We start from the raw sequence: 61899 nt of genomic DNA on the forward strand, positions 1-61899 counted from the left end.
CGGCCCCCATCGCCTCTCCCCCTCCACGTGGCCGGCCTCTCCGGGCCTTTTCTGGGCTCTCCCGCCGGCTCTTCGTCGGCTCTGCGCGCCTTGGCTCCGGGTTTGTCCCTCCGCCGCCTGAAGACCCGGCGGGGCGGCGGTGGCGGTGCCCGTCTGGGGCCGGGGATGGAGAGGGACTAGCCGGGCTTGGCCGGGGCTGGGGCGGCGCGGAGTGGGGTGGGGGGCTGGGTTCCCAGCCGTGGGGCCCTGGTCAAGCCCCTCCTCAGCGAGCAGGAGATAGGATTAGAGGCTGGATACTTTTTGCAAGTTGTGTACTTATTTTTGTAGGGCTCTTTGATGCCCACGGTGCAAAATACGCAGTACCCAGGACGGACACACAGCCCGAGTCACCTCTTGCCCCCCCCATCAAGGCCCCACCAAGGTTCCTAGTTTCTCTACTCTCCCCCAACCCTTCCCCGCTCACACAAGCACATGCTCTTCAAGGCGGGGCTGTGTCCAGGTCTCGGGTGCTCAGCACAGGGTTCAGCACGATTCCTGTCCCAGGTCACAGAGGCTCTGCGGGTGTGAGCGGTGTGCAAGTGCACACCCCTACCCAGGGCTGGCTGAGGGGCTCCTCGGGGGGCCCAACCAGGGACTATGTGAACGGCGACAAGTGTGGACAAGTGGCTGTGGGATGATGGATAAGATGGCAGAGGGATGGATGGATGGATGGATGGATGGATGGGCTGGTGGACAGACAGACAGACAGCCGCTGCTGAGAGGTGACTACCTGGCTAGGCAGGACTGTCTGGGAAGTGATGGATGGGGCTGGGCCCATGGGGGAAGGAAGGAAGGAAGGATGGATAGATGGACAGACTGACAGATGAGGGAGACAGATGAGGGGGTGGAGGAAGGCTGGGGGAGGGGGGCGGTGAGTGATGAGAGACCCTGCTGAGTGAGGGGACAGGGTCTTGCTGGGAAGGTTGTGGCAGAGATGATGTATGGGACTGGGTGAGGATGGATTGCTTACTGCTGGGCTGGCTGCAGACAGCAGGACAGACAGATGGACCCATGGATGGGTGGGGGGGTAGATGGGAGAGGAGTCAGCAAGGAGTGACCAGGGCCCCACTGAGACTGGTTGATGGAGACGGATAGACAGATGGAGAGGGAGGAGGGGCAGGGGTGAGGTGGGCTAGGAGCTTCTGTCTGTCTTACAGTGCCTACAGACACCTGTGTGCCTGGACAGGGGTGTGCGTGTGTGCGTGTGTGTGTGCACAGATATGTGTGCCGCTGGGGCTGTGACTGGGTTCACAGCACTTCCTAATATGTGTGTAGACTCATGAGGGCACAGGCCTGATGCTGGGCAAGGGAATAAGGGTCTGGAGGGTGTGGGGTCCCTCCCTTTCCCTTAAGGGGCCTGATGGGGTCCTGAGAAGTTTACCCAGAGAGCATGGTCAGAAGGGGACCTGGGGCAGGGCTCCCAGGGAATGGGGCCTTGTGTGTTCACCTGTGCCTTCAGGAAGGGGAACGGGCTGGGGTCAGACTTGGAGGGTCTCAGGCCCAGCAGAACGGCCGCCCTGCCTTTCCTCCCTTCCTCATCAGAGCCTCCACCCCCAGCAGCCAAACCATTGGGATGCAGGAAGCAGGCTGGCACCTGGCAGGTGCTGTGTCAGCCCAGCCCCCAACTATGGTGTCAGTGATAAAAATAATCGCAGCTGATGTTTATGGGGGACTTGCCATGTGCAGGCATTGTGCCAAGAGTTTTTCACACTTTCATGGCTCCCCCCCAACAAGGTGCAATAGTATTATAATATTTTTATCCCCACTTGACCAAGGAGAAAACAGAATCTCTTCATCCAGGGCTAACTGTAAGTGGTGCCTGTGGGAAGGCTGAAGTGTGCCCTCGGCCCCTCACCACCCGTGGCACAGGGGACCCTAGCTGTCGGGCGGGACCATCACAGCTCACAACAGGGAGGGGACCAGGGTGGAAAGAAGACAAAAAGTCATCTCCAAAACTCAGCTTAGCTGAGTAGCTCTGGGACCATTGAGCCCATGGACTTGGATTCAGATCCTGACATTGCACTTATTGTGTGGCTTTGGGCAGGTCACTGTACCGGCTAAGCCTCAGTTTCCTTATCTGTGAAATGGGAGATGTGCTGCTCATGGGCTGCCGTGAGGATGAAATAAGATAACGCAGGAAAAGCACTTGGCAGGTCAGAGCACCCCAGTGCCACAGGGGGGTGGGGCGGGAACCCTGGAACTCAGGGAAGATCCCTCACTTTCCGCAGCAGCAGGAATCCCCCCAAGAATCCCATCAGCCCTTGACTCCCTAATTCGTCCTGGGCCTCTGGGTGTGGCTGAGCACTGTGCTTGGGCCATCCTTTCATCTCTCTAAGAGGAAGACCCCCGCCCCCCACCAGCCTGTGTAACAGTTGGGAAAAGAGAGAAGGAACTAGCCCAGATCACACTGAATGAGTTCTCTTAACAGTGCAGCGGGAAGTGTGAAAATTAATAAAAGGGGACCCCATCTAAAATGGAGTTGGGAGGGGGCGCCTGGGTGGCTCAGTCATTAAGCGGCTGCCTTTGGCTCAGGTCATGATCCCAGGGTCCTGGGATCCAGCTCCGCATCCTGCATTGGGCTCCCTGCTCAGCCAGAAGCCTGGTTCTCCCTCTCCTACTCCCCCTGCTTGTTGTGTTCCCACTCTTGCCAAGTCTCTCTCTGTCAAATAAATAAATAAAATCCTAAAAAAAAAAAGTCTCCAACTCTTAATTTTGGCTCGGGGCCTGGTTGCAGGTTCATGAGATCAGCCCCCACTCTGGGCATGCAGCTTAGGATTCTTTCCCTCTGCCCTTCCCCCGCTAAACTTGATTGATTGATTGATTGATTGATTGATTAAAATAGAGTTGGGAGGCCCAAAGGGGGAGACCTCCTGCACTACCACTCTGCCACCTGTCAGTCCCAGACACAGACAGAAAGAGATGCGCCTTGCTGGTAGTCCTTTAACACTCCAGTCGGAAGGAACATTTCCTTCCCTGATCAGCAGCAACTTGGCCAATGAGAAACCTTCACCACCTGAACTCTCCAGGGGACTTTTGTTCAGAACAACCCCTACAACTTCCTCTTTTTTCTCCACAAAGTAACATTCCTCTCCTTTGCTTGTTGGACTCTCCTATGGGTTGCTTTTTCTAAATTGTAATTCTTTGCTATTCTTGAATAAACCCATTTTAAGGGTAAAGTAACTGGCTAGTTTTTTTTGTTTGTTTGATGTTCAACAAGTGCCTATTCATTTAACAAAGCCCAATGCCATGAACAAAAAGGGCAGCGCCAGCCCTCCTGGTGCTTATGTGCTAATGGGGCAGAGGGAGAAGCAGGCTTCCCACTCCATCCCAGGACCCTGGGATCATGACCTGAGCTGAAGGCAGATGCTTAACTAATTGAGCCACCTAGGCAGCGCCCCCCTTTTAAAAAAAGACTTCATTTTTTTGACACACAGAGAGGGGGGAGATCAGACGATTAACAATACTATGTAGAGTGTGGGGCTGGTGGTAAGCGCCATGGAGAAAAACACAGCAAGGAAGGGAGATAGGGGAGTCCCGTGTAGGGTAGCCCGCTGCCCTTTTATATAGGATGGTCAGGTAAAGTACCACAGTGAGCTAGATAACTGCCCGCAGGGACCTGAAGGAGATGAGGAAGGAAGTGTGGGAGGGAGTGATCCTGGCAGAGGGAAGGTAAGTGCAAAGGCCCTGAGGCAGGGCTACCAATTTGTCTTTGAAATTCTCAATCCAAAGGTTAATGAGGTACCTTCCAGGCCAGGCCCCGCCTCCAGTAAGGTCTTTCCCCTCTATGGGCCTTAATTTTGTAAAATACAGAGGTGGGGGTTTATCTCCTGAGGTTCCCTTCCGCAGGATGTGCTGTGACTAGTTTTCCATGCATGGTCAAGGGGGTCTGTGGGTATGTCTGTAGGGGCTGGGAGAGCAAGGACTTCGAAGATCCTTCTGCCCTTAGGGATCTTGATCTTGAGCAAGTGACTCAGACCTTCCTGAACTTCAAACTTCTCATCTGTGAAGTGGGAATGGAGTCCCCACTTCTCCAAGTGCTTGTGTGTTTGGGATGAGGTTTTGCAGAGCTCTTAGTCAGGGTCTGGTTCATCACTGGTACTCGACGAGTGGGCACTGCTTTTCCTCTGGTGCTTAAGACACCTGGTTAAAGACTGGCCTTCAGAGAAGGGGGAAAGGCTGGTGGCCCAGGATGGCCAGGGAACTCTTCCCGGAGTGGAAGGTCTAAGCTCAGTTTGGAAGGAGAGGAGGAGGATGTGGCCAGAGTAGGAAGGGAAGGCCCAGATAAATGAGGGTTGACAACCGGGAGCCAGAGTGGGGAGGAAGGGGGCCCCCAGCGACACTGGCGCCGGAGCCCCCAGCGGCAGCGGGCCCAGGCTGAGGCCCCGCCCCGCCCCCGAGACTCCGCCCCGCATCCAGGCCCCAGGGCAGGATTTGCTGGGAACCCACTTCAAAGGGTCCCAGGAAGCTTGAGCAAGCCCCAGAGGAAGCGGCACAGCCTCTATCTAACCCAGCTCTGGGATTGGGGGAAGCCCCGCAATTATGGGGGGGGGCTTCCTCCCACGCTGTCCGCCTCCACTCCAAATGCGGAGCACACATTTTAGTACCCCCTCCCCCAATCTCAAACCGTTCCATCGGGGGAGGGGAGCTCAGCGAAACTTCTGCTCAGGCACGTTCACCCGGAAAACCTCACCTGAGTCCAACTGCGGCTGCAATTGAGGCATGTGTTATTTGGGGAAAAAAAAAAAAAGATTCCGGGTGCTCGCATGTGTGTGCAGCCCGCAAGCATTTACTGAGCGCCTACTGCATCCCGCGCTCCAGTCCCTCCCGGAGCTCCCTTCCTAAAGGGGAGGGCAGGAGGGAGTAGTTATAACCTGAGAGCTGAGGTTAGTTACAGGGTGAACCGATCTGGCCGGGGGTGGGTGGTAGTGGGGGGGTGGGGGGGGGGTGGGCAGCCCAGCCGCTCTTCAGCAGAGACTTCTGATGGGGAGTGTAACCAATGGCGGAGATTTAGTGCACACTCCCCGCGTGCCGGGCTCCGTGCCAAGAGCTCTCCTGATGTCTCTCATTTAATCCAGCAGCAGTGCTGGAGGGCCGAAACCATTATTATGGTGCCCATTTTGCAGATAAGGCAGCTGAGGTTGTAAGGCTCTGCCAAAGCCACAGCCAGTTAAGCAGCAGAATCCAGGTTCCTTGCTCACTGAGTCCTCCTCAGTGTGTGTACACTATGGAGCAGGTGCTCCCCTACACGTGGGGCACCCGTGTTGCTTCTCCTGGGCTCATCCGAGGTAAGTCTGAAAGAATGAGTGGGGGTGGCCGAGGTGGACGAAAACACGTGGTGTGTTTAGGAAAGAGCAGGGAGACTGGGGTGAGACATACTTAACTTCCTAGTTCTACCTCTGCCAAGGCCTTGCTGTAACTTTATTCATTTTTTAAAAAGATTTTATTTAGAAGACATCCAGATGGCCAACAGACACATGAAAAAGTGCTCCATATCACTCGGCATCAGGGAAATACAAATCAAAACCACAATGAGATATCATCTCACACCAGTCAGAATGGCTAAAATTAACAAGTCAGGAAATGACAGATGCTGGTGAGGATGCGGAGAAAGGGGAACCCTCCTACACTATTGATGGGAATGCAAGCTGGTGCAGCCACTCTGGAAAACAGCATGGAGGTTCCTCAAAATGTTGAAAATAGAACTACCCTATGACCCAATGACAACTGCACTACTGGGTATTTACCCTAAAGATACAAATGTAGTCATCGGAAGGATCACGTGCACCCGAATGTTTATAGCAGCAATGTCCACAATAGCCAAACTATGGAAAGAACCTAGATGTCCATCAACAGATGAATGGATCAAGAAGATGTGGTATATATACACAATGGAATACTATGCAGCCATCAAAAGAAATGAAATCTTGCCATTTGCAACGACGTGGAGGGAACTAGAGGGTATCATGCTTAGCGAAATAAGTCAATCAGAGAAAGACAACTATAATATGATCTCCCTGATATGAGGAAGTAGAGATGCAACGTGGGGGTTAAGGGGGTAGGAGAAGAATAAATGAAACAAGATGGGATTGGGAGGGAGACAAACCATAAGTGACTCTTAATCTCTCACAAAACAAACTGAGGGTTGCTTGGCGGAGGGGGGTGGGGTTATGGACATTGGGGAGGGTATGTGCTTTGGTGAGTGCTGTGAAGTGTGTAAACCTGGTGATTCACAGACCTGTACCCCTGGGGATTAAAATATATTATATGTTTATAAAAAATATTAAAAAAGAGATTTTATTTATTTGAGGGTGGGGGCAGAGGAAGAGGGGGAAGCAGGCTCCCTGGGAGCCAGATGAAGGACTTGATCCTGGGACTCTGGGATTAGGACCTAAGTCAGAGACAGATGCTTAACTGACTGAGCCACCCAGGCATCCCTAGCTGTAACTTCAGACAACTCTGTTCTCTCTGGGCCTCAATCTTCATCTTTAAAAATGGCTACAAATTAGCTTTTCCTTCCACAGCCGCTGGGAGGGTGAATGAGTTCTATGTGAAGGCGGCTTGGCCCATAGAAGGTCTTCAAGAGATGGAAATTGAAACAAATGGAGGGAACTGATTTAGAATGCCACCACTGGGGTGCCTGGCTGGCTCAGACTGTATAGCAGAAGATTCTAGATCTCAGGGTTGTGGGTTCGAGCCCCAAGTGGGGTGAAGAGTTTAGCTAAAAATAAAACTGTAAAAAAAAAAAAAAAGAATATCACCATGACATGTGAGCATCTACCGAGTGACTCCTGGGTGCAGGGCACTGTTCTAGCTGGTGCCTCACTCCCGGGAGCGAGGGGGGGAAGGGACGGGGTCTGTGGATTTCAGCTTCCAGAAGCAGGGGATGAGACAGGTACCCATGAGGGTGTGCGCTACAGATCATGGTTGCCTGGGCTGGAATGTCAGCTGTAACTTTTAGCTTTGCTCCTTTGCGAAATGGGGACTGTCACAGTGCCCACCTTGTGGGGCTATCATGAGAACTAAGGGGGTCCGTATAGGTCAAGTGCCTAGAGCCAACTGGGCAGGGCCTGGCATGTAAGTCCTTTATAAGTGTTGGATACAATGTTGTTGTTGTTGTTTTTTCCTCCTGCTGCTCTTGGCCAGAGGAAGGCACAGATGAAAATGGGGTGGGTGAAGCTATTGTTTCAGTGCTGATCTTGGTCATCTGCTTGTCCCCAGCAGGCTGGTGGGCTGGAGGTGGGGACAGTGGGCGAGGAGGCTGGTACAGCACACAGGAACACGCTCAACCTCACCCTGCCCGTACCCGAAGCCTCAGTGGCACTCAGGCCCCGCAGGCTTTTTGGGGCCTTTATGGGGTAATTCTATCTCCATTAGGGTTTTATTATGTCACAATAAATACCACTTTTCGGTGCCGCCGCTTCCTAAGACTCACCAAAGAACTTTCCTTGTCAGCATCCAGTCACCCTGAGCAGGAAGGACTCTGCTGGGTCGGGTTGGACGGGAAGGGTGTGTCACCAGGTGAGTGACTAAAGATGGAGGAGCTGTCCCTGCCCCCCACCTCCCACCAGTGCACACACCACCCCTTCCCACAGGCCTCCGCTCCCATGTCAAAGACGAGCGACATCTGTCTCTGGGCTCCGGGTCCCCAGCTAGGCACACACCTCTGAGCACATGGCGGGCAACAGCAGGGCCTGCCCGCACCCCTGCCACGTGGGGCCCACCTGATGAGGTTCCCAAGGGAAACCCACGCAACTACACCTCCCACGCAGAGGACCGACCAACACAGTGCACGGTGACTCTCAGGCAACACAGAGCTTACCAACCCCTTCCTGTGCTCTTGGAGCGTAATCCCCACGTGACACCCAACATACAGAGCCTGCATGGCAGGTCACACACATGTACGGGCAGGGTCCTACCTACGACATGTGAAATCTTCCATTCACCTTAGCCCGGAGTGTCCAGCACAACACGCAAAACACTCATCCACACAGTTACACACACTTACACACCATGCATGCGCCATGGGGGAAGCCTAGGGCCCATAAGCCCTGCCCAGCTCAGAGGCCGCTTCTTCCCCCTGAGTCGCTTGTGACTATAGTCACAGCCGGGGTTTAACCAGGACGTCCCACAGCCCTGGCCTGTGCGGTGGACATGCACGACCTTCCTCTGCCATCACTATAAACCTCTGAAGGAGGTTAATCCATCTTCCCGATGAGCAGACGGAGCCTCAGAGAGGGGACATGTCCAAAAACCCGTGGGCTGACTCTAGCCCTTGCCACGAGGGCACACTCACACACACACACACACACACACATCCTCTACACCCACATAGGCTTACACGCACGCTCACACACGTACAGCCACACACCTGCACACACGCACATACACTCACATGTGCGCAGGCATGCGCACACACACCCCGACATGCCCACATGCGCTCCCGCACACCAACACGCACGCTCATGGACACTTGCACGCTCACAGACTCTCAGAACACCAAGACTCTCCTATCATCTTGGTCAAAGGCTTTAATTACGCTACCCCAACACCTGTAATTAGCCCTCCTCCTTCTCCAGAGGAGGTGTCTGGACCCGCTTCCCAAGGGCAGGCGCCAAGGCCGAGAGAGGCCAAGATGTCCACAGCTGGCAGGGAGGACGCCGGGACTGGAGCAGCACAGCTGGGCCTTGGGCAAACGGATCCAGGGGAGTCGGGATAGCCCAGGATGGGGTCAAAGAGAAGGGAGGTGGACAGAGGGACCTGGAGCCTCTCAGGGAATCAGGCCTGCTACAGCTGCTCCTCCCGGACTGGCCAAATGGTGATTGGGCAATTGGCAGCCGTGGGTGGCCGGCAGGCGGGTGAGAGGACATTTCCCGTTTGTTTCACTAAGTCCAGCCGCTTCCGACTGCAGGGGAGATGAGCTCACGTCTGAGGAACCTTCGGGAAGAGGCCCCTTGAAGGGGCAGGTGGGAGGCAGGTGCCCTCCAAAATGTGGAGACAGACTGACTGATTCAGCCATGCCAGGGGTGGGGTGTGGGGTGCTCCAACAGCAGCCTCCTGCCTGCCTTTCCCGGGCATCGGGCAGCGATGGAAGCAGAGACTACCTAGATTCAAATCCTGGCTCTACTTCCTTTGAGCTGTGCAACCTTTGGGCATGTGTGTAAGGGCTTGGAGCCTCAGTGTCCTCTTCTGTAAAATGGGAATAATGACACCTGGTTCCCAGAGGAGAGTTACAGGAAATAATCCATGTCTGACTCATTCCTAGAGGTGGTTACATTTAGATGACGGTATTCATGTATTCATTTCTTTTTCTTTTTTAAAAAGATTTTATTTATTTATTTATTTGACAGAGAGGGAGTGAGAGAGGGAACACAAGCAGGGGGAGTGGGAGAGGGAGAAGCAGGCTTCCCACTGAGCGGGGAGCCTGATGCGGGGCTCTGGATCCCAGGACCCTGAGACCATGTCCTGAGTGGAAGGCAGATGCTTAACAACTGAGCCACCCAGGTGCCCCACATTACCATATTCTTAAAGGCTCCCAAGCCTTGATACTCTCCTCCACCTCCACAGGTCTGGGCGCCCTTCAGAGGTCCTAGAAGGAGGGGCATCCCAGTCTGTTTCACAGCTCCCCTTATAGGCCTGCTGCCAAGCAAGGATGCCCCCCACCCCATGTCAGCACAGGCCTGCAGGCCAACGTGGAGCCCCATCCCGAGGGCAAAGGGTGAGAGTGCAGATGGCTCAGGGTCAACCATCCCCACATCTGGGCCGAGGATCCTGGATCAGAGCTGAAACTTGGGAGGGCCTGGGTGGGGAGGGGGGCGCCAGGATGTCCAGAGGGCTCCAGGGTCCTCCCGAAACCCCTAGGGACTCCCCTCTTTTCCAGCCCGGTGCCAGCCCTGCCCCTTTAAAGACATTCCTGAGGGCGTGGCTTCGGTGACGTCAGCGCGGGGCATGAATGAACACGAGCCGGTTCTCACCCAACTTCCATTAAGGACTGGGGCAGGAGGCGAGAAGTTGCGCGCGGGCCGCGGGCGGGAGCGGGCAGCGAGGCGGGCGTGCGGGCGTGCGGGCGTGCGGGACCAGGGCGCCAAGGACCCGGCCGGGAGCGAGGAGGCGGCATGGAGCGTGTGGAGCCCCGCGCCTGCCTGGCCCTGCTGTGGGGCTGCTTGCTGGCCGCGGCCGCCGCGGCGCAGGGCAAGGAAGGTGAGTGTGCGCGCGGGGCCGCCCCGGCCCGCTGCAACCCCGGCGGCCCGACCCCGGCACCCCGAGACTCTCGGAGCCCCGCGGGGCGACGCGCGCAACTTTGGAAACCAACCTGGCGCCGGCAGCCCTGTCGTGCTGGGGTCGGGAGGGCGCGCGCGCGCCGCCTTCGCGACGAATCTGGGACCCCCTGCCCCAGACTTAGGGGGCCTCCGGGGACCAAGGGGTGGCGGCTGGGCGCGCGGGGCTCTGAGGCCGTCGGGAACGGGCGGCTGCGCCGGCCACGCGGTCGCAGTCCCGCTGTCGCCTTCAGGAACGCGTCCCGATGGGGGCGCGGGGGTCCCTTGGAGAACGGTGTGTCTGAGGAGCTTTCCGCGAACTCAGCGTCTCGGTGACTTGTCTTCCCTAACCCGCTTGCCCCGATTTTGCAGAGAAGCATCCTTGTGGAGGCCCCTTGTTTTGGGGGCGGGGTATCTTCGGCCGGCAGGGAGCCCCCAGCGAAAGCCCCTGCTCCCTGAGATTTTCTCCACGCCTCCCTTTGCCTCCAGTCGGGCAGGAGAGTATGGGGGGAGTTTCGGGTCAGCCTGCCCACGCAGAGCCTCCCTGTCTTCCCAACCCGCATTCCCAGGCTCGGGGGTCAGGTTCGGGGCCGCGAGTGCGGACAGGAAGTCCCAAAGTCAAGCGTTCTGAGCTAGGGGTGACTCAGAACGAGGAAATGCGGCAGGTGGGGGCGCGGTCTCTCAAGGTGTGGAGCCGTCACCCCAGGGCCACCAGGGAGTCCTGGCATCCGGGGGTGGGGGACTGAATCACCCACCCCCGCCCCGCGCTCTCGGAGCGGCGCGGGCTGAGGGGCCGGCAGACTTTGCCCTGGGTGGGGCAGGTGTGTGACTGGGGGCGTTGCCCCTCGCCTAGGGTCGCAGAGCGGGTGGGGGCTCCTGCCCTTGGCCGAGGACCTTCCTGACCTACACCGGCTGAAGCCGGCTTCGGTTTCCAACAGTGAGAGCAAGTTTTCCCCGTCGGACTGGGCACAGGGTGGCTTCCGCAGGCTCCAGCAGGGGGAAGTACAGAGGAAACCCTGCGAGTGAGAAGTTTCCTTGAGCCTTGCTTTCTTTATCTGCCTCCCAAAAAGGGGTGGGAGGTTTTGCTTTTCCAGGTTGGGAGCAAAAGAGGACAGAGTTGGAGCTCTTGGAGGTGGAGGTGGGGGGCGCATCCTGTCCCAGTTCCTGGATGGGTCAGGGCTCTTGGTCCCAACTTGCAGGAGTGGGCGGCAGGGATTGCTGCCATCTCCAATACTCAACCCCTTACCTACCCCGCGGCTTTTGGTCCTCCCCCTTCCTGGGGGACTGTGCCTGGAGAGAAGGGGAGAGACAGCTGGAATCACTACAGGCTTTTCTGGGAGGCTGTCCTCGGGGTGAGGGGATTAGGCAGGACCTACACTACTGAGCTGCTGAGCGGCAGTGCGCAGCCCTGGTCGCCAGCCTGGAAGCCTGTAGCTGCCCCGTCCTTGTGCTCCCATTGTGCCCTCCCCATCCTAGCCCACTAGCCACCACCACCACCCCCCCCCCCGCCCCCGCCATGGGATTAGGGAGGAAAAGGATGGTGTATTGGAGAGTCCTGGGGTGGGGGAACATTTTTGCTTCGGCTCCAAGAGTCCCCGTGAACAACTCCCTACATATGCTTGCAGTGGTGGTGGTGGAGGTAGGGTGGGGGGTGTTGGCCCAGTTGGCAGCTGCTGGTGGGTTCTGTTCTTTGCTTTTCGGGCCCAGTGTGGTGGATCTGCCTGGGGGTAGATGGGAGGTGTGTATGTGTGGGCAGAGAGTAGGACGCTCAGGCCCCTTCCACCCGTAATCTAACCTGCTCACTTTCCTTCTCCTTTCTTGCTTCCTCCCTGTGGGTAGAGGAGCGAGAGTGTATTTGGAGACCCAGATGGACCCAGATGGATTCTCAGCAGCCACTGAATCTGTCCTCTTTTTGCAGATGGGGAAACTGAGGGAGACCCAAGCTAAGCCCTTGCCAGCCAGGGCCCTCTGCACAGAGGGTCAGATCTGAGAGGCTGGTGTCTAGAGCTGCTGGAGCCCAGGTCCCCTGGCATTGGGGTTTCGGGGCGATTTTCCTGGGAAACAGAGTAGCTGGGCAGGGCTGCTGTGGCTGGATGAGGTGGCTGACGGCAAGGGGGCTGGAGAGTGCCCCGGGGCCCTGGAAAGTCCTTGGCTGGGTTGTTCTGTAAGAGCCCCGTTTGCCCTCTGTTCCCTTTTCCCCCACAGAGCTCCTATAGTCCCCCCCCCTTTTCTTTAGGAATTAGTTGGTTTTGGTTAAGTGGGATGTGGGGAGAAGGAAGGTGACCCCAGGTAGTGCTGTGTTTGAGTGAAGAAAGCCATTTGACATTCGTGATGGAACTGAAGACAGAGAGTCAGGGAGGGAGGTTTCCTGGGGGTGGTGAGGGGGATTGAGGGCTCCTGGATGAGTGTGCCTAGCCAGGGCGTGTATCAGTGAGCCAAGGGGCTCCCAGGCCCCCCACCCTTTCCAGGGAACCGGAGCCCTCTGTCCCTGAAGAGCTCGGGGAGAGGGCCCCGGACCAGGCTGGGCTCCGTTCCTGGTGATCAGTTCTAGGGAATTTACAGGGAGGGGGTTGTGGCTGGAAGCCCCCTGGGGAGCCTCCTTCCTGTGTGAAGGCTTCTTTTCTTCTCAGATTGAGCCCCGTGATACTTCTAGAGCCAGGCCAAGGGTTGGAAGGGGAATGTGCTCTGGCAGGGGTGGTGGGGTCCCTCTGGGCCAGGTTAACCCTTCAGAGGCTGGGAGCCCTGGGCCACCTCCCTCAGGGGCACAGTCTGCAGCTTTCACTAGTCTGGGAGGAGGAGAAATACAGAACTTTTGGGGGGCACTCACCATTTTCCTTCCACCCACCTAGCCGGAGCCAGGAACCCCCAGATTCCTTCCTTTGTAGCCAGAACATTCCATTTGCTAGTGGGGTGAGTGAGTTTTCCAAGCCTGGGCCCCGGGCATGCCCGAACAAATCTGTGCCCCTACCCCACCCGCTCCAGCCACCCTCCCCTATCCCCATAGCCTTGGGACAGGTGCCACATCGGATTTCCTCCTTCCGGTCTGAGCTGCAGGGCCCTTCCTAGAGAGATTTGGCCCAGGTCAGCAGCGGCTGGCAATGCCTCACATCAGGCCTGGGGGCCTTCAGCCCAGGGGAGGAGGCCATCCTGACCCCAGGAGGGATCTCTGAGACTCCTCTCTCTAGCCCCTCACTCCAGCCTCACCCCTAAATCAGGCCCATCTCTGCCCCCTGCCTGTCCAGATTCCGCCCTTAGAGTTACTCTTCCAAATCCTAGGCCGGAGGAATGCCACTTCTTGAGGCCGTATTCCTCATGCTCCAGGGTCCAAGAAAGTGACTGCTTGGTCCCCCTCCACCAGGGTTTTACCCTCTTGATGGTGGAGGTGGGGAACGGGACACTGTCTGGGTTCCCTGCCTGAGCTCCCCCAGTGTCCTCTCTCTCTAGGGATGGTGGCGCCTATTGGCCGCGACCTGGGCTTGACTTACCTAGGGTCTTGGGTCTTGGCTGTAGCCACTGAGCCTGGCAAAGAGCCAGGGATGGACGGATGGGAGCTGCCCAAGGGCAGGGCTGGATTTCGGGAGGCCGCTGGTAATGTGTCCCTCCGTCAGGCTCCAGATGGATCTCTCCTCCCTCTGGACCTGGAAGTCCCCTCTGAAGGTTTCCATCTCTGGTCCCCCAGGCACTGCCGGCGGGGCCGTAGCCAGGGTGTGAGGGACAGGGCAGTGGGAGCGACTTTCCCAGGGACCTCGCCAGCTGTGTGTATCTTTGAGCCCCTCCTGGAGGCCCTGTGGGTTCAGAGCTTCATCCTGCCTGCTCTGTGGCTTTTGTGGTGGGAAGATCAGTTTCCAGAAACCCCCCACTCATCGTCCCCCTCCTCCCCTGGAGCTGTTCCCACCTGTTAACAGCCCTCTCGGAATGCCACGAGACATGGATGTACATAACGTGTGCTTCTTGGCTTGGGTGGGGTGGGGGTGTCTCATGCTGGGGGCGGGGGTGTGGCAGGGGCAGACACGAGAGCTCCTGAGCCCCACATGTGTGTGAAGTGCTGTTGAGGGGCTTTGTGCTTGTTTCCGGAAGCAGACGGGGCAGGCGTGGTGTCACTTACCAGGCCTGCCTGCCCCAGCTCCCTGCCCAGCTGCTGTCCCCTGCTGGGCTGAGCTCTGTCTTGCACTACCCAGCTGGGGGCTGACCCCGAGAGGGGCTGGCATGGCTGGAGCTGTGGCCTGGGAGATGGGGGCCCTAGTCCTCCCCTAGCCTGTCACATGGCTTTGATTGGGTCCCTTCCCTTGCCTGGGTCCCTGGTCTCTGGGATATAGTGGGCTCTCTCTATGACAGCTGAGGAAGCCATCAAGGCCTCTTAGGGCTCCTGAGGGACTCTCACCTTTCCCGCTGGACCTGGGTCCTGGACACACACACCCCCCCAGCTCACAGGTCCTCCGTCCCATCTCTTCCAGTTGTACTGTTGGACTTTGCCGCAGCTAAAGGGGAACTCGGCTGGCTCACGCACCCATACGGCAAAGGGGTAAGCCTTCAAGGTCAAGCGGGGGCATGGGGATAGGGAAACTGAAACCCAGGGAAGGTGGGGCCAGCCTAAATCCAACAGCTCAGTCTTAGATCAAGCTCCTGCTTCCTACACCAGGCTCAGAGTCAGGGGCAGGGAGCTGGGGGTTGGAAGGTGGGGAACGGAGAGGCAGAAAGGGCTGGGGAGACAGCTGGAAGCCCCGGCTGAGCAGGGCCCCTTGGATGTCCGGCGGGCCAGTGGTCAGAGGAACCCTCCTGTAGTTTTCCTCCATCTACCTCTTGGGAGGAAGGGGTTAAAGGCTTTCTGTCTTCAAAGTCCCAGCCTAGAAGGTGAGGGGTAAGGGAGAGACAGGGAACAGAGGCTCTCGCGCCAGGAAACCGGATCCAGTTCCTTCCTGCTGGGCCCCTCTCTCTTCTCCTCCGGCTGGTACTTCCCCTTCCTTCTAGGGGCTGAATTTGTTTTGCCTCATCCCCACCAGGACTGGTGGGCAAGACCCCCTTCCTGGCTTTGTGTGACCTTGGGGAAGATACCGATGCTCTCTGGGTCTCAGTTTTTCTCTCTGTATAATGGGCCCTTGCTGAGTTTGTCCTGGGGCCCTGAGCCAGAGAGAAGTACGTTTCCAGGGGACTACTTGGGGCAGTGTCCATTGCTGGCCAGATCTGTGTGAGTCATGTGCTTGTCCCTGGTCAACTTAGCCCCCTGCAGGCCTGAGATACAGCTCTGTAGATTTCCAGGATCCTAGAATGTCCAGCTGGGAGGGAATACAGATCACCTAATCCAACGCTCATTTTACAGGGTGGGAGACTAAAACTGAGGCCCAAGGACGTTGGAGTGAGGCCTTGGCCAATGTCCTGTGGTGTAGCCTAGGCTTCTTTCCTTTGAAAGAAAGAATCAAAGCTCCTTTGCTTTGATTGATTCATTCAGTCATTCACTGTTCATTCAACAGGTGCTTTCTTGAGCACCTACTTTGTTCTGCGCGGGCCCTGGGGATACAATAAATGAGTCTGATGCAGTCCTTGCCCCAGTGAGCTCGAATCTAGTGTGGGGACAGATGTAGGTATCAGCACAGCGGTGCCAAGTGCTGTGATAAAGGGGATGTGGAGATCTGGGAGCCAGAGTGGGGCACTTGGCTCAGGTCTTACCAGAGGAGATGGAGCTCATTCATGTTCTGAGGATGACCTGTTCCAAAGCTAAGATTTAAAAACTGTTAAGTGTCATCCTGATGCCCACTTGCTACCTGGGCATTGCCTCTGGGCCTCAGTTTCTCCCTGGGCACATGCCCACACTGACCTGTGTCCTCCTCCAACCCCCCCCCCCCCCCCGCCGTGTGCACAGTGGGACCTGATGCAGAACATCATGGACGACATGCCCATCTACATGTACTCCGTGTGCAACGTGGTGGCCGGTGACCAGGACAACTGGCTCCGCACCAACTGGGTGTACCGCGGCGAGGCCGAGCGGATCTTCATCGAGCTCAAGTTCACGGTGCGGGACTGCAACAGCTTCCCCGGGGGCGCCAGCTCCTGCAAGGAGACCTTCAACCTCTACTACGCCGAGTCGGACGTGGACTACGGCACCAACTTCCAGAAGCGCCAGTTCACCAAGATCGACACTATTGCGCCCGACGAGATCACGGTCAGCAGCGACTTCGAGGCGCGCCACGTAAAGCTGAACGTGGAGGAGCGCTCCGTGGGGCCACTCACCCGCAAGGGCTTCTACCTGGCCTTCCAGGACATCGGCGCCTGCGTGGCCCTGCTCTCCGTCCGCGTCTACTACAAGAAGTGCCCTGAGCTGCTGCAGGGCCTGGCCCGCTTCCCCGAGACCATCGCGGGCTCCGACGCGCCCTCCCTGGCCACGGTGGCCGGCACGTGCGTGGAGCACGCGGTGGTGCCACCGGGGGGCGACGAGCCCCGCATGCACTGCGCGGTGGATGGCGAGTGGCTGGTGCCCATCGGTCAGTGCCTGTGCGAGGCTGGCTATGAGAAAGTAGAGGACGCCTGCCAGGGTGAGTGGCTGTGCGGGGCTGGCGGGGGATGGGAGTGCTGGGGGAGGGGCAGAGGCTGGGCTTCTGGGTTCTAGTGTAGGCTCTGGCTGCGTGGGGACCCTGGGAAGGTCCTCCCGGCTCTGACCCACGGTGGTTCTGTGAGTGGGACTCCCAGAGCCATCCCGGATTTCGGTTTCCTTATTGAACGGGTGGGTTCAGTCATTCACTGAGAAGGAATAAATAGGAAAACCATGCGCCGTGGAGGTTATGAGCAAGGATTGTAGGGCAAACATGCCTTGGTTCAGATCTCAGCTCTGTATTCAGCTGTGTGACTTTCAGCCAGTTTCTTAACCTCTCTATGCGGGTTGCCGCCTCTGTAAAATGGAGAGGAACACAGGGCCCATCTCTAGGGTTGTTATGATAATCAAATGACCTAATGCCCATGGAGTGCTTAGCTCAGTGCTTGACACGTAAGTGCTTTTAAGTGTGCTTGTTATTTTTGATTCATTCCACAAATATAACTTCAGTATCGGCTCTATACCAACCCCGTGAACGCATGGTCCCTTCCCCAGAGCTCGTTCCATCTCTGTTAGCTCACCGCGGGACCTAAGGCAAGTCACGTCACTTCTCTGGGTCTCAGGCTGCTCTTTGGTGCGTGGTGGTGAGGGAACTGGACCCAGGACTCACACGCCCCCCAGCTGCACACGACTCCCCTGGCAGTCTTTGGAAAAGTGCCTGCATTGAGGTCAAAGTGGAAGGCAGGTGCAGAGTCTGCCCTCTGTGCCTGACCTTCCCCAGGGCCGTGACCCAGGTTCTCCTGATGAATCTTCTGTGGATGACAGATAGAAGCCAGAGAGGGGCCCGATTCTCTGGGACTGTGTCTGGGAATGGGGCCCGGGCATTAGGGAGCTCACATAGGGAGGCTGTGGCTTGGCACGGCTAGGGCCAGTGACAGCGGAAATCTCTACAGCAATGTGGATTTTTTCAATGGGTGGCTTTTTCTAGAAATGGCTGTGGGGCAGGGCATTTGTGGAATGCAGGCCAGCCGTTGGAAGGGCAGCTCATCCGCGCTCTCTGGGAATTTCTTTGCTGAGATCAGCGGGGTGTTGAGAAACTGGGGTTCGGTCCTTGCAGTTGCCTGTACCCACTGGGTGATCTTGGGTGAATCTCTCTTCATCTTTGGCTTTCTGCTTGTTTTTTAGCTATAGATCGTGTGACAGACGAAGTAGGTTCAAATGTTGGAGGAGCCCAAACCCTTTTCTGTTAGGCTCCATTTGCCTCCTCAAACAAGTCCTCAGAACCTTGCTTAACAAAATCTGTGAACCCCCGGATGAGAAGTTCCCTCGTAGGCCTGCGGTGTAGTCCCTGCCGCGGCCCTTCCTACTACCCTATTGTCCTTCCAGCTCCCCTATGCCGAGTCTCTCTTCCCTAGGCGGCCCCCGCTTTAGGTGACCTCCGGTGCACACTCCCAGTTTCAGACAATGACTGTGGGGTGGGGGGGAGCCAGGGCAGCCTAGTGGGTCGAGCAGGCTCCTCCCACATGACATCCTCACACAAGAATGCAGGGGTGGGGGGGTGAGGGGCAGCTGAAAACTTTCCACAGGCTGGTGATTCAGGCCCTGCAGAGATAAGTGGACGTTGGGGTTGGGAGGGCTGGAGGGGGAGACTCTCTCCAGTAAGAGGGGGCAGGCTTCCTTCCCCTGGAGGTGGAGGGGGGTCAGGGTTCTGGCACGCTTTGCTGGTGAAGAACTGCATAGGCCCCGGATGGGGAGGACTGGTTTCCAAGAGCAAAATCTTTGACTTTGCTGGTGGGCCCAGCCACCTGTTGCCCTACTTTTTCCTCTCTGAGATCCCTCAGCGTGGTTCTTAGGGGCCGTTGGTATGGCTGGGAAGCCCCAGCCGGGTTGCTCCAATCCCTACAGGCGTTTGCAGTAGTGCCTCCGACCACGGGGCCAGTGGAGATGATAACAGAAACTCCTGCACACAGGTGCCCTCCACGGGCAGGCGGGAGCCAGGTGAGCCCTTTCTTGGCAGGCTTGCTGAATCGGACCCACCTGTCCTCGTGGCACTTCATAGACAGGAGACAGAGGCTCAGAGAGGTGGAGAGACTCGCCTGGAGTCACACAGCGATGTGTGGTCGCAGCAGGATTTGAATCCGGGCGATGCAGCGGCGCCCAGGCCGGAGGATGGGTCAGGAAATGGGGCGGGAAATGACCAGTTCCTCTGGAATCCCTGACTCAGCTCCTGGCCAGCGGACAGAGCACGAGCTCACTGTGCAGCCCCCGGATGGCAGGTCCTGGTGTGGGAGGGTGGACGGTCGGGGGCATACGGTGGGAGAAGTGGAGGCAGGTGCAGGGCCGGCCCTCCCCGCCTGACCCTCCACAGGGGCATGGAGCCAGATTCTCCCACTGGGGCTTTTACTGATGACAAATCGTGCCCAGAGAGGGGTGTGGATTCCCTGAGGTCACCGAGCACCTGGTCCGGGTCATCTTCAGAGCTCACTGCTTTTCAGGGTTCTTTCCCCAGGAACCTTGGCATTCAGGAAAGAGTTAAATGGACAACAGAAGGGAGGCACCTCCCAGGTGCTGCGATCTCGGACAGGTGGGCACCCTGCCCGGAGAGCTCTTGGAGCTATGTCAGGAATGAGCTACCTTCACTCTGGGCCCCTGCCCTGCCCCCAGCCCTGCCTGGGGGACAGTGGAGTCGCTCAGGCTGACTCCTCTCCCCTGGGGTGGCTTTGTCTCTGCTTCCTGTGTTGGCATCAGCCACTGAGCTGCTGGGGCCCTGCCTGGTGCCTCAGCCATGGGTACTGCCAGCCAGGTGAGCAGGTGGCCAGCGGCTCTGGCCAAAGGCTCAGCCCAGCAGCTGGGAGGCCGGAGCTGGAGGTGGGCACCGTGGGGACTTCCATCTTGGGAGGCTCCTGCTCCTTCAAGGGGCCCAGCCCCCTGGGGATGTCTCCTCTCTAATTTCTGTCCCCCGGTTCATAGGGACACCCCACCCAGTCCAGGCACCAGGCTGAGCATTTCATTCTGTTTCCTTCAGTCTTCATAAACCCAGAAAGGCTGAGGACGTTAGCTCTATTTTATGGATGAGGAATCTGAGGCCCAGAGAGAGGAAACGGTGACCAGAGACCCAGAAGAGGGGGGCGTACTGTCCCCAGCTCACTGCCCCCGGCGTGTGTCCTCCTCATAAGTTGTGTGCCCTTGGCAAGTCCCTTCTGGGTCTCATTTAGCCCGCCTGTCAAAGTGGGGGGGGGGGGGTTGGACCCTGGCCGACTTCGTGATCAGAATCTGCCTCCTGTGACTTTCACCCAAAGCCTGAGAACCTGGATTGCCCTGGTAAGCCGCTGACTGGGTGACCTCGCCACACGGGGTGAGGAGCAGAGTCCTCGTACTGGCATCCTGAGTGGCCCAGGCCCAGCCCAGGGTCCATAGCTGAAGGGGAGGCTCTCCCTGGGCAGGGGACAGCTCCGGTCAAGGTGGTTTCGGGGCAGGTTGGCCCCAGGCTGTGTGGGGAGCTATCCCCAGAAGCCTCACTCCGTCAGGATGTGAGCCCCAGGCTGGGGGCTCTGTGAGCTGTTGACTCTTGGGCACGTCCCTTTCCGGGCCTCATTTCTGTGGTTTCCTCCGGCCCGCTGGGGTGGGAGTCCTGGATGGGCACGCCACCCCACCCCTCCCGCCCTGTGCCCTACCTGCCCCACCCTCAGCTCGCACCGGCTGGCAGCTCCATGGGGTGGCCTCTCCCGCCCTCTCCCTCTCCCTCTCCGGAGGTAAATGGGTCCCCAGAACGGAAGGAAGGAGGCAGGGAAAGCAAACAGAAGATAAAAGGCTGGTGGTGGGGAGACAGCAGGAGGTGGAGGCTGGTGGGGGGGTGGGGGTGCTGCGCTTATCTCGGGCTCAGGGGAGGAATGTGCCTCAAGATAGTTCTCTGGGGTGTGTGTGAAATGGGCGGTTGGGCCATGGGGACATCCCCACATGGGGCTGCCAGGGCCCCTGCGGTGGGGAAAGGGGAGAAGCCGCGGGGTCAGGAGCGAGCAGTTCACTTCGTGGGCAGGGTCGGTGACTTCTGGGTCACCATTGGCTGCCTGTCAGGGTACAACAAAGTCCACACTCTGCCTCCATGGCCTGGGGAGGTGACTGGCCCCAGGTGAATGGCCACTGTGACCTCTTGACCCTGTGACCTCGCCACTACCAGTTGGGGAGGTGGCTGGACCTGGGGGGAGGGGCTCCGCCAGGGGCGAGATTTGCGTCACTCCGGAGGGCGTATGTCCCTAAGTCACTCCACGCTGCCGCCTGAGAGGCGGGCATCGGGAACTGGAAAAACCGGGGTGCAGCTCTGGGTGCAGCCGCTGTGGCCCAGTTCCCCTGCTCAGTTGTAGGCCAGGCCCACCAGGCGGCCTGGAGCCAGAGAAGCCATCCACAGGTGCGCAGAGGCCAGGCTCTGGTGCGGGGCGGGGGACGTCCTGGGGTGCTGTCCCCTCAGGGTCCCTCAGGACGCTGTGACACTCCTCGCTCCTGGGTCGAACGTGTAATCTGCAGGTCCTAGATTTAGCCGTTGACTCACACCTTCATTCATTAATTCATTCATTCACTCATTCACTTGCGTGCCCAACCCTGTGCTGAGCCATGGGCCGCAGAGAGACAGGGCCCATGCCTGCTGCAGGTTGCAGAAGGCTCTCCTAGCAGCAGGAGTCCTTTCAAAGGGAGCCCAAAAGCCGGGCTGTGAACTTCCCCGAAGCAGAAATGGGTGTTATCTGCCTCACCATCATATCCCACATGGTGCCAGACACGTAGGAAGTGCTCCGTTTCTGTTTGGTAAACATAAGGTTGAGTAACAGATGCCCCCCTGGGGGCAGAAGAGGGCCAGAAATTGGGCAGTCCCAGAGCGCCCGTGGAGAAGAGCTCGAGCAGGGCATTGAAGGCTGCATAGGAGTCCCCCGGTCGGCTAGGGGACCATGGGTATTTTGTGCACGTGGGTGGGTTTGGGTGTGTGTGAGCACCCAATGTGTGCCCAGAATGCCAGCAGATCCAGCCAGGCAAGGTCAGAAAGATGCAGGGGCTTGCTGGTGTCCTCACCGTGAACTCCAGGGCCCCCGAGCGCTGGCCCACTGTGGCAGGGCCCCGGGGACAGCCCCTCGTGGTTGTGCTGCTGGAGGAGGGGGCAGCGCCTTCTCGTCAGGCAAGCACATGCCTGTTGACGGGGCCTGTCCGCTGTATTATCTGGCATATCCGCAGCGGAAATCTCTCCAAATTCCCTCTTTCCTGCCGGCAGCAGTCAGGCCACCCCCGGGCTCTGGGTCCAAAGCATGGAACCTGACTCTTCCCCCACCCCACCTTCCTCCTCTTGGCGTAGGATTGGGGGGCTGGCCACGTGGGGGGCACAGCTTTGTGGGGGGTTGCAGGTGGCTAACGCCTTTTTTTTTTTTTTAAGATTTTTATTTATTTATTTGAGAGAGAACACAGAGGGAGAGTGCGAAGAAGCAGGCTCTCTGCTAAGCAGGGAGCCCCATGTGGGGCTTGATCCCAGGACCCCGTGATCCTAACCTGAGCTGAAGGCAGACTCTCAATGACTGAGCCACCCAGGCACCCCCAGCTAATGCCTTCCTTTAGAACCAAGCCCAAGCTGTGGGGGCTTAAGGTCCCCTCCCCAGCCTGGGCTGGAAGGTGATTCTGGGGGTTCCCCCCAAGCACCCTGACTCCACTGGGCCTGGACAGCTGGAGTCCGTCCTTACCTGGGGTATACACGGGCCTCTCTAGGGCCAAGTCAGGGCACTCGGGGGAGTTGAAATCCCAAGGTAAAATGGCCTGGCTCTCTGGAGTCTCATTTTTACTTGAAGATGTGGGGGGAAAGAGCTATTTTTGTAACGTGACAGATACATAACGAGGAATGCAGACTACACGGGAGGGGCGCCTGGCTGGATCAGTTGGTGGAGCACACGACTCTAGATCTCGGGGTTGTGAATTCGAGCCCCACATTGGGACAGAGGTACTTAAAATTAAAATCTTAAAAAAAAATACACGTGGGTTGCTGCAGGACAGCAGGAGACTTGGTTCCTCAGCCAATGCTGTGGAGTTGATCCTAACGTTTCTTCGCATAGCCTGTGAACGTGCCGTGTTAGAAAGACCTACGTCGGGAGGCGCAGCCCCCCCACCCCCGGCTGCTCTGAAATTAGTCTTGGGATCTTCAGGCTGTTCAAGTGGGGCAGGACTCCTCTCCGGTCTCTTCAGGCTTGTATCAGAACGTTGGTTTCTCTCTGCTCCAAAGCGAGGTGCGTGTGGGAGGAGAGGGGCTCAGAGTCAGGCGTCCTGAGTTTAGGTTTTGGTTTCGTGTCCTTGGAGCTTGTTGACCTTGGGTAAGTGGCCTTGCCTCTCTGGGCCTCGGGTTCCTCTGCTCCGAAGTGGAATGAATGATACTGTGTTCTCGTCTGATGAGCTTGTTGTGCGGACTGAACGAACGTCAGGTGTGTGGTCCGGGAGCTGCACATCATAGGTCCCTCATCAGCAGCGGTCACTGTTTGTGTCGCTGCACAGAGCAGGAGTGGGTCCCAGGCCCCTCTGTCCTGGGCGAGCGCCCTCAGGGCCTCTGCTGCGGTTCTGAGCTGGCGGCGGCACATGGTGGGACAGGCTTCTCACTCACGGTGGGCGAGAGCGGCTGCCGAGCTGTCCTTGGAGTCCTGTCCCCTGACTCCCAGTCCTGCTCCCCACCTCCGCTCACACAGAGACCTGGACAAGGAGGGAGATTCTGTCCAAGAATTTTCTCGACAGCGTGGATCTAACTGTGCCTTTTGGCTCTGCCTCAAACCTTCAGTCCTCCAGTGGCTCCCATCGCCCCTGGGTAAAGTCCTGGCTCCCTGGCCTGGCGTTAAAGGCCTCATACAGTCTGGTCCCTGGAAACCTCTCGGCCTTCTTGCCTCCTGCTCTCCCCGTTTATGGCCAGAAGGCCACTTATACTTTCTGTGTGAGTCTTGCTGTTTCTTACCTCCAACATTACTTCCAACATTTCTGCCCTGCCGAACTCCTACTCGGCCTCTAAGCCTCAGCTGAATTATCCCACTGTTTCCTCAGCCCTCCTTAGCTCTCACCTACCCCTTTATGGCAGACATAGTCATGCGCTCCCACTCCCTGAGCTCAGGGGCTTTGGCTCATCTGTCCAAGAACAAGATGGAGGCGGGTATAGTAGTGATGGGGTTACAGAAGAGGTCCCCTGGGGTGATCCCACCCCCCACTGTGGCCATTCGGCCGCTGCCCAAGCCCTGAGCAGCCCTGCACCGTGGGCCCTGTGTCTGGGCAGCTTCCTGCCTGCGAAGCCAGGAAGGGGCTTGGGGCAGGGGCAGGATAGGGTGGTGGGAGGAAGAAGCCTCTGGAGTCAGGTGCCTGAGCCCCTAGCCGGCCCGGCCCGGCCAGGACAGGACCTTCCACCGGGGGAGGAAAAGCTGCTTCCTGGCTGCCCTTGTGAGTGGCGGAAATGACTCGGTCCTGGGAGCAGCTCCACAGAAGATGCTGGGGGCCTGGCCTGGCCTGCTTCCTGGTGGCCCAGCCCCGGAACAGGAAGGCAGCTGGGTCCTGGGGTGAAGGGGACACCCGCAGGGGTGAAATCCTGAGTGGGCGTGCCTGGCCGCTGGGCTGAGGCTGTGGTGACCATCGGTCAACAAAGGCCCGCGGTGAAGGTACAGTTCCTGCCCTGGGCGACTGGAAGCCGAGATGGGGACCCCTCAGGCTGCCCTGCAGGGATTAAAGGGGACGAGGCAGGCGTGAGGTGGGGTCCTGGGGTGAGATGGAGCCTGGAGCGCCAGGCTCGGGCATGGCACTGGTGGGGGCCAGTGGCACGTGTGCAGAGTTTGGAGCACGGGGTGAGGCACTTCCTGGGTGCCCAGCTCTGGGTGCTGGCCGTGCACTTCGTCATCACAACCTGGTTGACCAATGAGAAAATAGGCCCCCAGAGGTTTGGCAGCCTGCGTGGGGTCCCACGATGAGATCCCACCAGAACAGTCGCTTTGGGTGAGACATGGTTGAACTGATGTCCATCCCTCTGTCCTCCAGCCTGCTCGCCGGGATTCTTCAAGTCCGAGGCGTCCGAGAGCCCCTGTTTGGAGTGCCCTGTGCACACGGTGCTGGCCCCCGAGGGCGCCACCTTCTGTGAGTGTGAGGAAGGCTACTTCCGGGCCCCGCAGGACCTGCTGTCCATGCCCTGCACGCGTGAGTCTTGCCATGGGTCAGGGAGGGCGTCTGGGGGGAATGTGGCATGCTGCTCGATATATGCAGGCAACCCGGCTCTAACTCTGGCCTCTGCCCTCCACACAGGCCCGCCCTCTGCCCCGCACTACCTCACGGCCGTGGGCATGGGTGCCAAAGTGGAGCTGCGCTGGACACCCCCCCAGGACAGCGGGGGCCGGGACGACCTCACCTACAGCGTCACCTGTGAGCAGTGCTGGCCTGAGTCGGGCGAGTGCGGGCCCTGCGAGGCCAGCGTGCGGTACTCGGAGCCGCCGCACGCGCTGACCCGCACCAGTGTGACCGTCAGTGACCTCGAACCGCACATGAACTACACCTTCGCGGTGGAGGCCCGCAATGGGGTCTCGGGCCTGGTGGCCAGCCGCAGCTTCCGCACCGCCAGCGTCAGCATCAACCAGACAGGTGAGGGCCGGGCGTCAGTGGGACGGCCACCCAGGGCTTGGCTGTGTCTAGAGGGAGGCGGCAGCCCATGGTTAAAAGCAGCAGGCCGTGGGTTTACCTCTGACTGAGCTCTGCGGCCTCTCTTACTTTCCTCACCTGTCAAATGGGAGTCGTGATAGGGCTCTCAAGAGGATGTAGTAAATTACCGTGTAGAAGCCTCCTAGGACAGTACCGGTCCCAGACAGGATATACCAAGAGTCAGCTGTTGCTTGGGTTTTATTACGTCCGCGCTCATGAATACTCAGAGGGCGCCCCCGATGGGCCAGCCCGCGGGTTCCCAGGCCTGCGGCTCTGTGCGACAGAGCCGGAAGAATCCCGGCTTGGGATCTGGAGAGCCCGGGCTGTTGGTGGGGCCGGGTCTAGGGGCGCTCGCCCACACGCCCCACAGCTGCCCCTGCCGTGCCTCCTCACGGTCCTCCCCCATCCGCTGTCCTGCCCAGAGCCCCCCAAGGTGAAGCTGGAGGACCGCAGCACCACCTCGCTGAGCGTGTCCTGGAGCATCCCCCCGCCACAGCAGAGCCGCGTGTGGAAGTATGAGGTCACCTACCGCAAGAAGGTAACTCCGGGGTCAGGGCAGACCCTGGCCAGGCCGGAAGCAGGGGACCATACTGGTCATGTAGATGGCTTACCGCATTCTGCTGATGAGGACACCGAGGTCTGGGGTCTTCCGAGAGTCCCCTTTCCTAGGCCAGCACAGCAGAGAGTGGTGGCAGAGAAGACGGAGTGTTCTGGAGTCCCCAGAAGAGATAGTCAGGGTTGGGGGGACGAGTCAGGCGATCAGACACACCCGGGTTCATGCCTTGGGTCATGCCCTTGCTGGCTGGAATCTTAGCGACTCACTTCATTTCTCTGAACCTCTGTTTCCTCCACGGTAAGAAGAGCATCAGGGGGTGCCCTGGTGGCTCAGTCAGTGGAGCATCTGACTCTCGGTTTCAGCTCAGGTCACGGTCTCAGGATTATGGGATCGAGCCCACGTTGCCCTGGGCTCACGCTCAGCAGGGAGTCTTTTTCTCCCTTTGTCCCTCCCTGTGCTTGTGTTCATGCCCTCTCTCAAATAAATAAATAAAATACATTTTTAAAAGATTTTATTTATTTATTTGACAGAGAGAAACAGCGAGAGAGGGAACACAGGCAGGGGAAGCCGGAGAGAGAGAAGCAGGCCTCCCGTGGCGCAAGGAGCCCAACGTGGGGCTTGATCCCAGGACCCTGGGATCTTGATCTGAGCTGAAGGCAGAGGCTTAATGATGGAGCCAACCAGGCACCACTATAAATAAAATCTTTGAAGTATAGATATATAAGTAAAATCTTAAAAAAAAAAAAAAAGCATCGAGCCTGCTAACATTAGTGACCTGCTTTGCTAGGCTCAGCTGGGGGTGGTCTCTGGTGGGCCAAGCTGATGCCCCCCCCCCCACTGCCCTCACCCACAGGGGGACTCCAACAGCTACAATGTGCGCCGCACCGAGGGCTTCTCCGTGACCTTGGATGACCTGGCTCCGGACACCGTCTACCTGGTGCAGGTGCAGGCGCTGACGCAGGAGGGGCAGGGAGCCGGCAGCAAGGTTCATGAGTTCCAGACGTTGTGTGAGTTGGGCAGCCGGGCGTGAGGTGGGCTGGGGCCCTGAAACAGGACAGCTGGGACGTGTGGGAGGAGGAAGTGAGTCAAAGAACTTAGAAATGCCCCCCGTCCTGGTCAGCCAGGGCCTAGGAGAGCCTGGCGGGGATCAGCTCCAAGTCTGGGGAGGGACCCAGGGACATGCCTAAAGGGCAGTTTCGAGAAGGAAGGACATGGGGTCCAGCATGGGCAGACCCAGTTCAAATCCTGTGTCGTGGAAAGACTCCCACACACCTGGCGGTTCCTGCCGTATTCCCTAGGGAAGACTTGTCATTTGTCATCTATGAAATGGGAATAAATATTCTCACGAACCATCACGAGTAAAGGCATCCAGCACATGTCCCTAAAGTGGCCCTTGGGTGTAGAAGGGACATTGCCATGATTTGGAGGGCGGGGGGCTCCCAGCTGATGAGCTGTTCTCCCCTGACAGCCACAGAAGCATCTGGCAACATGGCGGTGATTGGCGGTGTGGCCGTTGGCGTGGTCTTGCTTCTGGTGCTGGCGGGAATCGGCTTCTTCATCCATCGCAGGTCTGTCATTGCCCACGCCGGGTTCCCCAAGGGCTGAGGTGGGACTCAGAGGGGCGGGAATCTCGGTTTCCTGTCTGGAAAACGGGGCTGATGGCAAATCTAATCCCTGCCTCCCGGGGACCTGGGAAGATGCGGTGAGCTGTCAGGGGCCCAGCCCAGCGCCTGGCATGCCGTGGGGGCTCGGGACACGGCCGTCATCGTCTTTGCTTTTGTTAATAACGGTGTGTCCACACTTCCTCTGGTCACGCAGGCAGGAAGCTCTGGGAGCTCTAATGAGGAAAGCCCTCATTATGGCCACTTACGGGGCCATTACGGGGCGTTGATCCCAAGGAGGGAGTCCTGCTGGCTCATTTCCTCCCTGCCTCTCCCACTGCCTTCCGTGCGCCCTCTGCCTGCTGAGCGGAGTGCCCAGCGCACCAAGCCCCTGCTTAGGACTGGAGGGTGGGGGCATCAGGAGGCTTGTGGCCAGAGCAAGCCACTGACCTCCCCTGTGTTTGTTTCCCTGTGGGGTTCTCTTAGGAGGAGGAGCCTGCGGACCCGCCAGTCCTCAGAGGACGTTTACTTCTCCAAGTCAGGTGAGATGCAGTGGCCTCCTGGGCCCCTCCGCACCCTGCCCTGCTGGTCCCACAGACACCCCCGCCAGCTCTGTGGTGGAGACGGGGCAGCTGAGGGGGCCCCCAGGGCTCGGAGGCGGGCGGGGGGGCGGCCCTGGGGCTTCCTTGAGCAGCTCAGAGGGGCCGAGCTGGAAACTCAGTGATCATCTCCTCTTCCCCTCCCCCTACCACGGACCCCTCACCAAACTGTGCCCTTGCCTCTCTTTTTCCACTACAGAACAACTGAAGCCCTTAAAGACCTATGTGGACCCCCACACGTATGAGGACCCCAACCAGGCGGTGCTCAAGTTCACCACCGAGATCCATCCCTCCTGTGTCACAAGGCAGAAGGTCATTGGAGCAGGTGAGCGTGGCGCCCCGTGGAGGGGCCTGGGGCCAGTTGGCAGCACCCCATGGCCAGGCTGACTCCCTCCTTGTGTTCCCACAGGAGAGTTTGGGGAGGTGTATAAGGGAACGCTGAAGGCTTCGGGGAAGAAGGAGGTGCCCGTGGCCATCAAGACGCTGAAAGCCGGCTACACGGAGAAGCAGCGGGTAGACTTCCTCAGCGAGGCCAGCATCATGGGCCAGTTCAGCCACCACAACATCATCCGCCTGGAGGGCGTCGTCTCCAAGTGTGAGCACTGGTCCCCGGAGTTGGAGAGGGGACCGGGGTGGGGGGGATGCGGGAAATCCCGTCCCCCCCCCCCCCCGTAGGATCTGCCCACCCAGAGTGGGGGTAAAGAGGGGTTGTACACTTAGGCCACCATACAGGGGCTCCGTCCATAGCTGTGCCCTCCCTGCCCCGTCTACACCTTTGGCCGCCCCCTCCCCTCACACCTGTGCTGCCCTCTGCAGACAAGCCCATGATGATCATCACTGAGTACATGGAGAACGGGGCCTTGGACAAGTTCCTTCGGGTGAGGCTGTGGGTCGGGGCTGGTGGGGGCCCAGGGCTGCCCGGGATGCGCTGGGGGGTTTGGGGCCGGCAGCGGGGGGCGCTGGCTGAGGGCCGATGCTCCGCAGGAGAAGGACGGCGAGTTCAGCGTGCTGCAGCTGGTGGGCATGCTGCGGGGGATCGCAGCCGGCATGAAGTACCTGGCCAACATGAACTACGTCCACCGCGACCTGGCCGCCCGTAACATCCTGGTCAACAGCAACCTGGTCTGCAAAGTGTCCGACTTCGGCCTGTCCCGCGTGCTGGAGGACGACCCCGAGGCCACCTATACCACCAGCGTAAGCACTCGGGCGGCTGTGGCTGCTGAGCGTGGGCTCCGTGGGCGGGAATACCCCAAGGGGCCTCACGAACAAGGGGAGGCTGGCTGGAGGGCCAGCGGTGACAGGGCTGGGGTCCCCTGCAGGGTGGCAAGATTCCGATCCGCTGGACAGCCCCGGAGGCCATTTCCTACCGCAAGTTCACGTCCGCCAGCGACGTGTGGAGTTACGGCATCGTCATGTGGGAGGTGATGACCTACGGCGAGCGGCCCTACTGGGAGCTGTCGAACCATGAGGTAGGTCCCCGTGCCCTGCCCGGCCCTACCCTGCCCTGAACTGGAGCCCTCGACTCCTTTCCGCACCCCGGCAGCCGGGTGGAGAAGAGTTTTGGAGGCTTACTTTCCTCTGGTACATCCAGTCCATGTTTATCAAGGGTCTACTGTGAGCCAGGCCTTGTGCGGGGCTGCGGAGCCGGTCCCTGCTTCCGGTCGGTGGAGGGACGTGGACATGGGTAGTGGGGAGGGCGGGTGCCTTCCTGTGTGCACACACCTGCGTGTGCCTGTGTGCGTGCATGGGGTGTGTGAGTGTGCCTGCCGGGCCGGAGACGAAGGAGCCTCGTGGGAGCAGGGGGAAGACTCGGAGCGGGAAGAGGGCGCTTGCTGGAGGGAGTGGCTGGTGTAGATGTCCGGAGGCTGGAGGGATGCTGGCTGGACGGCATGCAGTGTGGCTGCTGCCCTGGGGTGCCCCGGAGGGAGCAGGGTCAGGAGCCCCTGCCTCCGTGGAACTCTGGAGACAGCCTCCTCAGCATCCGCCTTTCTGTGTCTCTGACACTTGCATGTTGGGCTCAAGAAAGAGTGCTCGTCCCCTCTGTGTCTGGGGCTCCCCTTCCCTCCTGTGCCCAGATGCCCGTGCGGGCCTCCCCAGGGAGCTGGCGGGGCTTTGGCGGCCACGCGGGGCGCCGCTGACCCTCCGGCCTCCCCAGGTGATGAAAGCCATCAACGACGGCTTCCGGCTGCCCACGCCCATGGACTGTCCCTCCGCCATCTACCAGCTCATGATGCAGTGCTGGCAGCAGGAACGCGCCCGCCGCCCCAAGTTCGCCGACATCGTCAGCATCCTCGACAAGCTCATCCGGGCTCCCGACTCCCTCAAGACCCTGGCTGACTTTGACCCGCGGTTAGTGCCATAGCACCTGGGCTTGGTACCCCCCCACCCAGCCCAGCTCTACCCCTGAGCCGCTTCTGTGTAGTGGCCGGCCAGGGCCGGGGCGCCGGGGGCTCGGGACTTCCGCGTGGGCTCTTACCCTGTACGGGGGCTCGGGTGAGACTAAGAGACGCAGTTGACATATGTGAGAAATGCGTCGGGCCCTGCGCTCAGCGCCGAACATGTTTTAACTCATTCGGACGACCGATGAGATGGGTCCTATAATTACCTGCCTTTTGTTGATGAGGAAGCTGAGACGGGGCGATTAAGTATTTTATGTGCTGGCAGCTGGCCAGGCTGGGGCTGTGCCTCCAGGAACCTGAATCTGAACATTTTGTTATTTTGTGGTTATTGGTGCTGGTGTTGGTGGGGGTTGGGGAGGGGCCCAACAGGAGCTGTAAACAACCAGGGCTTACAACATGCCCGCCCGGCGCCCTGAACCCTACCCAACCGGGCTTCTCTGTTGTCCAGATAAGGAAACTGAGGCCCAGGGCAGTTGGGAGAATCGCCCAGGTTAGGGAGCGGCGTGGGGGGTCCCATGCCGCCGCCGCTCACCTGCAAGTGGTGACCCCCGTTTCAGGGTGTCCATCCGGCTCCCCAGCACCAGCGGCTCCGAGGGGGTGCCCTTCCGCACGGTGTCCGAGTGGCTCGAGTCCATCAAGATGCAGCAGTACACAGAGCACTTCCTGGCGGCGGGCTACACGGCCATCGAGAAGGTGGTGCAGATGACCAATGAGTGAGTCTGGCCCCGCCTTCTCCCCACCTGCCCACCACGCCCCTCCTCCCCCTTCGCTCTCCTTTCCCGTGGGGGGCAGACGGGTTTCCCAGGAAGGGCAGAGCTAGACCAGCCGCCAGGAATTCTGGGCACTTCAGCCTGGCTCCCCGCTGTTTCTGCATCTTTTTTCCAGAATGGGAAAATCTAGTCACTGTCATAATCAGAGCAATGTTGATCGTGGGCTGACTGTGTGCCAGCTGTGTGCCCCAGCACTGTGGGTCAGGCCTCAGGATAATTTGGCCGTTGGGGCTCGTCCATCTCCCCACCGGGGGATGGGAGGGAGAGGTGCAGGGACTTGCTCAGGGTCCCATGGCCACTTGGGGCCCAGTAGGGTTCCAGCGCTGGTCAGTGACGGTCCAGAGATCAGGGACCACAGAGGTCATTAGTGGAGAAACCGAGGCCCAGAGAGTACGTTACCTGCCTAAAGTCACACAGCCGTTTAGGGGCTGCATGTCTCTCTGGGATGCTGAAGAGAAGTGGGCAGAGCCCTTGGACTTCCTGGCTATTGCCTAGGAGAGAGTGTCATAGCCCCTCCTCTCCCAGGGACCTCTCCCCACATGGTTGTCAGGCTGCCCTGTGGGAGCCCTGCTCTCCCCTCCAATGTCAGGGACCTTTCCCGGCATGGCCTTGGCAAGGACACCTCTTCCCATCCCTGGTGGGAGAAGACACGATCCCCTTAGCCTTTTGTGCCTCTAAAAATAGTGTCAAGTCCCAAAAGCCCAGCTTGTTTAGGGTCCAAGGTCAGGGCCGGAATGGGCCCTGGGGCTGGGAGGTTTTGGGAATCACATGGAAGGGTCCACCCAGGCCTCCCACAGTTCTGGGCTACAGCAGTTCTGGGATCTGGGCCTGAATGCAGGAACACTCTCCAGGGCCTCTCAAGACCACTCAGCTGGCTGGTGATTGCCGGTCAGAGCTTCTTAGACTGGGCTGTGTCTCCTCCCAGGGGACGGGGAGTCAGACAGGGACAGAGTGAGCCAGAGGGAGATGGATCCCAGGATATCTTCTGTCTCCAGCCAGCAGCAGGGTCCCAGGCTCGAGCTCTGCAGTTGTGCTTAGCTTCAAGTCCCACGTCTGCCATGTCCTAGCAGGAGACCGTAATCAGATTAGGTTCCATCTTTGGGCCTTGGTCCCCAGTTCCCTGCTGTGCAGAGAGGATAGGTGAGTGCAGGGGACATGCCTGGGACACAGTAGGGGTCTAACCCATGTCACTCCTCGACCCCCTTGCTCTCAGCCCGCAGCCTGTGGGCAAAGGCCAGGGTTCCTGCACCCCGCCTCCTTTTGCCCGGGAACCTGGAACAGCCCCTTGGCCGCTCTAGGGGCTCCCACCGGGGATAGCACAGTTACTCTTGTGGGTGAGCAGAGCAGAGGGCAAGGAGAAGGGCTTACAGGAAACACATGTTCTTAGAAGCTTCCCGAAATAGCCCGGGGTGCTCCTCGGCCAATTCCTTTCCCACGAGCAGGGACAGGGCTGTCTTGGATGGATGGAGGTTGTGTGTGTGTGCATGTGCACTGTGTTTTGAAAGGCCTGAATAAAGGCAGGAAGTCATTCCACACTCCCTCCACCTCCTACCAGCTCGGAGCTCGGTGGCGCTCGGAGCTGGGGCCTGCGTGACTCACCACCACTGCCTCCTTCTTTATTTCAAATAAGTGAAATGAATGGGGAATCTTAGAGCACTTTTTTTTTTTTTTTTTTTTTTACCCCGAAGGCTGTGTCTGCACATGCCGTGAGTCCCAGTGGGAGGCAAGGAGTTGGTCTCAGAACTTGGCACTTTCGCCGATGGGGTCAGGTCAAGGTTTCGGCTTCAGCGCTCCCCCCATCCCCCGCTCCCGTCGCTCCCCAGGGGCCGGCTGCTTGCCACCTTTTCTCGGACTGAGCGTTCACCATGTTATTTTGGAGTTGCTACAGTTTCCAGCTAGACTGGTGGTTCTGCGTGTCTTTTGGGGAACTAAGGAAACGGTAGATACTGTAGCCCAGAAAAATGCTCAGTCTAGCAAGAGGTCCCGTCCAGTGTCTGGAGGGATGCAACACGGCTTTCTGGGAGGGGAGCCCAGGCCAGTGGGGCTTATGGTCGCCGAGTGCCCTCAGCATAGACTTGGTCCTCATGCCCTGTTTGCCAAGGGGATGAATCATTGTTGTGGGAGGCTCTAGGAGCCCTCTCTCACCGCTTGTGCCCAGGGCCAGTACACAGCAGGTGCTCCTTTGAATTTCCCTGAACCAGGGCAGGCATGGAGAGTGCTCGGGAGAAACGTAGCCTTGGTTGTGTGTCTGGGAGTGGTAAGAGGGAAACTGAGGCTGGGGCAGGAACAGTCTTGGGACAGTCCGTGACTCATCTTGTGTGCCTCTGTGGTAAGCAGATGTGGCGTGGAAGGGGTCAGGGTCTCTCGTGTGTGAAAAAGAGTGGAGGTGGGGTACGTGGCCCGGGAGCACCTGAGCAAAGCTTCCCATTTTAGATACGCAGAAACTGAGGCCGAGTAACAGGACAGGACCTGCCCAAGGCTTTGATGAAGTCCAGGACTAGAATGGGCTTCTTGCTTCCCAGCCCAGGGGTTTTGTTTCCTCGATGGGCCTCAGGAGCAATCTTGGCTCCCACCCCCATGGGATTAACTACACCAGTATGGAGGAAGGGCCCAAGGCGGCCTGGGCAGTGGCCCCATGTTCACTAAAGCAGCCATCAGTCATTCAGCAGATACATCCTGAGGACCTACTGTGTGCTGGGCCTATCCTGGAGCCCAGGGGACTAGGTCTCTGCTGTTTCCTTCCTGGCATTCACTTAACCCATTGGTTCTTAAATCAGACATCAGGGTCTTTGGGACCCAATAAGATGCAGACTCGCTGCCCCACCTTCAGAACTTTGAGGTCAGTGAGTCCAGACTTGGGTCCAGGATCCTGCCTTTTCGGGAAGTGCCTCCTTCCCCAGGGATCCAAGTGTTTCCCTGGGAGCCACACTTAGAGACCTGCAGGTGTGGGGGAAACAGCACTGCTTTTTCAGCGGGCCCAGCTGTCTTGGTTAGAATGGCTTGCAGGGGTGGGTTAGGAAGTTCTCCCTGGTGTCTGACGTCTGGCCTTCCTGCTGCGGCAGGGGCAGCCAGCCCCTCCTGGGGGTCCCTCAGCCACCCTCCCCACGCACCCGGGGCTGCCCTTCCCTGCCCAGCACCTCTCTGAGGGCTCCCAGAGCCTGTGGGAAAGTCATGTCTCCGGAATTGCAAACAGGAGCTCCTACCGTATAATTAGTCTCATTTATAGCCAGGAGACGGCCCATAAAAACCGGGGTGTTTTCATGGGTTTGGGCTGGTGGGTGAGGGTGCTGGAGGAGAAAAGTCCCAGAGTGAGCAGTAAACGTCCTGCTCCAGGGCTCCTGGGAGCATAAGTGGTTTTACAAGGGGACAGGGCGGGGCACGGAGAGGGGGGCAGGAGAGGGCTGTGGGCCCCTGGGCACATCTCCCCATCCGGCACCGAGGCCACCGTCCCCCTCTGCCACCCGTTTCTGGGGGGTCTCCCGCCTTCCAGTTAACTCATTCCATTTCACAGATGAGGAAATTGAGGTTCCTAAAGAGAGAACACCTGCCCCGGGTGAACTGGTCACCTGATGGGGGGCTGCAAGCTCCTGTCCTTAGCAGCCTGCAAACAGAACTTGAACCCTTGAGGTCCCCATGCAGAGTGTTTCCTGAGTTCTTCCTCGGTTGTCAGCCGTAGGTACTCGGAGGGAATAGGAGTGGACTAAAGCGGGGGCTGGGAAGAGCTGTGAGCAGCAGCGCTAGAGGGTCCCTGCCTCCGCTCCCCTGGACCCGGCGATGGCATCTGTGCTGCCCTGGGGAGGAGGCCTTAACTGGGAACAGTGAGGACAGACCAGGCTGGATGCCTTCTCTTGAAGGCATTCGTTCACAGCTCCTTTGATTTCCAGCCCCTCCACCTCCTGGCTGTGTGACTTTGGACACGTTGCTTTACCTCTCTGAGCTTCCAGTGTTCAGCTCTGGGAAAATGGCGGTGGAAAGAGCACCTGCTTCACAGATAGTGGTGCAGATTGCATGGGGGACGGGAGAACTTCTCACAGAGTGGGTGCTTTAGTCACTTTCCGAACTGTGTCGATGTTAGCAAGCCTTCAGGGTGTGGATCCTGGCATCGAGCCTCTGCCCACCCTCCCCACACCCCCCCCCTTCTCCCTCACCTCTCCCCAGCCAGCCCCTAACTCCCTCTCTCCCTCCCCGACAGCGACATCAAGAGGATTGGGGTGCGGCTGCCCGGCCACCAGAAACGCATCGCCTACAGCCTGCTGGGACTCAAGGACCAGGTGAACACAGTGGGGATCCCCATCTGAGCCCCGGCAGGCCACGAACCCCCTTGGCCAAGAATACTTGAAGAAACGGAGTGGCCTTCCTGCCAGCTCTGTGCTGGGCCACCAGGGACCTTATTTATTTCTAGCTATTCCTTATTGATGGCACCCTAAGGCCTCTGCTGGGGGGGAGGTCTTGGACAACAGCTAGGCCTAAACTAGGGAGATGCTCAGGGACCCCAAGCTGGGGGCCTCTTCGTCTACAAAGGACAGACTGCCAAGCACTTAGCAGGCGCTGCCGTGTTCCCGGCATCCCCTGGGGCAGGAGCCCCACCAAAGCATTTGGACAAACAACACAGGACATTTCCAAATGAACCTCCCTTTCGCCGTCTTGGGACGTGGAGGGGTTGGCCTGTGGCTACGTGAACAGGGTGCCTCTGGCCCCACCGCCAAAGGAGAAGAGGACAGCCAGCCTGGGCAAGACCCAAAGTGGCTCCCCGGTCTCTCTGGTGCCTTCCTCAGCCCCCCAGGCCCTGTCCTCAGCCCCAGCGGGCCGAATCGTGCTCCCCCGGGGCCCTCGCAGGATGCTTGGTTGTGTTGAGGTTTTTTTTTAAATATCTATTTTGTACTTTGTGGGAAGTATGTGTGTGTGTGGCAGGGGGCCCGGCCAGGGCTGGGGGGGCAGACGGTGGCCTGTTGTCAACACATTCCCAGGCTGGGGGCGGGTCCATCCGGTCTCCCTCCCCTTTAGACATTCACTAGTCTGTCAGTGTTACTGATTTTGTTTTTGTTCGGTATTTTTTTTTCGAAACTTAATTTATTATTATTTTTTTTATATTTATTGCTAGGAAATGACTTATTTCTGCTCTGGAATAAAGTTGCAGATGATTCAAACTCTTCTTGGTTTTGAGTCTCTGGGGGAGCCGCGGGCCCGGAGAGAGGCCCTGTGGGTTGGAAGTGGGGGGTGGGGAGCTCACCCTGAGCCCTTAAATGGACCTTTGCGCCCAAGGCACACACATCGTGGAACCGTGGGAGTGGGGGGTGGGTGGGAGGTGGGCAGGGGGCCAGGGAGCAGGCCCTGCCGAGCCTGGCCTCCATGCCAGCAGGCCTCTGTCACCTTTGATCTCTAGACTTCAGGAGGGCTGGGAGGCAGGAGAACAGTGAGAACAGCCACCATCTCCCTCCCACACGTCTCTGCGGGGCTTGTTGAGATAGATTCTTCGACCATCCGTGTAGGGCTCTGAGGTTTATAAAGGCTTCTCACAAGTTTTGGCTTGTTGGAACCTCAGTACTCTTGAGTTTTTGTGAGCAGCCCCATTTCACAGAAAAGGAAAACTGAGACTGGGCCCAGGAACAGGGCTTGCCCAAGGCCAGATAGCAAGTTAGAGGTAGAGGCCAGAATTGAAAGCAGGGCCGGGAATCCCGGTTGGATGCTTTCTCACAGATGAGGAGATTGAGGTTCAGAGATGGGCAGTGACTTGCCTAAGTCACATAGCAGGAAGGAGCAGAGGGCTTGAGAGGAACTAGAGTCCTTATTTCAAACCCTGAGGCTTCTCCGTGATCCCATGCTGCAGCCCCTGCATGCCAGAGGTCATTCATAGTGATGTTAGGACGGGGTCATCCACAGGCGACCAGGGACATGAACCAGGTGAGCAGAGACAATCTGGAGCAGAGAAGGAAGGCTTCCCGGTGGAGGTGGCCCCTGAGCTGAGCCAAGCAGGGATTGTAGGGACAAGTGGGAATTAACCAGAGAAGCAGCGGGAGAGGACAGTGCAGGCAGAGGAAACTGGACTGTTTTGAAGCCAGATGGTTGTGTGAGGGGTAACCCCAAACACTTCACTGTTGTTAGGGTGTGATGTGGGGGGCCGAAACGCTCTGCAGGGCCTTGTCAGGCAGGTCCAGGAGTGGCGATTTTAAGTTGAGGGCAGTGGGGAGCCACTGAAGGTTTTCCAGCAGGGCCATGATGCGAGGCATGATGACTGTGCCCCAAACAGAAGGCACTGGTAGGGGCAGGCCCACAACCCCCGCTTCCCGACTCAGCCTGGAGCTGTGGGGCGGCAAATTTGTGAGAACGGTCGGTTTGCCTGGGGGTCACAAGCCTGACCCCCTGCCACTGCAGGAAAGCGGCCTCCATGGGGAGCCAGGTCTGGGTCTGACCCACTGAGCATGAGGGAGCCATGCAGCATTGGGTGGGGCTGGGGTTGGGAAGGGAGAGAGAGCAGGGGACCAGCTTGCCAGGCCTTCCTCCGTTAGCGCTGGGCCGCCCGGGCGTGGTAGGCACCGTGGCTGAGTCAGGCTTTCCTGGGACCTGACCCTTGCTGGGCCTGCCTGGTTGGCCACCCTGGCTCTGTTACTGGGCTGTGGCTCTTGCCATCAACACCGACAGAGAGCAAGCCTGCAATCCCACAGCAATCCGGGCACTCGAGGGGCCCAAGCCCCATTCCCAAAGCAACTCAGCTACCGATGTCCCTCCCCACTGGTGAGCAGAGGTGGACACAGGGAAGTGGCTGAGCCTGGATAGGAGATGGTCTCATGGGCTCCCTCCCTCATTGCCCTGATGGATATGAAGCCCTCCAAGGACGCTGACCTCTGAGCCGCAGACTGGGATCTGTGCTCAAAGTCCAGTGGGCAGCTGTCTGGAGCCTCCAACAGACACCATGGTGGGCTAGAGGGGACATTTTCTTTCTTTTTTTCTTTCTTCTTCTTCTTTTTTTTAAATTAAAATAAACCCAGTTTTGCCCTCTAGAGGGCCTAGAGCCAGTGACACCCCCATAGCAATAAACACATCTGGCTCCCAGATCTTGGCTCCTAAGCACCACTCTCTAATGAAAGAACCTGGGACTTTAGAGAAGTGGCTGATTCCAGGGCTGAGGCAGGGAACGTACAGGATGAGTCTGGAGCATCCTGTAGGGATAGAAAATAAGGAAATGCTCAAAACAAATAAATAAATGGGGGGATGTCAGACCCAGGAGCTGGCCTCAAAGAGATTCCCCATGGCCAAATGTGGAGCAGGGTGAACAGGACAGATAGCACAGAAATAAATTGTAGCCCGGTAAGATACATACCCACGAGTCCAAACTGATAGAAATAGTGGTGGAAGAAATAAACAAATAGAGGACACCAGACACATTTTCCTCGGAGAAGAGCTCTGCATAATTCATGCAGATTCACACCTCCAGATCCAGGCTTGGAATGTGAACTGGACCCAGGGACACCCTTCCAAAGAGAGGAACTGCAGAACGGGTTAAAAAAAAAAAAAAATGAAAGAGGGGGAAACAAATTTTACAGTGCAGAAACCCAGCAAACACTACTGTAACCCAAGCTGACATCATCAGTGAAAACAGAGTCAGGAAAGAAGGGATACGTTGCTTGAATTCCAGATCAGGTATCAGCAAACGCTTACGTGGGATTGACTGGTACCAACCGCTAATCTCAGTGCTTTGCTAGTATCTACTTGTTTAATAGTCACAACGACCCTTTGAGGTGGGTTCCACTGTTATCCCATTTTATAGATTTGAATACCGAGGCACAGAGAAGTCAAGAAACTTGCCAGAGTCACCCGGCACATGCATGGCTGGGGCAGGAATCAAGCCCATGCCACAGAGCCCCTAATAAAATGCTTTTCTGGGGGTGCCTGGCTGGTGCAGTCAGTGAAGCCTGCCACTCTTGATTTCAGGGTTGTGAGTTCGAGCCCCACGTTGGGTATAGAGATGACTTAAAAAAAAAGTGCTTTTCTGTTTGTCACTCTCAACTGCCAAGACAGGACATTGTCGCTACCTCTGCCACATTGGGCACCTCCCTAGATACAATCTGAAAGCACTGGTTCTGGGGAAACTGAGGCCACATAACCTGCAAATCTCCAAATACCTCAGTGCCCCATGCCCCAGGCACTCAGACTGGGGCAGAGGGAGGAGAGGCTGGAGATGGGTTTGCTGCCTCCCCCTTTCCCTTGGTGGGCGCTGGGCACTGGAGCCACAAAGATGAATCCCGCCCCTCTCTTCCCTCAGAAAGTTCTCAGCCACAGGCAGGAGTGGGCCTACAGCAGGAGCCAGGCTAAGAGGAAGAGGAGTTGGGGGTATGGGAACCAGAAGGGGACACCTGATCTAGCCTGAAAGGTTCAGGTGGGCTTCCTGGAAGAGGAGAAGCCACCCAAGCTGAACCACAAGCGAGAGTCTGCCAGGTCAGGTGGAGAGAAGGGGCCCCCAGAAGAGTCTGTCCCTGGCCTCCACACTCCCAGACCTCTGAGGGTAGGGCCTGAGTCTCCCCCACCGAACCAGGACAAGCCACGCTCCGATTCCAACACCACCCTAGCCCCTGGCTGTCATGGCATGAGCAGCCCTATGATGCCAGCCCCGCTCTCATCCCCACCCCAAGCAGAGCCTTGATCTCCGACCTCAGTTGTCGCAGCTGGGAAGTGGGCTCTCAGCCCGCTGCCTTCCCCCGGCTCTGAGCTGCAGGGGCCTTGGCAGACCTTTGATACACCCAGCGAAGAAGCCCCGAAGAGGGTAAAGGCAGCAATTAGGAGGGTGCTGGGTGGGGGGTGCCCTCCTTCTCAGCTGCTCCCAGTCCAGGTGGCAAGTTAAAACAGTATCACCGGGCACGGGGCTCAGATTTCCTAATTAATTAGCAAATCCTGGAGGACTGGGCAGGATCTCCGCCTTCCTACCAACCCCACCTCCAGCTGTGGCCCAGGGCCCAAGACAGGGCCTGCCGCAGAGCAGATGCTGCTAGAACAGAGGTTGAGGAAATGAGCGTGGGGTTCCCAGCTCTGGGGCTCCGGGCCTTCACCCACGCCGAGCTTTATGCCCGGATCTCTGGCTCCCCAGAGCGGAGTCCGGCATCCAGCAGGCCCTCAATAAATACATGCTCAATAAACAAATGAATGAGAGGAACAGGGGCCTTAGGACCCAGTGGGGAGCCATCTGGGGCCAGATTATTCAATATCCCAAAAAGAGGTTGGGTTGGTGGGGGGAGTGTTGGTGGGGGGCGTGTGTGACAGTCGCGGTTCCCGTGGGCCGGCTGGAACCACACAGGCAGTAAAAGAGAAGGGATCAGGATTTCTGAACACCTACTATGTGCTGATCCGTGTGCCAAGCCTGAGACCCACGTTGTCTTACTGAAGGATCACAAGGACCCTGCCAAGCATGGATTTACCCCCCACTTTAGAGATGGGGAACACAGAGGCTCGGCACCGTGATCCCTCAGCCAGAAGGTGACAGAGCAGAATTATGAGACAAGGGCCCTCTTGTCCCACCGCCTGCTGCTGAGTGACATTTGGGGGTCTTAGGGGTTCTTGGGAAGCAGGTTGGGAAGAGGAAGTCAGAGGCTCTACTGGACACCTATTGAATTCCCTGGGGGAACCTGGGCATGTTCCGCAGTGTCTCTGGGTCTCGGTTTGTCCATTTGTAATGTGGAGGGCTGGAAATCCGTCCCAGCTGGGAAGAGGGGCTCCTGCCCGCCCCCCCACCATCTGCCCCGGCTCTCTCCCCAGGCAGTCCCCGGCAGCAGGCCCCGCTCCAGCCCCTCGGGGTCTGGCTTCCCAATCCAACCCCTTGTCAGCCAGTTTCTGTCGGCAGAACCAGACCCCGGTTTCTGGGAAGCTGTGGCCGCATCCCGCCCTGACAGGGATGGGGGCCCCTCTCTCCCCCGGGCCTGGGCCCCGTTTCAGCAGCCTCATCACATTCCCCAGTGGCCTCCGCAGCCTGGATGGACGGATGCAGTTTCCACACTGGTCTGGCAGAGTGAGGCGGCTGCATGACCAGGTCTCCCGCTGGGTGGAGGGGGCCTCCCCCCCTCCAAGGACCAGACCTCAGGGTCAGTTAGATCAACTCCAGCATCTGGGCGCAGACAGATGCACGCCACCCCACCCCAGCCCCAGGACGCATCAGCTATGCCCACCTCCCCCAGACTCTGCACCGGCCAGTGCACTCTGGCACCCCAAACCTACCCAGCTTCCCCATCTGAGCTCTCCCCACCCCTACAGCCCCTCCCTATCTCTGCCTGTGAAAACTGTCCTGAGCCTCCCAGACCCAGCCGGAGTTCCCCATCCTCTGAGAGACCTCCAGAACCACTCCTTCTCCCTGAATTGGGAAAAAACCACCCCAGCTCTCTCCCCTGGCCACCTTCAGCCCATGGATGAGTGGAGATGCAATGGGCTTCAGACGTGTGTCCGTGAGCAGCTCAACTTCCTTTCTTCAAGAACTATGCAGTGGAACTGTTACTATCTACCCCAGGGGTGGGGACACTGTGTACCCCATTTGTCCAGGACCCGACTTACATGGGTTGTCCTCTATAACTAGCAGTAGTGTTCCTCTTTGCTCTCTGTCCCCATTGGGATAATAATGAAGGGAGGGGCTTTCCCAGAGCCCTAGAGCTAGCAAGTGGCAGAGTCAGACTTCGAACCCGGCACCTCACCCCAGAAACCTGTTCCTCCCTGATGGGTTTGGGCATGAATGAGCCTAGAACATTCTCCAGGGCCTACTATACGCCATCCATTGCCTGGAGCTCTTCCCCACACCCCTGGCCTGACACACCGGCTTCCTCTGACCTTTGGGCTCATGTGTCTACCCCCATCCCCCTTCTTACAGGTGACCTGGACCCCCTACCGTATTTCTTTCCTACACTTCCGATCCATTGCAACTAGGGGCTCCCATGATGTGATAACTCTCTGTCACCAATGCCCACCTCCTGCCAGTGGCCAGTTCCAGGAGAGCGAGGACAAGTCTGTTTTGTGGCTCCCTGGATCCCCACCCATCTGAGGAAGGAACCAACCAATGGTAATTGGCACCAGGGAGAAGGTCAGGGGTGGGAGAACCCAGGTGGTGCCCTCACAGACTCCCCGGCCTGCTGGGGAGAAAGGCCCAAGGGGAACATCCAGAGTGCCTGAAAGATCAATCCTGTGGCTGCCGGGCATGGGAACCGGGGTGGGGGGGGGGGGACCCAGTCTAGGGCAGGTCAGGGAAGGCTTCCTGGAGGAGGTGGTGTCCGAGCTGACTGGAAGGGCGGGGTAGTAGGGGGAGAACGGAGTGTGTTGGGCTCAGGAGCTGAGGCAGGAGCTGAAGCGGTGAGCGCGGGGCGGGCCGCAGGGGTGGGCGGGGGTCTGAAAGTAGATGACCTTGTTACCCTGCTGAGGATTTGATTTTTATCCTAAGGGTGGGCACCAGGGAGCGCCGCTCAGTGGTTTTCAGTGGGCAAGAAAAACCTCAACATGCATGTTTTTTAAAATTGTGTTGTCCTTTTGTAAAAAAAAAAAAAAATGTGTGTGTGTGTGTATGTGTGTGTGTGTGTTGACTTACAAAAAGAAAAGCCGATTTATTGGCGCGCCCCTGTGGGACCAGAGTCCCTCCTGCCTGGCCCTCAGAGCCGGCTCTTCAGAACGGCTCCCAGGACGGAGCCATGGAGGCTGCAGGTGTCCCCATTCCCATCCCCCACCGCCCCATCCCCAGCCATCTGTCTGCGAACGTCCATTGTGGTGGCCTCTGACATCACGGCAGGGGGCAGCGTGATGTCACAGGGCTCCTTTGTGGCTGAGGAAGGCGAGGTGGCCCCCACCGGAGGCCCCCTTCCCACTCCCGCCCAATCCTATTAAGCATGGGCTGGGGACAAAGGAAGGCGCTTTGTGTTTTAACCCTGTCTGAAGTGAGCCACAGGCAGCAGAGGGAGGAGATGGCAAGAGGTTGTCCATTCCAGAGCCTGCCACCTCCCCCAGCTGGGCCTGCAGGTCCGGCCGTTGGCCCCTGCGGTCACCACCAGTCAGAGTCCCTTGCCAGGCCTTGCACCTCTCTCAGATCTGGGGCAGAGGCTGTGATGGGAGGCTACAGGCAGGACCTCCTCTTGTGTCCCCTGAACAGTGATATGGCCGCCTTCAGCCCGTGAGATGCGGGAGGCCCTGCCAGGGACCCTGGGCTGGGAGAAGGAGGCAGAGTCAGCTGGAGCCTGAGAAGGCAGCTTCAGGGCATAGAGGGGAACCAAGGCCTAGAGAGGAGCAGGCCTCGTCCCCCAGCAGCATCAATGAGCACTTATTAAACTCCTACTGAGAGCCACACTGGTCTACGCTGCAGGTCGTCGGATCCCTGGAACTCTGGAAGGTGGCAGCCAGGACCAACCCCACAGACCTGGCTATGCTGAACAGGCATTCTGGAAGGGAGGCCCAGCTTGGGGACAGCTACGTTCTTCCTCCTTCTCCCAGGAGTCTCTGAGGGAGGAGGGGGGCAGGACTCCCTGAGGCTCGAGCTCAGGGGTCAGAGGGCCTGATTTCCAGTTCCTCTTCTGCAGTGAACTTGCATGCCCTCCCCTCACTGAGCCTCTGTGTACCCGTCTGTAAAATGGGACAAATCATACCCTTCTTCCACAGTGGTGGTAAGGACTGGATGAAATCACGTGAGCACCCTGCCGGGGGTGGGGGCAGGGTGCCTCAGGGCTGGCACCACCACCTCAACCCCCATCCTGGGACATCTGCCCTCAGCCAAGTCCCCTCCCAGAGGGTGTCCCGACCCCCTGAAGGACCTGTCTGGCCCGTGTCTGGGAGGAGGGTGCAGCCGACTGGAGGCGCCTTGGTGAGGTAGGGCAGAAGCTCCAAGAGAGGCTCAGCCCCCACCCCCCACAGCAAGCTCGCCATCTTTGGCACAGTCCTCCGGCATGCGAGGAGGCTGTGGGGGGGGGGCTCCATTTCAGGCAACAAAGCCCCCTTTCTCCCCAGCCTGAGGAATGCCTGGCACCCCTCTCCCCTCCGCCTCCATCTATGCGGGGACGCAGTCCCCAGGGTTCACTCGGTGGGGCCCAGGCTGGGCACTGGCCCTGCCCTGAGCCCGAGAGGCTGCCCAGGCCCTTTACCCCTGCCCCCCCCAACACCCACTCCACACACACACACACACACTCACATGCACACGCGCACACACACACCCGTACCCACATGCATCCCCCAAACAGCCCAGCCCTCAGATCAGAACCGCAGCTCAGTCCAGAATCCCAGGCGGCCTGGAGCAAACGGGTCCACAGCCTGCCGGGCTGGAGGAAGGGCCCAAGCCAAGGACCCTGCCTCGCCTTGGCTGTACCTGATGTCTTTGTGCTTGTTGTTGTTTTTAAAAATACCCTCACTTGGCAAAGCAAAAAGTCACAGCTCCTCCACCCACACCTGCCCCATTTTTTGAATCGTCCCAGCCTCTGAGCCCCTGACTCTGTTCCTACCCCTTATGTTTACCAAGGAGGCTGCAGAGGCTGCAGAGCCCGGTCAGGCCGGGACTGGTGCGGGGGTGTTGGGAGGGGGTGCGGGGAGGGCCGCATGTCTGCGCTACAGACTCTCATCCTGGCCTGGGCTGGGGAAGAACAGGTCTCCGTGGTGAAGGCTGCACCCCTTGTGCAGATGAGAACAGCAAGACTCCGAGGGGAGGAGCCCAACGTTACCCAATGAGGAGTGGAGGGAGGAGCTGAGCTCCAGCCCTGAGGCCCCGCCCCCCCCTCCGTGGGTGGGAGGGATGGTCAGAGGCGCTGAGCCCCCAGATCCGCTCCCAGCCACCGCTGCCCACACCCAGCCCCAGGCCTCAGCTAGGGCAGGCCCAACCTGGAGGCTGGTGCTCAGGCCCAGGCTGTTGCCCTGGTCTTGACCCCTGAGCAGGATCTGCCCCTCCTGCCTCACCCCTGGCCAGACTCTGCCCAGACACCTCAGGAATGTGGGGGGAGGGGGACTTGGGAAAGAGGGGGCCTGGGGTCCAGGGGTGGACAGAACAAAGAAGCCACGTGTCTGGGACTCTCCCTGCACCCCAGGGGGCTGCACCACATCTGGGGGGGGGGTGAGAGGGGGCTGCTGAGGGTGGCTCAGGCCCCTATGTGCTGTGTGTCCCTGGGTACGCTGCTGCCCTTCTCTGGTTTCCCGGGCTGCAGAATGGACTGCAGGATGAGGGGATCGGAGGCAGAGGAGCCTGCTGCAGGCCTGAGGTTGGGACTCCTGGCAGAGAGCAGAGAGAAGTGGGGGGCCAGCCCTGCGGTGGGCTCCTCTCCCAGCCTCCTCACTCAGCCTCAGGAATCGCCTTAATTACAGCGTCAGCTTCCCTGCGCTTCCTGCCATAAACCCAGGAATCTAAATTAGAAGGCAGGAGGCCGGCTCCCCCTTCCCTTCGACCCCCCAAGTCTGCCGGGAAGTTCTCCTGGAGACAGGCCGCCCGTGGGGGGCTAACTACAGAGGTACCCAGGGCCCAGGCTGGGGGAGTCTGCGAGGCCAGGCGGGCCGGTGGTTGTCCACAGAATCCTCAGCCGGTCACGGCCGAGGGCCTGCTGCGTGCCAGGCACGGGGCTAAACTAGCCCTTTGATCCTCCCATCCTGGGACTGACGTCAAGACTCTCTGTTACAGAGGAGGAAACTGAGGCACGGGGCCAGGGTCACCGGGGGTCTTGGTGGCTGAGCCAGCTGGACCCAGGTCTCCCACTCCCAGGCCCGGGTTGGCAGCCTTCACGGAAAGCAGAGGGGAGGGTGGGGAGCAGCGGAGATGGCTGGTCCATCCTGGCCTTCCTAGTGCCATCCTAGGGGCCGGCGCCGCAGGGGGAGGTGGGAGGCGGTGGAGGGGAGGGGGGGGCTGAGGGGCTGCTTGGCAGAGACCAGGCAGGATGTAGGCCGCTGGATTCTGAGCAGAGTCCACCTTCCGCAAGCCTGGCTGGGGCCTCACCCTTTCCCAGGACCTGGCCAGGTAGATCGGGGCTGGCCTGGGGCTCTCTGATGGACAGTGAGGCCCCGCCAGAGAGCAGAGAGTGTGTGTGTGTGTGTGTGTGTGTGTGTGTGTGTGTGCCTGCTTGGGTGTGTGTGTGTGCCGTTTGCGTCTGTGGGTACTCGTGTGTGACATGGAGGGCATGTGTGCGTGCATGTGGTGGGGAAGTGAGGTCATCTGGGCAGAAGGGAGCTGAGCTTGTCCAAACCACTGGAGCCACTGGGGGAGAGAGAGACAGACTTGGGGGGGAGCGGGGTGCAGCGGGGTAGGGGGGGAGGCCTGAGGGAGTTAAAGGGACCAAGGCAGAGAGGAGACAGTGAAAGACAGAGACAGAGACACAGGGATGAGGTGGAATGGGAGGCAGACAGACAGACAGACGGATAGGATGACGGAGGTTGTTGGGGCCGTGGTGGTGAGACCAGGGGAGGCCCAAGAGACACTCCGAGACAGGATGGAAGTTTGACAAAGGAGAACCCAGAGAGCAGAGCACAGGGGCGGAGCTGCCCTGGAGTAGGGGGCTCAGTCAGGGGGGGCTTCCCACTCTGCCGCCCCTGAGTGGGGGGCGGAGGGAGGACCCCTCATGTCTGCTTTTTGTCCTGATCTGTGCATCTGAGATCACCCATTCCTAAGAGAATTTTTTGAGGACCTCTGACTCATGGATGGCAGGGGTGGGTCCACCTGAAGGAGCCAGAGCTCAGAGGCTGGAGAGCCCAGGGAGTGGTCCCTGGGGTGTGCCCTGAGAGCAGGGGGGCCGGGAGGGGGTGAGGGGGGAGGCCAGAAGGGTGACTTTTGGTGGAGGGGCGGCATGGAGGCGACAGTGGAGGAGGCTGGGCAGAGCAGGGTCAGGCCCGTCCAGGGGGCAGGTCCGCTTCTCCCAGCCACATCCCAGCCCCTGTGACCCTCCCATCATCCAACTGCCCTCAGTGGCTTCTAAGTGGCTTCCAAGACCCCATGGGTCCTGCAGCCTGGCCTGCCCCCCCCCCCCAAGGACATCTGGCAATGTCTGGAGACATTTTTGTTTGTCACAGTTGGAGGAGTGTGCTGCTAATGGTATCCGGTGGGTAGAGGCCAGGGATGCTGTGGAGCGTCCTATAACACACAGACCGGCCCCTACAACAAAGAATCATCCGACATACTCCCCACTGCTCTGTTCCCTGAGCATGCCAAATCAGTCCCTGCCTCAGGGCCTTTGCACTTGCTGTTAGCCCTGACCAGACTCTCCCCACATCATCACATAGTTTGTCTTCTCATTCTTCCAGAATCTGCTCAATCATTTCCCCCTTAGAGCAGTTTTTCCCCACACTGCCACCTCCTTCCACACTAAATAAACCTCAGTTTATTTCCCTCCCAGCACTTATGCCCAAATTGTGACGCTCTTGTTTATTTATTCAAAACCTTATTATAGTTTGTCTACCCTCCAATTGGCTGTGAGCTCCATAAAGGCTGGGGATTTGGCTTTCAGCAATACCCAGACGCTGAGTACCGAGTGTGAAAATTGAGAGCTCACTTAGAACAGCCAGAGGCTATTTTAAGCACTTTGCTTAGAACGCTTTGCATATATTAATTTATTTCAGTCCTGTGAAGTAGGCACCATTGGTATGCCCATTTCACAGACGGGGAAGCGGAGGGTCAGAGATGTTAAGTAACTGGCCCAAAGTGACACAGCTAGTCAGTGCATGAGCTGAGATTTGAACCCAGGGCGGCTGGCTTTGGAGTTTCATGCCCTAACTTGATACAGCCTCTCTGCAAATATGATAGCTTCTCGGTAACCCAGACCCCCGTGTCTCCCAGCCCCTGAGAAGGACTATCCCCCCTGCTGAACCCTGGTTCTCTCACCTCTCCCCCCTGCCCCAGATCTGGGGTGTTGCTATCGGCAGAAGTGGGGCTTCTGAAAAGGAGGAGGCCGGAGTGCTCCCCCTCTCTGCTCCAAGCCAGCAGGGAGAGATGAGGCCCTTGCTGGCAGACTCTGACAGGGGAGACTCGGGGACCCGGGCGTGGAGGCTCCTCACCACCAGGATCCCCCGCCACAGCCACAGCTGCTGCCCTGAGTCACTGCTGAGTCTCCCGGGCACCCCGGGAGCTGGGGAGCAGGCGCGTGGCCTTCCTCGTGCCTGCCTGGTGGGAGGGCAGTGCTGGCATCAGGGTGAATCTGAGGGCTGGGCTGAGCCCCGCAAGGGGCCCTTTCTAGCCCAGCTGGCAGGCCCTGATGAAGACTTAAAACGAGGAGGGGCGGTCTCTGCAGGGACAGTAGGAGGCTGTGGATGCCCTGGCCGGCTGGGGATGGGACAGGAACTTGGAAGGCTGCCTGGAGCCCTTTGCTGCCGAGTTCCCAGCTAGGAGGCTGTGCACTCTCATAGTCGACTCCCTGTCCCTCTGTCCACATCCCGGGGCCCTCTCTGCCGGGCTCTCTGATTAATCCAGCAGCCGGCCCAATGGCCCCAAAATGTCTTTCCCTCACCCTGGCCCGTCTCCCAACATCCGTGGACCGGATCAGGGACAGCCTGGACCTGGGACCTGCCAGGAAGTGCTTTAATTCCCCTTCAATCGACCTCCCACGTGGTCAGAGTTCAGACACTGCGCTCCACGGCTGATTTCACGTTGTGCTTTGCCGCTCACCTGCTGTGTGATCTCGGGCAAGTGTCATGGCCTCTCTGAGCGCCCAGTTTTCCCACACAGGAAAGGTAAATAGGGCTTTGGGAGGCTCTGCTGGATAAGCCCTAGAGTGCTGAGCATAGTCTTCAGCCTGTGAGAAATGTTTGACTGCAGGAGCTGTTCTCGCTCTTTTTCCTCCGTGAAGAATTTCCCGAGGCCCCTAGAACACACAGACTGCCTGAGAGCAACCCCCAGCCCAGATATGGCTTGTTTGAGGGCTTCCCAGGCAGGCGCTCCAGATTCTCATCCTGGCGTTGCCATTGGGTTGCTGTGTGATCTGAGCAAGTCACCCTCCCTCTCTGGGCCTCCAGCTCTGGGTCTGAACAACGACCAGCTGGCTTGGATGATCACGGAGAATCGGTCCTGTGAGGACCGGCCCCCCAACCACCGGGTTTGAATCCTGACTCTGACATTAACTGTGACCTTGGCAAGTGACCTCTCTCTGCCTCTGTGTTCCGCTCTAAAGAGGGAACAATAATAGCATCTACCTACAGAATTAAGTGAGTTAATACACGGAAGGGGCTTACAAGAAGTCTGGTACACGGTTAGTGCTCCACAGATGCTGGCCGTTACTCTTAGCTAACATTATCTGTAAGGATCTTTTTTTCCAATTGAGATATGATTGACGTACCGTAAGATCACCTTTTGAAATCACACCCTTCAGTCGTTTTTAGTAGACTCAAAGGTTGTGCGGCTGTTAACACTGATTCCAGAATCTTTTCGTCACCCCGCGATGAAACCCTATACCTATTAGTCACTCCCATCTCCACCCCACCACCCCCTCCCCCGCAACCTCGAATCTACTTTCTGTCTCTGTGGCTTTGCCCATTCTGGACATTTCATATAAATGCAATAGGCAGCCTCGGGTCTGGCTTCTTTCACTTAGGGCAAATGTTTTCAAGATTTGTTCCTGGGGTGCCTGGGTGGCTCAGTCGGCTAAGCAACCAACTGCCTTCGGCTCAGGTCATGATCCTAGGGTCCTGGGACCGAGCCCTGCATTGGGCTCCCTGCTTGGTGGGAAGCCTGCTTCTCTCTCTCCCTCTGCTGCTCCCCCTGTTTGTGCTTTCTCTCAACCAAAAAATAAAATCTTTTTTTTTTTTTAAAGATTTTATTTATTTATTTAACACAGAATGAGAGAGAGAGAGAGAGATCACAGTAGGCAGAGGCAGGCAGAGAGAGAGAGCCCAATGCAGGACTCGATCCCAGGACCCTGAGACCATGACCTGAGCCCAAGGCAGAGACCTAACCCACTGACCCACCCCGGCACCCTGCAAAAAATAAAATCTTAAAAAAAAAAAAAAAAAGGAGCCGCTCAAGGCTCACTCTACTGACTAAGCCAGCCAAGAACCCTGGTGCAAGTTTTTTCTAAACATGTTTTTCACTCTCTTAAGTTATCTTCCCTGGAGTGGAATTGCTGGGTCATAGGGTAACCCCGCGGTTAGCTTTTTGAGGTGCAGCCAAACGGTTTTCCAAAGTGGCTGCATCATTTTAGTTATTTTTAAAATGTATTTTTTTCAGTAATCTCTACACCCCATAGGGGGCTCAAATTTACGACACCAGTCTCAGGAGTCGCACACTGTTCTGGCTGAGCCAGCCGGATGCCCCTTCTGCACCATTTTACATTCCCACTGGCGGTGTATGAGTTTCCAATTCCTCCACACCCTTGCCAGCCGTGGCTAATGTCTTCTTTTGTATTGTAACCATCGTAGTGGGTGTGAAGTGGTATCTCACTGTGGTTTTGATTTACATTTTCCCAATGACTAATGATGTCAGTGTCTTTACGTGTGCTTATTGGTCATTCACATATCTTCTTTGGAGAAATGTCCGTTCAAATCCCCCGCCCAGGGGTGCCTGGGTGGCTCAGCGGGTTAAAGCCTCTGCCTTCGGCTCCGGTCATGATCCCAGGGTGCTGGGATGGAGCCCCGTGTTGGGCTCTCTGCTCAGCAGGCAGCCTGCTTCCTCCTCTCTCTCTCTCTGCCTTCCTCTCTGCCTACTTGTAATCTCTGTCTGTCAAATAAAATAAATAAAATCTTTAAAAAAAAAATCTTAAAAAAAATCCCTTGCCCATTTCTAAGTTGGGTTATTTCTCACTTCATTGTTGTGTTCTTTATATATTCTAGATACTGGGCCCTTATTAGACGTCTGGGTTGCAAATGTTTCCTCCAATCTGTGGAGGAAATATTTGCTTCTAAGCTTTTTAGAATAAAATAAAAGCTTCTAAGTTTTTTTTTTCTTTAAAGATTGTATTTATTTGACAGAGAGAGAGCACAAGCAGGGGGGAGAGGCAGGCAGAGGGAGAAGCAGGCTCCCCAGTGAGGTGGGAGCCCAACAAGGAGCTCGATCCCAGGCCCAAAGATCATGACCTGAGCCGAAGGCAGACTCTGAGCCCACTGAGCCACCCAGGAGCCCCTTTTCACTTCTTAATAGTTTCCTTGGAAGCATAAAACTTCTTAATTTTGATCAAGTCAGTGTATCTATTTTTTTCTTTGTTTCTGTTTAGATGTTGTATGGAAGAAACAGTTGCCTAATCCAAGGTCACACCTGTTTTCTCCTAACAGTTTTATCATTTTAGAGCTTAGATTTCGGATTTTGATCCATTTTGAGTTAACGATGGACGTACACGGTAGCCAGAGTTCCAGCCTCACTCTTCTGCACGTGAAAATCCAGTCGTCCCAACATTATTTGTTGAAAAGATTCTTTTCCCATTGAATTTTCCTGGCACCTTTGTCAAAAATCAATTGATCAGGGGCACCTGGGTCTCTGGTTTGTGAGTCTGAGCCCCATGTTGGGCATAGAGATTATTATTATTTTTAAAGATATTATTTATTTATTTGACAGGCAGAGATCACAAGTAGGCAGAGAGGCAGGCAGAGAGAGAGGGAAGCAGGCTCCTCGCTGAGCAGAGAGCCTGATGCGGGGCTCGATCCCAGGACCCTGAGATCATGACCTGAGCTGAAGGCAGAGGCTTAACCCACTCAGCCACCCAGGTGCCCCGGGCATAGAGATTATTAAAACAAACAAACTTCTTTAAAAAAAAATCAGTTGACCATAATGTCCCTTACCCTTGAGGAGAGTGATAGAAGCTGGTTGTTGCTGAGTGGTATCGAGGCTGGGAGGGGGCAACAGTACATTGCAAGGAGATCCAACCAGGGGAAGCTTCTAAGAGGAAATAATATTTAAACTGAGGCTTGAAGGATGTATAGCAATTGCCCAGCACAGGGGTGGGGGAGGGCAGGGCGTTCCAGGCAGAATGAAGATCTGTCTTCACAGAGGTGAAGAGATCTCTTCACGGAGAGGTGAATCAGGAGGGAGAAGTAGGGGGCCAAGACGTGAGAGCGGGAGGTAGGTTTGGCACCCCCGTCTGGCTTTCTGGACAGAGATGGGGCTACACTTGAGGGAAAACAAACTTCCTTGACCTTCTGTACTAAAGAGTTCCTTTCAGGAAAGGTCCCAGTCCTTGGCTCCTTCCAATCCCTCGGCATCGGCCCCTTTCCTGTCCTCCTGCCTGGGGCAGAACGGAAGGAGGCCACATCCCCTGGCCACAGGAGAAGCAGGATGTGGAGCTGAATGAAGCCACAGAGACTGTTTCCCTCAGTGGCCCCTGCCAGACTGTCCTCTGTACAGGCCCTGGGGCCCTTCCTGTGGCACTTCTGTCTCCATCTTGTTTGACTTGGACGGGGGCCCTGACAGAGAGGAGGGACAGGGTGTGGGGGCCCTGAGCCCTGAGCCCTCAGGAGTGGTTCCAACTAATACTGTTCTCGACCCAGCCAGGATTCTAGGGACTGGGGACAGATAGGACCCCAGTCCCTCACCTGCTCCCTGGGTCACTCCAACAGCAAGCCTGACAGGGGAAAGCTGGTTAACCCCAGGAGGCCAGGAGTCGAGGACAGACTAGGTGTCCATCCTGACCACTGGAAGGTTTATAGCACAGAGCTGGGGGAGTGATCCGAGCCGGGGAGGGGAACCCCCCCTTCACTTAGTCCTCTCGGCCTATGATTCAGATAGAGAAACTGAGGCTCAGGTCACCCGACAAATGAGAAGCAGAGGCAAGACCTGAACCCAGGTCTCCTGACTCCTGGCCCAGTGCTCACTCCCTCCTCTGGCCCTCCCACGCAGATGTCGGATGCCCAGCCCTGGTGGGGGTGTTTGGGGTGGTTTCAAGGCTCTCATCTGGGCTGTGGTGGATGGAGCCGGCAGGTGCCGTAGGAGTTAACCATCTCCCAGCCCCGAGAGCCTGACACACGGCCTCCTGGGAACCGAGGGAGATTGCAGGCTCCTCTCCCTTCCCGTCACGCTCCTTCAGAGGCTGACACTTTCCTGGCCCAAGGCTGCGGAGGCGTCCACAAAATGGACGGAACAAACACATCTTGCTCAGTTGTCCTAAGACTCTGTCGATGCTTTCCAGCCAGAGACCCCCAGAAACACACCTGAGCAAAGCTGGGCTGACTGCTCCCGGTGAGAAGGGGAAAAGCAGCCCTCAGGAGGGCGCAGGGCACCAGGGAAAAGGAGCTGGCAGGGTGTGGGAAGGGGTCTGGGTGCCTGGGTGGCTCAGTGGGTTAAAGCCTCTGCCTTCGGCTCAGGTCATGATCCCAGGGCCCGGGGATTGAGCCCTGCATCGGACTCTCTGCTCAGCAGGGAGCCTACTCCCCCCACCCCCCAACACTCTGCCTGCTTGTGATCTCTCTCTGTCAAATAAATAATAAAATCTTTTTAAAAAGTGTTTAAAAAAAGAAGGGGTCTGGGTGGCTGATGGGTGCTCCCAGGAGGACTCCGGGGAGGTGGGGCCCTGCTCTCAATTGGCCGCCATCAGGGAGCAGCAGTAATTCTGGGATTGGGTATCTCAATCATTTTAATCTAGAAAGGAAGAGGAACGAATTGAAGCCAAAGCTGTGTTTGGCAAAGAAGCAGCTGTCACTCCTACAGCCAGAGAGAGGGACGTCTGGTCATTTCTGTGGTTTGGACCGTGTGCATTTTTGTCTGTGTGCAGACACGATTACGGAGTGGTCTTGTCTTTGTCTTATCCGTCAAGGTCATTGGGTGGCCTCGCCGGATGCTGGCGATCTGTGAAATTGCTTGTGTTCAAGGGAGCACGCCATGGCCTAACGGGGAGGGCCAGGCTCTCCGGGGCTGGTTTTCTCTTTCTCTGTGTGAGGGGGAGCCAGCACGGAGCCCTGCAAAGTAAGCCACGTCCCCCAGGGTGCCCGCGAGGGGTACATGTCAGCCATGCTTTGTCTGTCTGTCCTAAGTCTACAGAGGAAGCTCTGCGGGAAAGCTAGGAGGCTTCGGAGTCTGGCCGGGGTTCGAATCCTGGTCTCGTTCATGCTCTTGGACAAGCCACTTCCCCTCCTGCAACTTCGTCCACTCCACAGATATGTAACCAACACCTGCTGTCTGCCAGGGACTGAGGACCTTGGGCAAGTGCCTTAACTCTCTGGGATTCAGTTCACCCCTCCAGAGAATGGGAATGATCTTGGTACCTAAGATAGACTAGTGCCTGTCTCCCAGGGCTGCTGTAAGGTTCAGTGCAAAACTGCGTGGCTGGGTCTCGAGCACAGTTCAGCCTGTGTCACCTGTACTTTCCAGGGTCCCTGCCTCCCTGACCAGCCCTGCCTTGTGGCGCCTACATGAGCAGGGAAGCAGGAGGGGTCTGCTCTGCGTACAGCCTGGTTTGGAGAGTGAGTCCCCGGCCCCCTTGCCCAGGGACCCAAGGCCCCACTGGTCCCCAAGCAGGTCTGTTGGGGGTTCCCCCCCAAAGGGGGTGATCTCTAGCTCCCGGACTTTCCCCAGAGCCGTGGTGCCAACGTGGGGACTAGGGCCTGGGGAGGCAGAGAGGGTGCCAAGGCTGCGGGGGTGGACGAGGGCAGGCACCGTCCTGTCTTCTCCAGGCGTGGAGGAAGGGGTGGTGACAGGAGGGTGTGAGAGGCCATGGCAGAAGGAAGTCTGTGTACCCACAGGAGGTGGCAGGTGGAGGACCTCTTAGGTGGGTCTGAGTGGCGTGGCAGGAGGGGGTTCCCAGCTGGGCGCTAGGTGGGCAGGTGTGTACATGTGCATGGGCAAGGCCGCGTGCACACTCGTGTGTGCGTGTGTGATGCCCCCGCCATGATGGGTCTTGAAAACAGCCTGAATTTAGGATTCAAACTAGCCTGGGTCCATTCCCAGCTGAGTGAAGTTCTGGCCGTGTGAACTTGGCCCGGGGCACTTATGTGCTCTGAGCCTCATTATTTATCCCACCAGTACACCTTGAGCTCTCGATGGGTGCCAGGCCCTGGGGAGAGAAGGGCACCCAAGGCAGAGCCCAGGCTCCCATGCAACCAGCCTTATTGCCCTGTCTTTAAAGCGGAGGCGACAACTCCCATCTCCCAGATCACATCTGTAGAGTATGGGGCATAGGGTCTAAGGGCTCGTTGGGACACCTGTTGTCCTCAAGCTTCTGGAGACCGTGGAGCTGCACCCCTTCTTCCAAAGGACACAGCTCTCAGCTGGTGGGAACGGCAGCCAAGGGGGCCCTCCTTCGGGGCATGATCCAGTTTCCAGGCTGCTCTGCTCTGCTCTGCTCTGCCAGCGTGGGCCCTGGGAAAGAGTGGCCAAGGCATCTGAGATGGGTCGGACGAGGGGGAGGCCTCGGCATTCCAAGAACCTTGGCGCCTTCCCAGCACCAGAGAAGAGACATTGGGGGGGCGGGTCTGGAGGACAAAGATCCTCTGTGGGCCCCCTTCAGTCAACCAACCGCACACACCCACCCACTACGGGCACAGGTGTGGGATGGAAACTCCTCCAACAAGTTGGGACACCCTCGTTCCCCTGGGCGGGGCTGACGGGGAGGGGGCTGGGGAAAGGGCAGAGGGGGTGGCTGCCAACTCCCCACTGGCTGCTGTTTACACCCAAGCGATGAGCTGGTTCTTGGCTTCCCTGCCTTCTCACCTGGCCAGGTGTGCCAGGAGACGCTGGCCGCCTCTGCCCGGCTCTAGTCGGCATTCAATGCTCCGGCCTTGCTGGACTTGGGCAAAAGCAACTTCTCTGAGTCTGGGGGACAGCAGCTCCTCTTGCAGGGGATGGTGGATGGGGCCTCAGGCACCCCTGGGCTAGATAGGATGGTGCCCTGGAGAAGGGGTTGGTGACCTCTCTTCCACATCAGTGGGCTGTGGTGCGTCTCAGTAGGCGTGGCTGCCATTTACCAGCCCAGAAGGCAGGTGGGGCAGACATAGACGGGTGCTAAAGTGGGAAGGTTTGGGGGTTAGAGCCAAGAGAGTCATTTCAGCCCAAGGACCGATGCTGGAGTCAGAAGGGGATGCTTATGGGGCTGGTGGTCTGATCCGTCTCAGGGTCTGTCTTTGCAGGGCTGGGGAGTCAGGCCAGGAGAGATGGAGGAGAGAGCTGCGGGGGGTGGGGGGGCTGGGTCCCACCCCCTCTCCTCCATACCATGTGAAGGGTATGAAGACCCTGCGCCCAGCCTCCCCCCCACACCCTGCCCGCCCTCCCCCTGCAGAGAAGCCAAGCTGGGGAGTTGTACGGTTAGATTCACAGGACAATCACCAGCAGATCCCTTTAACCTCTTGGAGCCCCAGTTTCCTCTTCAGCACGATGGGCAGATCGTGTCTGTGTGGGGGGCACCTTGAATACGCTACGCCTCCTTGCACGTGGTTTCATTTTTCCCTCCCGCCGGCCCTCCGAGGCAAGCACCACTATAGCCCCATTTGACAGAAGAGGAAACTGGGACTTATTGGGAGTTCGAGGGAGACTGGTGGTGAGCTAAGATGTCTTGACCCTGTGTTCCCCTGTTCTACTCCCATTCCCTCTCTCAGAGAGCAGAACTAGGCAATACCGAAGCCTGGGGTGTGTGGGAGCTGGCGGGAGAGACGGCGGCCAAGTTTAAGGTCCCGGTTCACCCAGTCCCAGGGGACTTCTCATGCAGGCAGACTCTTCTCTTCCATTGCCTTCCCTTAAGCAACAGGTCAGGGCTATGGGGACGGCTCCCCAATGATGCTGATTGGTGTCCGGGTTCCCCCTGCCCCCCACTGAGGCTCTGTCCCCCACCTGCCACCTCCAGCTTACAGGGTGAATGTTGGCCCCCCGAGGGACACCTGCTTCCTCGTCCGCCCTCTTGCTGTCCAGGTGATGGCTCTGCCTCCCCACGCTGTGCCTGTTCCTGCTACTTTGTGCGCCGCTGCCTGGCTCTGGGCACCCCCTGCCCGGGGCTTTTGGTGCTGGGGTGTCCAGGGAGAAGCAGGGAGGCATTCTGTGCTGACCCACTTCCAAGCTGGCTTTGTTCTATGTTCAAAGAAGATACAAGAGGTTTAACACACCAGCGGCCTGTGGGTCCTTCCTCTGGCGGGGAGGGGCAACCAGGAATGACCCCAGGGAGATTGCACTACTCTTCCCTGGATCCTGGCCTCCGGCTCCTTGCAGGTCCCTGCCGCCACCCAAGCTGGGCGCCCTTCCAGTGTCCTCCCCCCTGTCAGGCTGAGCTGACCCCTCCCTTCTCCTGTGCTGAAACCTTCAGTGGCCCCACTTGGCTCCCTGATAAATTCTGACCGCTGGGTCTGGCATTCAGGGCTCTCCCTGCGGCGACCAGCGGTGCCGTGGACCACCCGGGCCCCAGGAGCCTTCTCCCTGCTGCCTTCCTGGCCCCGAGTCCGCTCTGAGCCTCTTCTAGCAGGGAGGGGACACAATGGTTCCGTGAGTCCCCAAGCGGAACGGAGGCCCAGAAAGGAGACTCCACCTTGTTCCAAGTCTTCTGGCCAGGCATTCTGGCAGAAGCCAAACTCTTCTCCCTTGGGCCTTGCTTCCGTGGGCACTGGGCCCCTTGGGTGCCAGCTGCCAGCGGGCAGGGCTGAACCTTCGTCCCCCCTTGGATGGCCACCCTGATTCCTGTAGGCTAGAGCTGATGAGCAGGTGGTCAGCCCCTGCAAATCACCCCCAGGTGCTCTGTGCACCCACTGGCCCCGCGGCCCACATGCCTGCTCCCCCACAGCCCCCAGCAGCCTCTTGTTCACCCCTCTGCCTTCTTGCAGGTAGGTGGGGGGCATAGGGCCCTGCGACCTTGTCCCAGACCATCCCTGAGTGAGACGGCGGCTCCGCTCACGCTGCCTCTCCGGGCAGCGAGGTCTCCACCCCATGCCCACCCCACTGGCCGCGCCTAGGCGGCCCCCAGCAGGTTGTTTTCCCGGTGCTGGGCCTGGCTCAGCCTCCGGGGCCTGCTAGTCACGTAGCCAAACTTGTTCCTCCTCTCCCGGGGCCCAGGCTGCTGAGCACAGCGATTTCCTGCTGGGGAGAGCACAATGGAGCCGTCCCAAGGGACCCACCCTGGGGAGGTGCCCGCCCAGCTGGCTCTGAGCGCTGTGTGACCTGAGACAGAACCCACACCCTCTCGGAGTCTTGGTTTCTCTGGTGAGAAGGAAGGGGGTGAGACAAGGTCATGAGATTGTCCAGTATATCCAATACTGATAGGAGTGAACTCTCCTTGAGCACAAGGACACGCCAAGCGCAGAACCCCACATCCTCACAGCTACCCGTAAGCAAGGTCAGCTCAGAGCAGGCTTAACGCACTTGGCCGCAGGTGGAATCTCCCTTGTCTGTCCAACCTCCCAAAGCTCCATCCCATCTGCAGCTCAGGGATCTGTCCTCCCCATCCGGCCTCCCCCTGCAGCAGGCCCGGTGTCTTCTTTCTCCCTCTGCACCCAAGGGGTCCAGGCCTGCTGCCCCAGTGGACAGTGGAGGGGAGGCTTCGGGCGCTATGGGCAGAGGGCTGCTGATAGGGGCAGAAGAGGTAGCAGGAAGAGAGCCTGGAGGCCAGGAATGAACGGCAGCCTGGCCTGGGAAGGAGTCAGCCGGTTTGGGAGCAAGAACCACCCGACTTCGGGTGCCTGCGGGGCTCAGTTGTTAAGTGTCTGCCTCCAGCTCAGGTCATGATCCCAGGGTCCTGGGATGGAGCCCCGCATCGGGCTCCCTGCTTGGCCGGAAGCCTGCTTCTCCCTCTCCCTCTCCCACTCCCCCTGCTTGTGTTCCCTCTCTCACTGTGTCTCCCTCTGTCAAATAAATAAAATCTTAAAAAAGAAAAGAAAAGAAAAGAATCACCTGACAGGCCCCCCAGAAGAGGGTTTCCCCGGGAGCCTGAGGCCCTACAGAGTTCCACTCGGCCTCCGCCACCCTCTGCCTGGATTATCTCTTCTTTATCTCCAAATTTGGACCAGGCTCTCCATCCCAGACCATGAACCCGATCCTCTGGGTGTTGGGGGGGGCAGTGGCCACGTGCTTCCTCACGGGACACAGAGACAAGCAGCCAGAACCTCCCCAGCTCACTCTGCCGAGCGTCAGGGCACCCGATGGTTTCCCGAGTGACAACCAGGGAGACAGCAGGGCCTGGGCTTCCAGCAAGACACCCTGGCTCCCCTAGTGGGGTGGAGAGGTGTCTCCTGTTCCCGCAGCCAAGCCTCCTCCAAGGCCTGGTGCACGCGCTACTGATGACCAACCCTGCCCCCTGCCCTCCAGGATCCGGCCTGACCTTGCTCCTGCTCAGCCATGACCTCCATCCTAAGCACCCGCCCCCCCAGGCCATGGAGCTGCTCCAGTGACTCAGTTTTGAAGCTCAGAGCCCCCAAAGGAACCAGCCCCACACACCGTCCCCGCAAAGAGTCCCCACTTCCAAGGCCGGTGGTGAGGACAAAAAGGGACAATGTGCATAAGGACCGTCACCCTGGGGAAATCCTAAAAATTTGTATTATCATTTGGATTTGCTTGCTATCCCTGTGTGTGTCTGTGTCTTTGTCCCATGTTCTCTCTCGCGCTTCCTTTTTTTTTTTTTTAAAGATTTTATTTTTAAGTGATCTCTTCACCCAACGTGGGACTTGAACTCACAACCCCAAAATTCAGAGTCACACGCTCCTACTGAGCCAGTCAGGAGCCTCCCCCCCTTTTCTCCTCCTGTGCTTCTGATCCTTTTATATCTTTCTTGCTACCTTCCAGGCCTCCAAGCCTGCTGCAAGTGTCCCCCATCCTCACACAGAGCCCAGGGGCCCACTTCCTGCCAGCCCACCCCAGCCCCTTCCCCAAACTGGCTTCCCGCCCTCCCAGCAGGTCCCAAAGCCCCACGGCTGGACCCCCTCCACCAGTCACACCTCCGCCCTAGCTCCTCAGCAGAGGAGGGAACCAAGACCTGAGGGTGTGGGGGCAGCAGCTGGGCTCTGGAATCTTCCCAAGGGATTCTGAGGCCCACTGTCCTACCTGCTGGGACAGGAACATCGGATTCCTTGGGGAATCCTGGGGGCCCTTCTGTCAGCTCTGGCCTGACCTGATTGCCGCCCCCACCCACTGGGAAAAAACTCTTTTCCAAAGTGTGATTTCACCCCAGCCGCTTCTAGGGCCTGGAAGGCAGGAGCGGGCTGGGCAGGGCTGGGCAGGGCCCCCGCAGGGGAGACCAGCTGTGCTGGGTTTGTTTTAGGGGTTTTCCTCTGCCGCTGGTTTCTAAACAGAACGCCTGGGTGACTATAGGGGCAGAGCCAGACACAGACCCTCATGGGGCCAGGGAGGGGGCGGGTACAATAAGAGATGACGAGGGGTTTGGAGAATCGTTGAAGCCCCCCTGATGCAGGAGTTATTCCCCCATTTTACAGAGGAGGAAACTGAGGCTCAGTGGGGACCCAGGGTATGCCCAAGGGCACACAGGCAAGGAGGGGGCTGGAGGGGCGACTCAACAGGGTAGGAGGTTGGGGCTGAATGGGGAGCTTGGACTCCCTTCCTGTGCTGTACTCTACCCTCCCCCAACTCCGTACCCCCTCCCCCAATCTCTCAGGCTGTCCGTCCTCTCCTCTTCTCCAGGTGGCCCCATCCCTGGACCTGTCCTCATCACCCACCCGCAAAGTGGACACAAGCCCCTCATGGCTTCAGTCGCCAACAGCCAAGCCATCGGCCTGAGGTCACCCTAGCAACATTTAAGGAAGTTTCATGGGTCAGGCCCTGCTCTAGAGGCATTCCAGAGGTGTCTTCTACCTAATTTAATCCTCACGACAGCTCTGTGGAGTGGGCGCTGTTACGATTTCCATTTTACAGGTGAGGAACACCAGGCCCAGAGAGGTGAAGTAAGTTACCCGTGGGGGCAGAGCCAGGGTTTGAAACCAGGCCTCTCCTATGCTTTCCTTCTCCATGGTATCCCTCTGGCTGTCTAGCCCAGACCTTCGACCTGGGCTTCAGGCTGAACGACCCCTCCCAGCTTCCCTTGAGCCCCTGCAAGGGGGTCACCATCCTTGTCTGGCCCCCAACCACCATAGCTCCCATTTCTGTGTCAAGACCCATTGGTTCTGGAACCCTGGGTGGCTCAGTCGGTTAAGCCTCTGCCTTCAGCTCATATCGTGATCCCAAGTTCCTGGAATCCAACCCCACGTCAGGCTCCCTGGTCAGCAGGGTGGGGAGGGGTCTGCTTCTCCCTCTCCCTCCGTCTGCCCTGCTTTGCACTCTTTCTCTTTCTCTCAAATAAATAAAGAAATCCTTAAAAAAAAAAAAAAAAGAAAAAGACCTGTTTGTTCCGTGTCTTCCCCCTCCCACCCCTAGACCGCGAGCATCTCGGGTTCCATTCATTGACGGTCATGTCCCCACACTCAGCTCTGCAGGTTTGGTACGCAGTAGGGCCTGGGTCCCTGTTCTAGAAGGAACAAAGGCATTCCAGCTCAGGATCCCGCCTTAGCTTCCCCACAGTGCCCTCTGCTGGTCACACCAAATGCTGCCCTGGGGCCTTTCCTCCATCAGCCCTTGCCTGATCCCCATCACCCTAATAACCCCCTGGGTTTATAGAGGGCCTTTCTTCCTCTGAGCTCAAAGCACTTTCCCATCTGTGATCTCCCTGGCCTGGAACCAGCTGAAGCATTTCTCTCCTCACTTTACAGAAGCAAACC

The 61899-nt window shown here is 58.2% G+C and overlaps 1 protein-coding gene across 1 annotated transcript; it reads left to right on the forward strand.

Moving 5' to 3' along the window:
• The first annotated feature begins 10151 nt into the window (after positions 1-10151).
• On the forward strand, positions 10152-36560 carry EPHA2 (EPH receptor A2). Its single transcript, XM_032301956.1, has 17 exons — positions 10152-10236; positions 14747-14814; positions 16150-16819; positions 24838-24993; positions 25099-25431; positions 25911-26026; positions 26898-27051; positions 27513-27612; positions 28132-28187; positions 28444-28569; positions 28654-28839; positions 29061-29122; positions 29229-29438; positions 29564-29713; positions 30400-30593; positions 31201-31356; positions 35606-36560. The coding sequence occupies exons 1-17, from the start codon at positions 10152-10154 to the stop codon at positions 35709-35711; spliced, it is 2928 nt and encodes a 975-aa protein (XP_032157847.1). The 3' UTR covers positions 35712-36560.
• Positions 36561-61899: the final 25339 nt, after the last annotated feature.

Source organism: Mustela erminea, chromosome 10, assembly GCF_009829155.1.
Source record: "Mustela erminea isolate mMusErm1 chromosome 10, mMusErm1.Pri, whole genome shotgun sequence".
NCBI lineage: Eukaryota > Metazoa > Chordata > Mammalia > Carnivora > Mustelidae > Mustela > Mustela erminea.

Coding starts and splice junctions, on each gene's coding strand:
- EPHA2 (XM_032301956.1), top strand. CDS start 10,152: ATGGAGCGTGTGGAGCCCCGCGCCTGCCTGGCCCTGCTGTGGGGCTGC. Junction 16,820..24,837: donor AGTAGAGGACGCCTGCCAGG/GTGAGTGGCTGT, acceptor TCTGTCCTCCAG/CCTGCTCGCCGGGATTCTTC. Junction 26,027..26,897: donor AGGTCACCTACCGCAAGAAG/GTAACTCCGGGG, acceptor CCTCACCCACAG/GGGGACTCCAACAGCTACAA.